We start from the raw sequence: 72,089 nt of genomic DNA, 5'->3' as shown, positions 1-72,089 counted from the left end.
CCACACCACCGGACCTGTGGTCTACTCGGAACATGGCAGTCTTTGTACCACTAGCACCGTGGGCTGCTAGGGGGCGCGGTCCTACAGAGGTCTGACCACCAAACTCATTAAAAGGCGCTAAATATGTTATTGCGATGTGATACACTTGTATTATTCAAGAGTTAGAATGTTCTACATTTCACGTGATAAACGTCATTACGAATGATTGCTGTTAGCCTACAGTAATTTGAAGTCTTTTTATATATCCAGTGCAATATTAAAGTTGCCTTTAAAGGACTCTTAATCTGTTTGATCACTTCTAAAGCAAATCTTTTCATCACAGTGTGAGACACAGAGTTAGATTGCGTTTTCATGTGGCCAGCACTTTGTGCACTCATATATGTTTTCTTTAATCATAGAAAAACATGGAGGAGGTGTATCAATGTGATTCGTTTGCATCACATTCAGCAACAAATGCTTTAGGCTCGAACGTTGTGTTAACTTTCTTTTTTCGTTCAAAGAGCAATTTCAATTCTAAGGGGCAGATTTATGAAGGCCCTGCGCCGCCGGTGCGTCATTTTTAACATGGGAAAAAGTGACGCACCGGCGGCGCAAGGCCTTCATAAATCTGCCCCTAAATCTGTTGAGAAACCATAGGCAAATCTTCTAATTTGCATGTTCAACACATTTTATATTTTTGTTCACGTTTAAATATTAACAATTTGAATGAACAAGTAATTAATATTTACTAAACCAATATATTTAAAGATTAGAGCAGAGCGTCGTACTTTGCATAGAGGCGCAGGAGACTAAACTGAAATGGATAACACAAAAATGACAAATAATTAAAAATCGCCGAATTTACTTAATTTAGCTGTTGACTGCTTTTCAAGAAAGTATCACAATAATGTTGAACACAAGTAAACAAATCCTGCAGAAAGAGGGTTTAAATGTGATGGTTCAGTGATTAACATGAGAATGATTATCTCCCATGATTTGGAAGCAAACTTTAATTATAGAGGCAGAAGGATTATCACTTGTACAGAATGTCATCACTGGTTAAAAAAAACAAAAGTAGGACCGGAAAAAAAATAATTTACCCACGAAACGTGAACGGTGGCTGCCTACAGTGTGATGCTTAAACTTTAGACAAAATAATAACTTCAAGCATAACTAAACCGTCTTGATTGTGATAGCCTTATTCCAGCAAAGATGTACCGACTCTAACAATACTGCAGATTGTGAGACTGACATGATAATTTCATATGAGAAAGATATTTTGAATTGACATTATACGAACATAAAGGTTTATATTAAAAAGATAGCAAAATACAAAATAGGCTGAGCAGACAGGTCCATGAGCAAAAATCGAGCAAAAATACACATTTCTTAAAACCGTAATGAGGAGCTCCAAGGTGAAGTTATTCCTTAGACGCCTGAGAAATCCCCTAAATCAATGCCTTCGCAGACTGATCTATGGAGCAGAGGGCCATCCTCCGTGTGGCTTTGCGTGAAAAATGGGGTCGCACCCCAAATAGCTTTTTAGGGTGATAATCAGCCGCGGCCGGTAGTGGGAGTACCGGCCGGGCGGTGACGTGGGGAGGGCCAGGGAGGGGGGTAGTAATGTATGGATTACGGACTTTAACAGGTTAGTAAACATATAAATAAATAAAACGGATTTCGTTGCGTGCACTGCATCACCAAATGCGATGCAGTGCGCGCAAAGAAATTAGTTTCATTTATTTATATGTTTACTTACCTGTTAAAGTCCGTAATCCATACATTACTATCCCCCACCCTGCCCCTCCCCACGTCATCGCCCGGCCGGTACTCCCACTACCGGCCGTGGCTGTTGATAATGTGACCTGGGAGACACCGAGCAGGTCAAGAATCCATCCCTCCCCTTCCCTGTGAGTAGGTGACCTGAAAGCTTATGTACTTCAATGGAGGAAGAAAGATGATGGCGGAGGCAGCGCATAGTGAGAGCATAGATGAACATGGGTCTTGTGTTGACCAATCTGCTCTGAGGAGATTGATGTGGCCCAAGATTGCTGGCGGGGGAATGAAGATGCCCATAAGTGCGGGGAGGCCTGCCTTAGGAGTAAGGGGCTATAATGGGCCTTGACCATACTCGGGCATTGTGCTACAGCCCCACAACGGTTCAAGCAATTGAAATCCTAGCCATGGCTGGGAAAAAGATGGGGAATTCTGAGGACATCTTAAAGGCACACAAATTGTCTTGTGAAAGAAGTGGAGGCTCTGCATGATTACTCTTAATCCGGGACCTGTGACAAGAAGCTATTAAGAGAATTAACGTCTTCGCAGCAATCAAGACATGGCTGACATGCTAGAGAAGGGTACACAGAGGTATCCACTCAAGCTGCAACTTGGTAATCAAGTGAAGAACGATGTGTTTGCAGAAACTGAAGAGGGTGGCTGAGTGTTTCCTGGACCATCTAAAAAAAACTGAGGGGTGGATTAGTTGTCTCTTTAGAGTGACAAGTGTTTTCCTGCAAGGAAATATTTGTCTTCACTAAGAGCATGACAGCCTTGATGGCTCTGTGCCTCCATCCTCAAAATCTAGATGGCCCAATAAGCAATTAAACTGGGCCTACACCAGTACACATTGAGTTTCCTATAAATGCATTATACTCTGTACACAGGATACCTACCGTTTACCTCTGTTCATTTCAATCACTGTTTTTATAGTATTTACTAGATACCTTGCTCTAAATATAAGTGTTTCCACTGGGACTCTTGCTGCGGCCTGAAAGAGATGCAGCTGTGCTGAGTGGATTCCTAATGTCGGACCAGTCCAAAGCCAGTCTACCCTTGGCAACAGCCAACCACATGGTGCTAATATGTAGATCAGAACCTGCCACTGAAGAACAGTAGTGGGCACAAACTGTAACCTGCCGATTGTAGGAGTTTCAGAAAAATCCAATTCAAGTAACAGGGAGGAAATTCAGTTCCCACTACAAATACAACTATTGAGATAAAACAGCTTGCGATCTAAGCCAGCACAGAATTGCAGCAAGTTATGTATTGCCTTGTATGATTGATTATCCATATGCTTTCCATCCTGCAATAAATTGGAATCAGTGCTAAAATATACATTTAGGTTAAATAGGAACCAAGTTTAAGAACCTAAACAACTTTCAGGAATTAAAGTCTAGTTTGGCAACGTTTTTTAAAAAATCCATAAGTGCAAATTTCACCCACAGGTTGAAGAAAAGCACATATTGCACATGACTGAATCCACAAAACATATTTGTGTTTGACAAAATTATATTGCTAGGCAGCAGTTTATGATGCAGCCATTCGGGCCAGCCATGTGAAATATATCCACAAGGAAATATCACCTACAGTGTGAAAGGATATAAACCTCAACAACAAGTCTGAAAAAAAACATAGGGTCCAGGGTTAAATCCACAACTTACAGTTTACACTGTGCCAAATTATGCTGCTTTCATGCAGAGAAGCCATGTGCAAAATGTGCACAAGGGAGCTTCACAAGTGGTGTGAAGGTGACAATCATATGTACCTGCTTCTACACCTATTTACACCTGCTTTCCTCCTTTTATGCTTGTTAGAAATTGGCATCAGACCAGGTACATGGATCAACAGGGAAACATATACAAATACATTCCAGAGTGAATTTTCAGCCTTCTGACCTGTACATTAACATAAATTGAGGATCTAAACTTTTGTGTATAGAAATTCATATGGACCACTGTAAGACTTTAATATGGTACAAATGAACCCAGTTGCATTTCTCTCGATATGATGAAATGATTACACACTTGTATAGCGCACGACTACCCGTAGGCATCTCGGCACTTGTACGAATACCGCCGAGGAACCCTTCCTGGTCTTTCCCTGTGGGGAGCCCACTCCTGGGCACCCCCAAGGTGAAGTCAGGCACCCTCAGCATTGTTGGGGCCGTTGTAGAGTTTAAGCAAGCTATTGCCCAGAGGTGCAGAGTGGGACTCATGATTAGAATAGGCACCGAGGCGAGAATTAGCAGGTTCGAGGAAATTGAGCCCGAGACCCGCCGAGGCGGGAATTGAACCCTGGTCCCGGCCAGACTACTGCATCAGGGTATGCCGCTCTAACCATTGAGCTACACTTCTCTACATATATATATATATATCGTTTAATGATTTACCAGCGAAGGTGGGGGTAAGGTTGATCAGAGCTGTTTACATCTACTGTCCCTCTATCCACATGGCGTATGGATGCATGGCATATCAAAGAATTAGAAACAAAGTAAAAGCTAAAGATGAGCAAGCATCCACATTTGCAGGGTGACCAAACTGGAGCTGACGTAGGAGCCAAAAATCTAATGTAGCCATCATTGAATCATTGAGAAATGCCAAATGTAAGGTCAAAAGAAGTGCATTGTTACTTTATCTAAACACATCTGGGCAATTTCAATGGTTTTTAGGTTAAACGTAACTCCACTTTCACTGTCATTTTATCAGAAAAGATATCAGTTTTTTTATATGTGATTTAAGCCATTTTAACTAACCCTAATTTTCACTCCCTGAAAGAGCTGGTTAACTTCGCTGTTAAGAACAATAGGTGATAGTGACACAAAAGGAGATATTTACAACAAAATATCAAAGCGTGAGGTTATGCCAAAATTGGTAACGCTGCAATCTGACATTTTCAAAATGCATGGATGCACTGTATTTCCAAAAATACGACGCACCCCTTTGTTTCCCCTAGCGTAGTCTCTAATAAAATACGGCGCACCCCTGTGTTTCCCCTAATGCTGGCGATGATAAAGCTGCCTAGTGCTAGTGCAGGCACCCTTGCACCATGTTGCAAGGCTACCTGCTTTGCAGGGACGATTGTTTATGTGTAGGAAGTGATATCTTCCTGCACATAAACAATCTTGAAAAGTGATTAGCTCTTTCTACGTGTCCTGTAGAATGCAGCACACATGGAAAGAGCAAAAAAACGAGGAGAAATGATTAATTTCTCCTCATAGCACTAGTCTAAGACCAGGTATTCCTGGTGCTCCATCCTTGCAAATATGGGGCAGCGTCAAAAAGCAATGTATGTGACGGCGGAATGCCCACTGCAATATCCATTGCATGCCCTTTTTATTCTAAGTGAAGCGTGAAAAATAGGGCCTCATTTACAAGGCCACATTATGCTATGTTAAGTGCCTTAATGCCACTTTGTTAATAAGGAGAAGGGGATATTGCCACCAGAAGGGCACTAAAAGTGATGTTCTGGTGGCGATATCCCCTTGAAAATATGTCCCAAAGTTGTTTGGTTCAAATAACACAGTTGTCAGGACTTCAGATCAGGATTCCACTCTTGTAATCTGCAATTCAGCCACACTAGTTCTCCCCATCACTACAAAGTAAAGCTCTCCATATGTTAATATTACTGGCCTTCTCCGACTTAGCTGTGAGGCATTCAGCCCTGAGGGCAGTGTGTTATTCAACAAACCTGGCCAATGCCTTGCTCTGTTAATGCATAATCTTTTTAAAGGCTAATACTTTCCTCAAATGAGTATTGAGAGAGGTTTTGAGGTCTAAGTAAGTGATGCAATACCTTGATTATTTTAAATGATGGCAAGAGCAGGAAAATCAGAGTACTGTAGGAGACTGATGTTGACCTTTAAATATCTGGCATGTATTTTCAAAATCCTGTTGGTGACAGAAAAGTCCAAGTGTGTGTTTGCTGTTTCGGTGGATTGAACTGGATTCCATAGGCATGGTTTTGTATTGCAAGCAGAAAATATGAAAGATGGTTTGGATTATTATTTCATGCTAGTGACAGGTAGGAGCGAAGAATGCATTGAGGTTTATGCAGCACCTTTTGGGGCATCTTATTATTATTATTATTATGCGTTCTTATATAGCGCTCGATTACCCGTAGGCATCTCGGCGCTTGCCTTGGGAACCCGTCCTGGCTTTTTCCCTGTGAGATACCCGTACTGGGCATCCCCAAGGTGAAAGCCAGGCATCCCTCCGCGGGGGGCCGTTGTGGAGATTAAGCAGGCTGTTGCCCAGAGCTGCAGAGTGTGAACTCGTGATTCGAGTAGGCACCGAAACGAGAATTATCGAGTCCGTGGATATTTGGGCTCAAGACCCTGCCGCGTCGGGAATTGAACCCTGGTCCCGGGTCTGACCTCTGCTTCAGGGTCTGCCTCCTCTAACCAGTGAGCCACACTTCTCCACATCTGAGCATCAAATCCAAGTTGATGGCACCAGACTTAGCGTTCTGCTGGCAGAGGATGTTAGACCTGTCGGTCTTAGGGTGGTCTTCTCCCAAACATTTTGCCTACATACCTCCCAGTTTTGCTGGATTACTTTTTTGCTGATCTTAAAAAATCTGCACACTTTACCACTGCTAACCAGTGCAAAAGTGCTTGTGCTCACTGCCCTAAACAGGGCTTTAAGTGGGCGGGGTCTGTCCGGGTCTGAGCACCGGCAGTTCTTTTTAGGGGGCCTCGAAACGGGTCTCGTTCGGGCTCTATTTTCGGGCTTCCAAAGGTAGTCCGTTTTCTTTTTTTTCCTCGACTGCAGTGGGAGCATGAACATCGATGTGCCCATGCTCACAAACAACTTCAGAAGCACTGACTTCGTACTTTTTAACAGCGCCCCTTGCCGCACTTTCACTTGTACAGTAGGTGTGGTGCTATCCCCGGACTCACGATACTCCCTCTCCCCGCCCCTCTACTCGGCAGCAGAAGCCAGGAGCAGCAGTGCCACGGGGTCACAACGCCAACATGCAGGAAGACAAGCGGTCGGCAACTGCGTGGTAACTGGCACAGGATCATCTAAAGCCCTTTGAATTAATGTTGCCCATGTGAAGAAGCTTTTTTTCAGCTTGCATTCCAACCTCCGTAACTGATCACAAAACTACCCCAAAGGCAGTGTTTCCAATTAGAGCAGCGTTTTCATTTAATGACTGTGATTTTTTTGTCTCGGATCAGAAAGGCACAACATACCCTCAAATATTATTCATACATACGAGTGTGCTTCCTTCGCCGTATTATTTGATATAAAGTGATGAGCATAATTTGTACAGGCCCTCGAAAAACCATGTGCAGGCACATTCATACCGTCAGACGAAAAACTAAAGTCACCCCTCCCTGTGCCCCCAACTGCTGCAACTGCTTCGCACTTAGGTACCGACCGCAATGAAAATGAAAAGTAAATTGGGGTGGTTCCTTTCACCAAGTGTATTTCTGCCTATGTTTGGACAGTTTCACAATTATTTCGGATCTAGTCACTTAGCACCCTTCCACCTGTGCTTACAGCACGTGCAGATATGGGGTAAGCTAATGCTGAACAGCCTCACCCCCATTCTGAAAAGGATTGACAGCGAATGAGGAAAAGCATAGACGTGCACCTGCCCATTGGGACAGGGGTTGAGTGGCGGCAGGAGTTTTGTTGTGCTAGGGGACTCACTTTAATTTCAAGGAAATAGAAAAGTTCACGTACCTACTACCTACAGAATGGCTGTTTGCTGCGAAGTGCCAGTACTCTAGCATTAAAAATATTGCAGCACTGCTGAGAAGTACAGGTACTCTCTCTCTATCCTTGAAGTTACAAAAGGGTGGGCACTTTGTACCGGAGAGCACATGCCCGTTTGAAGCACTGAATAGTAAATGAAACTTGCCCTGCCAAGGACACACAAACCCCCCCCCCCATCCTAGCACTCACACAAAAAGCCAATGTGTGCTACATTATTTTGACATATGTCATTTGTATTGTAGACTTCGTTTGGGCAGTCAGTTTTAAAAGTGCATTTATTTTATGTACTTTATGCAACACGTTATTACTTCTTGAAGGTACTAAATGTAACTGCTCACTCTCAGCTTCGGTTGGCAGAGCACTGTTTGTGTTGCATGTTTAGTGCAGGGCTTTAAGTGGACCGGGTCTGTCTGGGTCTGAGCACCAACAGTTATTTTAGGGGGCTTCAAAACGGGCCTCTTTCAGGCTCTATTTTCAGGCCTCCAAAGGTAGTCTGTTTTTTTTTTTGTCCTCGACTGCAATGAGAGCATGCACATCGATGTGCGCATGCTCATTTTGCTCCCTACTGAGCAGTGGAGGTAGTGAGCATGCCAGGTGAGCTGGGTTGTAGGCTTTAAAGAGAGCCATTTTCTCTCAGGATTTCCCTTCTTGCAGCGCAGGTGCAATGTCGTCGTGGTGCCAGCCTTCACATCGGGGATGATTAGGAGAGAGACAACCAGGAGCAGCCTGCTCCAGCACAACCCTGCTCTGACTTTTCACACTGAGCGTCAAGGCTGCAGTGTAACCCAGCAACAAGTGAAACGCAGAGAGGAACTAGTCTGCGTGATCTGATCCTGCCCCAGCCCTAACACAATGCTAGTTATCTTGATTTAGACCACGCCCCTATTTGGATAGACCACGCCCCCTTTAAGAGGTTTGCCCCGCCCATTTTAGAGCACCCCCAGTTTTTTTTTCCCACTTAAAGCCCTGGCCCTAAACATAGTTTGATTGGCATATGCCTAATTGTCATATTTAATTTACTTATAAGTCCCTTGTAGACTGGTATACCATATACACAGGGCTTTTCAATTAAAAACTACTAGTGGTCCTGCAGCACTTACTAAGCCACCCACTTAAGTAGTCTTCCAAAACATAACCTAAGCTTGCCATTGCGGCCTGAATGAGGAGTTCACACTGCCATGTCGATTTGACATTTAAACCACATTGCCATGCCTAAAACTCCCAATTTATGAAATATGCGTCACCCCTGAGGTAGGCCCTAGATATCCCATAGGGCAGGGTACTTTGTAATTAAAAGGTGGACGTGTAATTTTAGGTTTTATATGTCCTGGTAGTGAAAACACCTAAACCAGTTTTCACTACTGTGAGGCCTACCTTTCCCATAGGAAAATATTGGGGATTCCTTATTACATTTTATACGCTATAATTCCATATTGGGAGCACGCAGATTTGTCATAGTTGGTACTTATGAAATTGTAATGATAAACCCTCTTTAATGGTAAAGTCAGATTTTTCATACCAATTTTGATAATGCCACTTTTAGAAACCTGGTATTTTCCTGCCCCTAGCCCTTTATGTACGCATCCTGTCTTGGGTCACATAACAGGGTGTAGCTGACCGCGAGACTTTGCGAATTTCTACCAGACAGTCGCACAGTAGAGGGAGTAGGTGTGACTCAATGGGTCATCTGCTGGAGGATGGTGGTGGGGCTAAGCAGAGCCCCACTTACACATGAATAGCTTGTGTTCTGCCTTCACACAAACAACCATGTATTGTCACGGCAGCGAATTTGGACACAGAACAGGGGAGTCAGGACATTTCATGCACTTCAAAGAACCTTTCCTGGAAGCTTCTCACACCCTCTAGAAGAAGGACATCAGGGTATAAAAATAGGACCTTCAATCTCACTCTTCAGTTTACTACTGGGCCTATGGAACGACTCTCAGAGAACTGCCTGCTGCTGTAACCTGCTGTGCACTCTGCCAGACTGCTGCTGTACCTGGAAGAATTGCTTTTGCTGCCAGGAGCCTTCGTAGAGTCCAGCCCTACATCTTCATCTGCACCTCAGACTCCCACAAGTGACTCCAAGGGCCAATCTGCTGACCTCCTGTTCAGAGCCACATAGACATAAGTGCTTCCACAATCTTGAACCCACACCTGCTAGAGTGAGTCAATCAAATAACTTTATTGAATCTTAAAATAAGACCATAAAAGTACACTACATCCCAAAGTGCATTCTCACAAAATATCCATTTAGTTATGTTTTGCAAAACATATCTAATCAAAATTTACATAAAATAGGTTGTGCACAAATTCATCAATCAATCAATCAACTAATCCGGAGTTTGTAGAGCACGGCTACTCACCCGTGAGGGTCTCAAGGAGCTGGGGGATCAAAGACACGGATTGCCTGAGGTGGAGGGGCAGGGGGTTCCAGGGTGTTCCAGGTCTTGGTGGCAAGGAAGGAAAAGGGTCTTCCTCCAGTTCTAGTCTTACGGATCAGTGGGACGGAGGCCAGGGCCAGTTGGGCGGAGCAGAGTTGTCTGGCGGGTGTGTGGAATGCGAGGCGGTGGTTCAGATATTCTGGTCCTGCGTCACGTAGAGCTTTGAAGGCATGTGTGAGGAGCTTGAAGGCAATTCTCTTGTTGATTGGGAGCCAGTGGAGTTGTCAGAGGTGCTGTGTTTAGTGGCTGCGGTGGATGTCGAGTACCAGTCTGGCTGCAACGTTTTGGACGTTCTGTAGTTTCCTGAGCTCTTTCTCGTTCAAAGTTGGCCACTCTAGCTGTTAAGTGACAACCTTCATCAATTATGCAATGCATCTATCAGGCACATTGCGCTGACAGACTGAATATGAAAATACACATCTGATTTCAGTTCTTTGTCAAATCCAATCAGGTGCATCATTGTGCTGTAAGCACGCCACTATTTTCTATCTCACATTTTCTATGATAACAGAACAATCCATTTCACTCACTATAGTTACCATGCAAACAGTGCTTTTGTTGTAAGACCTGTGTTTGGTTTATGCTTCATTTTTTTTTTGTTTGTTTAAGACGTTGCCACATTACTGGCAGGGAGAACTGAAGCTTTTAAAGTACATTTACTACTGTGTAGCTTGAACCCCATGATATAGTAGTGATTTACAATGCTGACAGTGCTAACAAGAGGCTGTGGCATAACGGTTAGAGCGGTCGGCCTCGAAGCTGGGGAACCAAGCTGAGGGACTCGCAACATCCTGCGATTCTGTTCAAATCACAATCTCCCCCTGCCTAACAAATGAATGTGTCCGTCTGTAATGCAACTGGTGCTCATGTAAAGCGCTTTGATACCTTCGGGTCTAGTTTGCGCTATATCAAACTCCGCTCGCCCCCCACCCCCCTGAAAAAAACACTTGTCTCTGATTGTGCATGAGACACGACGGTGGAGAGGATGGCTCAGTGAGCTCATCAGCCCCTGCTAAAAATACTGGTAAGTCACTCGTTGGAATCCAAGCAGATTCTGCCTTTGATCTGTCTGTAAATAGAGTATAAATATTCAATATGGATACATCTCTTAACAAGGGCAAAAATGTGGTAAGAAGCGCTATATAAGATCAAATTCTTAATATTATATATGACAACACGTCAGAGAAAAGCGGTGGCAGTGGAGGCAGGCAAATATTGGAGAATTCATATGCAAGACAAATGTAAGATATATAAAAATATGAGGACTTCAAGAGCAAAGTAGGGCGCTAAGGTGCAGATGATAACTGTCTGTCTCATTTTCAGTGGAAAGCAAACAAGTAATGCCAAGTGTCAGGACGAGGACCCTTAAAATCACTGTCACAAATCTGAGTACGTAGTGAATATACAGGACAGACTTCCTTACATTAAATCTTATGTTCCTTGAGCACCTAACTCTGAAGTTCTCTTCCACACCTCCACGCCTCGTTTATGTGGTTAGGTACTGTAATATCCTCTCGAAATAAACCACATGGAAATCTCTTTTTTCTTTTTCATGCTTGTGTGCAAGCCTCCTAATCTTTCTAAGGGCAAGAGGGCCCCCAAGTGGACAGTATTGGCTGACTCTCTTTAAACAACGGAGAGAGTTTACGTGTGCCATGGATTAAAAACTGAAAATGCGTGAAACTGCAAAACGTAAGAGAATATATCACTTTTTGATGGATAGTATATGGAATCGCATAGTAAGAGACATTTTAAACACAATATGCAGCTTGATAAATATATTTACCTTAATTTAGATAAAAATTGAAATGCCTTTTATTTACGACTTTGAAGACTATAAGCAGCAAAAAAAAAAAAATGTTTTTGATGCAATATGAGAATTACTACATTTCATTTTTGTGATGGTATTAATTCGAATCTGTAGCACTCGCCTCCTTCCAACGAGAGCGAAGTCTATGTGGTCATAATGCATGACATCATTCATTAAATACATGGGGGAATATTAGCAAGAACCTCGTTAAAATTATTGCAGTTTTAGTGGCAGGAAACTGCGGCTAAAACGGCGAAAATGGGCTTGTTAATATGCGTTATAGAATTCCAATAGAAGCCCAGGTTAGAAGACCTGGGCTTCTATTGGAATTCTTTAACGCATATTATCAAACCCATTATCGGCGTTTTAGCGGCAGTTTCCTGCCGTTAACACGGCGATAATTTTAACGAGGTTCTTGCTAATATGCCCCCTAGTTATTCTAGGAACAGGGAGGCATACTATTAAGAACGATGATAAAATTATCGCCGCTTTAGCGACAGGAAACTGCCGCCAAAGCGGCAATAATGGGCTTGATAATATGACCTTGGGAATTCCCATAGAAGCCCAGGTTCTGGTGTTAACCTGGGCTGCTATGGGAATTCACAAGGGCATATTATCAAGCCCATTATCGCCGCTTTAGCTGCAGTTTTCTATTTTATCGCCGTTATTAATAATATGCCCCTAGGTGTACTAAATTGCAGAACAAATTGTGAAAGCAATGACAGATTTACTTATTGCACAAAAGTTATTTTGAGTAGTTGACCATCGCCAGTACCCAAACCTCTGTACCGCCCGCTGTTATTGTACATTGGAAGGGCGTGAATTAGATGGGCTAGCGCAAAAGTCATATGTTTTAGCGCAAAACTAGGGGGCATATTTACAAAAAAAAGTCAGAGTGTGGTGCTATGCCAAATTTGCTCCGATATTTTTTAAACGCAGGGATGCATCGTATTCACAAGAATACAGCGCACTGCTGTGTTTTTCCTAGCGCTGGCACATAAAAAGCTGCATTGTGCCAGCACAGGAACGATTGTTTATGTGTAGAAAAGGATACATTCCTGCACATAAACAATCAATAATGGCAATTTGCTCTTTCTATGAGTGCTGCAGAATGCAGCACACATAGAAAGAGCACAAAATAAGGAGAAATGATTAATCTCTATTCTTATCGCCAGTCTAAGACCAGGTATTCCCTGGCATTCATTTTTTTCACTGCCTCAGCCTTGTAAATCTGGGGCAGTGTCCAAAAGCAATGGGTTGTGCAGTAGAACGCCCCTGTAACATCCATTGCACGCGCCTTTGCCACAACGTGCTGCGGCGGAAAGGGGCATATTTACAAGGTGGCTTTAAGCTCCACCTTGTAAATAAGGGAAATGGCGCTATACCACCGGAGTGCCAAAAAAAATGACTATCCGGTTGCGAACTGGGCTTGTAAATATGCCCCCAGATTTACTAAAGTGGCATGATCTGGTTTTTCCCTAAATCCTACCAGGAAGTTAAAGCAGGTACAAGAAAGGGGTCAAGTAGTATGTTGCCTGATAAAACAATGTGTAACGTGTGCTTTATCACAAAGCACATAACTCACTTGTCTGACACCTATACTGCTGTATATAGGAATAATATCTACTAAAGTTATAAATCACTGGCTAAAACACTTCCGGGTCACCTTTGTGCAAGATTGAGAGGACATTACGCAAAATTGTCAGATGTAATACGGCTGCATCCAATGATATAATCAAGAGGTAACTGTTAGTGTACATGGTGCGATGCTGTTGTCACTCTTTGTGCACCACAGCACTGTAATTTTTCCCAACAGTAAATCTGGGCCATAATGTCCTAGCCTAAAATACAGTGATCGTGAAAGATCACTGTGGCTGCTGTCCCAAAAGTCAGAGGTAGGAGTTGCAAATGAAGTGATAGATAAGGAAAGATGGCAAAGATAACTTGCTCGAGATACACACATACATATGGAGTAGAAAAGGACATTATCGTTTACTGCTATTAGATTAGGGTTGAAAGTAAATATGACATCATGTATAGATTACAGAGATGGATAGGCAAACTATGCAGTGCTTAATTTGTGCTGGTGGTTTCTGTTGCTGGCACCGGCACTTAATTGTCAACACCAGCGCTTGTGACAGTCTGTCTGTTTAATTTAGGTATGACCACAACAAATATTAATTCAGTAAACATTAAAATGACTATTACCTCCGACCCAAGCCATTGTTATAGCTTTAGGGGTCTGGATTGGTCCAAATTGTTACACTTGTAGGACTGTGATAGTTAGTAGTTGTGTTGATAGTGTCAGCATGGCAGAGGTAATGTGTGCTGCATGCTCCAGTGGCCTCATGACGAGAGCCCTGGCACTTATTTTGTTTTATAATTAAGCACTGAACCTATGTCTACTTCTGCACTATTATTTTACAACAATTCCAAACGTGTAGTATTAAGGAAAGTGTTGAGTGCTCACATTGGGATGGCGAATAAACATGCATGAATACATTGTGTTGAATTCAGGAAGACATTTACACATGCAATTTCATATGACATGCGGAAAGGGCCTTATTAATGAGCTCAAAGGGGTTTCAAAAAGAAAATGTTTGTAAATTCATTTCTGATATTACGCCACACTGTGTAATATTAAAAATTGCTAAATAATACTCCAGAGGCGGGTCGCATACTGTTCAGTGGCCAAATCTGCTCTGCGCACGGCACAGACAAATTATTACACAGCTGTCAGGAAAGCTAAAAGTGATTTTTACGCTGAAAGAATTATGAAGGCCAATAATAATAGCAAAGAGATTTTCTCTATTGTTAAAATTTTTATGTCCCCTTGCACGGAGCATAAGGTTATCTCAGCCTCCCTGCTATGGTGTGAGGAGCTTTCCACGTTGTTTATTAATAAAATTCATTCTATCCAAGATAGCCTGGCTTCATCAGTGGCATCGCTGAGTATCCCTTCAGCGCCCCCTCCCTGTACATCTTTTAATTCACTATTCACTCAGTTTGCCCTGGCCGAGAAGTCTGATATTTTTGCAATTCTCAAATCTCTCAAGTCAGGCTCTCCCTCAGACCCGTGCTCGGCCAGAGTCTTAGCGGGGGTTGCAGAGGTTGTGTGCTCAGAAGCTACTGCCATTATTAATTGGTCGCTTCAGTAGGCGACTGTACCGGTACAATGGAAGCAAGCTAAACTCCTCCCTCTTCTTAAGAAACCTACGGCGGACCCCTCTGTGCCCGCTAATTATCGCCCGATCTCCTTATTGCCAGCATTGGCCAAAGTTTGGAAAAGGTGGCATTTCGCCAAGTGGAGACCTTTGTGGAAACATCCGGGGCTTTGCATCCCGCTCAGTCGGGCTTTAGAACATCTTACAGCACCGAGACAGCGCTGGTGGAGATGGCAGAGGCAATTAGGGAGTGCTTGGATGGGGGCGGCAGAGCGGCTCTGATTTTATTGGACCTCTCTGCCACCATTGACACGGTACCTCACCAGCTTCTCCTTGTGCGTCTCTCTTCCATTGGCATCTCGGGGGCAGTATGGGCCTGGCTAGTATATTTTCTGGATGCTCGTACTCAGCAGGTCTGGATGCCCCCTTTTTCATCCTCGGCTAGGGAGGTTTCAACTGGAGTTCCACAGGGCTCGACTCTGAGCCCTTTGCTCTTTAATATCTATTTGACTCCGCTGATCTCCCTGGCTGAAGAGCTGGGTGCCAAAATCATGGCTTACGCTGACGACACCCAGCTCCTATTTACTTGGAATGGTTCCGATCTGAATACGCGAGCTGCACAGAGCTGCCTAGCAGCCATGTTTACATGGCTGGCAAAGGCTAAACTTAAGTGCAACGAGGGGAAATCGGAGATACTGCTGTATGGCCAATTTCCCCAGCGTTTCACAGAAGCCTTGTGGCCCCCTGACTTCTCTCGCCCACTTTCTGAGGGTGGTCAGGCTAAGAACTTGGGAGTTTGGTTCGGGGAGGATCTCAGGTTCTCTGAACACACTAGGAGACTAACAGGTGTCTGTTTTGGCACACTTAAGTCATTGAGCAGATTCTTCCCTATGCTTCCTCAGCCGGCGAAGGAAATGGTGGCGCGGGTACTCATCTTGTCCTGCTTGGATTACGCTAACACGCTTTTCATTGGCATCCCAGGATACTTGATGAACAAACTCCAACTGATCCAGAACACGGTGGCCAGACTCTTATTTAACATCTGTAAGAGATTCAGTATGAGATCACACTTGCGCGATCTTCATTGGTAGCCCATGGCCCAGCGGGTACAGATTAAGGCCCTTACTCTAGCTTATAGAGCGCTGCATGACTTAGGACCCTCCTATATTAGGAAACGGTTGTCCTTCTACATCCCCCACCGATCTTACGCTCTGCTTCCCATCGTCTGATGGCCACTCCACGTTTCCGCCGTTCTGGGATGGGGGGGTCAATCACTTTCGGTCAAGGTAGCCACTCTTTCGAACAGTCTTCCTGTTTTGCTGCGCCACACCTAGGACTTTCTCATTTTTAAGAAACTACTTAAAACTCATCTTTTCAATCAGGTCATTTAAATATTCTCCCCTTTCTAGTCTGCAGTTCAAATTGCGCCAGGACACTCATGAGTAATTGAGCACGCTACAAATTACCTATAACATAACATAACATAACAGTACAGAATTCTATGGAGGGGATGCTTTGTGGGTATTCACACACTTGTTCCGGCCTGCTCTTATCTTACCCTGGAAGTGGATAGAGGAAAGGGAGTACCCCAAAATCTGGTGGGGATATGAGGGAAGAGGTATCTGGACGGAGAAATATATTTTAATAGTAAAGTGATGAAGTGTAATTACCCAAACACAATAGAATTACCTGAAGCTCAGGTTTGCACCATGTCAATGAAAGCATTTGAGGGAGGACGTGACTTGAGTGCCGATCGGAATGGCCGCTCATCCCTGAGGCTAGCCCCAGATCCTGACAGTCTATAATTCAGATAAAATCATCCGTAAAACAATCCATACCTTCGACAGAAGGCCTGCGATCGCCGGCGTAGTAAAATCCAGGCTGCTGCGAGGATAAGAAACGCGCCAGAAGCAACAAAACAGACAGCGACCTAACGCCGCCTGAGAGCCTGTGCCTCAAGTAGGAAATTAAGCAGTGTCAGACCTCCGACGGCGATCGGCACGGAATCGGGAGCGGCGTCAAAACAAATCAGGCGGAGGCACAGTGGGGGCCTGGTAAAGACATACCTCCATTCCCCACTGGATGGCGGCTCCGCAAGGCATAATTTCAAAGTGATACGGTGGACAGAAGTGAACACGCAGTCCGGGCCTGAAATCGAGGTTGAGCCAATTACATATTGCTGTACTTGGGGTCACCTCGAACTTCAAAACACAGGGTTCTTAGGATATTCACTAACTTCAACAAATACTCTGGATACACCATCAATTGGACCAAATCAGTGATCTTTGTACCTGGGGGTCAGTTTCCGCCACTGCCAAGAGGTTGTAAATTGACAGAAGCTGTAGATGGATTCAAAAACCTTGGAATCTATATTACCAAGGATCCTAGGTTGTTTTACGTACAGAATCTCCTACTGCCTGTACAGCAACTCAAAAACGATGTAGACCACTGGAAGGCTCTCCTGCTGTCTCTAATAGGATGAGCATCCCTATTTAAAATGATGTGCTTGCCCCGCTTTCTGTACGTCTTTCATAATTCACCCCAGCCTATTCCTGCAGCCTATTTTATGGCCATAGAGGTTGAGCAGAGAGCTCTGCTATGGGTAACGGGGTCACCCCGAATATCACTTGCAAAATTTGTAAGGGGTGGTACGACGGAGGAATTGAACTCCCAGATATCAAAAAATATTCCTGGGCCGCTCAATTTGCGACCATTAACCAATGTACATTCCGACCCCAGGACAACCCTGGATATCGAATGGACAGGTGGCAGCTACCGGGTGGATCATTTGTCAGGGCACTTTATTCCAAACTCATGAAAATGCAGTTGACGGGACCTAAGGAGCACTCTGTCAAAATCATGAGTAAGGTGGTGCAGCACAAATCGCTGCGTCACCTTAACCTGAACCCAGGAGGCATTCCACAGGTGTTGTGATGGGTTTTTAGAAGTAACACCAATGGCATTTGATGCTGCCCCAGATTTACAAAGTGATGTGAACCTTGGGAAAGTGTCAAATCTATATGCCTCCAGAGGTTATGCGTATCGAGGTCAAATACGTTCATTTCTTCTCATTTTTCCTCTTTCCATGCAAAACACCTTGCAGGATTGTTTTTGTACCGGAATGAACCCCTTTCTGCACGAAAACTATTCTGCCTGCAACGGAGGCACCCTTGCACCATGATACAAGGGTGCCTACGTTGATGCTAGGCTGCCAAAATGGCGCCTACGCAGGCAGAAAGGTCAGGAATGCACTGTATTGCTTAAAACGGTGTATTCCTGCCCTTTTATTTTGACGTAGGGCAGCACAGCAAGGTGCCTTCCTGTGCTTCCCACATCAAAATACCATTAATGAGGCCCCCTGTGGCAGCGTTGACAGGAATAAGGATTTGTAGGGTAAAAAATGTTACCCATTTTCATGGGACAGTCCCGGTGTTTCAGCATCTGCCCCATTAATATTGCAGTAAATTTAACTCATTAGTTAGCTGTCCCTAGCAGAAACCCATGTAGTTAAAATATATGATACTCTATTTAAAAGTTGTTTTAATTTCCCTTAGTGCCTCTCTGTCTGTGTGCTAGTGCTGTCAGTTTAGTGACTCTGTGTTCCTCGGTTGCTGCTAAAGTGTAGTCCTACTTCTAAGATTGTGGAATGTCCTAGTTTTTGGTTTTCAAGATCTGGTCACCATACCCAGTTAGATATTGATGATTTATGGGTGACTTATTTCTCAATATTTGTTCAGTCTTAGAATAGGGAAGTTCACCTATCCGAAATAGACTTACCAAATCAGCACGGTTTTCTCAACTGAATAAAATTCCAGGAGGTAACCTCAGCAATCCACTATAATACTGCAGGGAAGGCACCCAGGCCAGATGGTGTACTAGCAGTCCTTTTTAAAACTAATGTTAAACTATTGGCACTATTGCTAACAACTATTATAATAACAACAGTGATAGTCCCCATACTAGACTCATGGAGGACAACTACTATTGTGCCTATTTTTAGGAAGGGGGATAGATCTTAACTGTACTGCTAATGGCCCATATCTTTAAAAGATTCCAGTGCTAAAATCTTAAGTTGGGTACCTCTGTGCCCACCTGAAACCATGGACTGAGGAAAACAACATACTAACAGAGGTTCAATATGGTTTTGGCACAGTGGAACAGTGCCTTAATCTTTACCTTCTGGAGGGGATTATGTCATGCCGAGGACGGCGCTTTACATCTAGCCTTTACAAATATCTCTGGCTCCTTTGAATTGGTAAGCCATTCAAAATGCTTGGACTTAATGGAATAGATGACGGTGGAAATGGAATCGCACACAATAATAAGACGCCTGCATCATGATACATCAGTTAAGGTCCGCTATGGCTTAGTAGGTAAATGAACCTCCCAAATTAGAACCGCACAGGGCATGAGACAGGGTGCATCTTGGCCCCTTTCCTATTTTTATTTTATATAAATGAGATCAAAAACCACGTGGTACGTAAGAGAAAAGATATACCTCAAATGGGAATTGAGCCTATACCAATTTTACTATAGGCAGATGATGCAGGCCTCCATTTATTTAAGTTATAATTTATGAACTGTGGGCACTCTAATACTAAGTCCAAATCCTATTGTAGGGTGGAGTACACCTTGAAAATACAAAAACTTTAACTATTTGGGGATTTTCGTTTTTTTCTTCATTAATTTGGACTACCCCTTCAACGCTAAAATTGCAACAATTCAGTAGAACTACCGAGCCCATCTTTAGGTTTGAGCATAGAGTATGCCACAAACCTGATACAGAAATGGTAAATATTTACAAAAGCAAATGTATCCCAGTAAGGACATATGTAGCAGGTTTGTGGTGTTATAGAAATGTGGAATTCCATGTGCCAAAAATGGTTTTATTTGTAGACTACTGTCGGTACCCAGAGACACTTCTTCTTTTATCTTTCATGAGGATCTAGTGTTGACTTATTTAGAAGATTTTATCGGTCTAGCGCCACTAATGTTATGGATAAATAGTTGGGGAAAACCAGAGGAGGGCTTGGTCAGAATTGCTCTTAATGAGTGCGAAACACTCTATAAATGGGAGTGAATTCCTTGGTTACTTATTTAGGAATACCTCTGAGGTGATAGGCTTCCCTGAACTATTTAGAAACCCACAGTCAAAAAACCCTGAGCTGTAAACAAACAGTCAAACAGCGATATTTTGACTATTGCATGAAGCTGCGGTTGAAGATGGGGCAGTATAAGGAAACAGTTGTTAGGTATTCTTCAGTGTGAACTACAAGGGGAATGGACTGTATTTATAATGGATGGAGAATCCCAATTAACATTAGTATTTGACTCTTTTTAGATTATGAATTGTCAAAAAAGTTTCCCTTTGGGTTAACTTATAAGCTAGCCAGAGCCTAGACCCACACTATTCCATATACAATCAACACTATGTGACATACAAGGAGCAGAAAAATAATAATAATGAATGATATGGTCATATAGAAATGTAAATTTTATTTTGACATATATTAAAAAAACACAATATAAAATAAAACACCAATAAAAATTATTGCAATGATACACAACAAATAATCACAGACAGTGGGAAAGTTTACAAGAAAAATAATTCCAGTTAAAAATGAGATGAACACACTAGTCACAAAAGGAAGGTTTAAATCATACTCCAATTTGTAAATCTATCCTGATTGGAGAAGTTTATATCCAATGACTTAACGTGTATCAATGAGTTATTACATGGTGCGTCATAATGTAAATATGGCGTATCCATTGTGGTGAAAGGGTATTGTAGGCTGTTAAAGGGAAAGTGACGCATGTCTACAGATGCGTCATTTTCTTGTGAATATGCCCCTTGGTGTGGTGTGTGTTTGTCGTAGTTTTTACAAGACTTGTGCAAACTTCACAAGGAAAAATTGCACCACATTGCACAGCATTTGTGTTGTTTTTTAATAATACTAAGGAAGATTATTCATCGAGTATATAAATCAATGTTATTCATCTGCGATTAATCTATGGCTGAAATATATAATTGATAGGCATATTCGTGCAATAGATTTTATATAGACCAAATTCACACATTCATACAGAGCCCCAGACCCACACCCTTGTGTGATTCCCTGAGATGCTCAGTCACCGCGTCCTATGCTTCATATGTCACAAGCAATCACGTCACCTAAATGGTGTGTGGTGTGGCACTTCCGGTTTTGTTCTTTGAGACTAGCTCGAATAACATGTATGAGTGATGGTATGGTGGTGGAAGCACAGATACTATTGGCCCATGTGGGGGACACGGATTTCATTCTAGAAGAGTCTTTCATGGGGCGCCATTTATCATTCCGTGAAGATGTAATCAAACCATGTACGGTAAAGTATGCAAAGTAGCAGTGAAGCCAGCCAAAATCTGAAATTGTTTACACTACTCCATCTGCTCATCAAACCAAAAGGAAGTTATAAATAGTGTACGTAAACAGCCCTAATTGCAGAGGAAAATTTACAGTTGCATTGAGTTGCAGGCTGCTTCTGTAATATGTATAATTTCAAATAATAAGTAAAAATGCAAAATGTTTCTTCAAAATAAGGAAAATACTGCTTACACATCCACTATAAATATTATTTCATGCAATGATTGTTTAAAAAAAAAACGTCCTATAGAGTTACCACGTTAGTGCGCCCAATTCAGAGCGCTGGGCACCGAAGGGTGCCTCGCACTCTAGTCACTAAACAAAAGCACAGCTTGCTGAACTTTTGTTAGCTTAATATTTTAGCGTATGTATAGAAAGGAGGACAGCGCACAAACTCAGTGAATGAATTAAATGAATACTTATTTGTATAGCGCACGACTACCCTGAGGCATCTCGACACTTGTACGAATACCGGTGAGGAACCCTTCCTGGCTTTTCCCTGTGAAATGTCCACTCCTGGGCACCCCCAAGGTGAAGCCAGGGATCCCAGCGCTGTTAGGGACGTTGTGGAGATTAAGCAAGCTATTGCCCAGAGCCACAGAGTGGGACCCATGATTAGACTAGGAACCCAGGTGAGAATTTTCAGGTCTGAGGAAATTGAGCCCAAGACCCACCGAGATAGGAATTGAACCCTGGTCCCGGGCCAGACCTCTGCATCAGGGTCTGCCACTCTAACCATTGAGCCACACTTCTCCACTTGAGTCAGCGGTTCACCATTACTCCGTGTCTGTCTGTTATTTCTGAATGAATTTTGCTCATGTGGGCAATGCCCAGCGTTTCCGGTTTCAAAAGTAAGTATATCTTCGTTGGTGTGGATAAGTGGACTGATGAAGGTAATTGCTCAAAATGTGTAGGCCACGGTATATTTCCTGTTTATTGGGCTTCATGGGCGCTGATTCACCAAAAGGCCAGTGGTAGTGAAAGTGGCAGCACAGATCCTTTGACATCATTGAAAGGGATGTCACATGACCTTTGACTACAATGTTAAAAACCCTATAATAATCGCTCAATTTACATACATATCAGCACAATAGTTTAAACATAGGTGACTGCTTTCGATATCATTAATATTTTAATTCGGATGCTGGTATAAGTGAAAGGATATACCCAAAATTAATTCTACAAGAAACGGTCATTATGTAATGGTTCTATATTATTGCCTTTAGAGTATTCTTTTTGATTATTAAAACATTCATTCATGACCATGTGAGAGGCACGGTCTCTCTATAAAGGTGAATGATTTGTTCAGACAATCTTTCATGTATTCAAAACAGCGAAAAATGATACCTGGTTTAACCATTTCTATTTTTATTTCACATTGTTTCAAAACTGACTCACATTATTCTGCTGAATTTACTTATTTGATAGAACTGGGTCACAGTTTCAGCAGCAGGAAGTAAACAGTGCTTGCCAGGGCACTGTTTACCTTCTGCTCTTGGGACTGCTTTTGCCACATCTGAGACCAGGGGTCGCAAAGGCAGTGCCAGAGGTCACAAGAGGTAAGCCAGGAGTCGCAGCTGCGATCCCTGGCGACCCCTAAATGACTCCCATGGTGGAATTTGGGATAATACATGTATGATGGGTTCAGAATAAGAACTGCATTTGTGTTGAGCACTAGACAAATGAGTTGTACATGACAGATCTAAGCTGGCCAGGTTAATACTAACGGTAACGGTACTGTATAGTTAAATGAATATTCCACGATTGCAGTTGATGCTCTTTGTAAAGGAAGGCTCTATTTATGAATTTCCTACCCATAGGATTTTCATTATGTTCAGGGTACTTTGTCAGCCGAGCATTTGATTGTTTGGTCTTTGAGAGCACAAATGTGTTTTGAGTAAATACCAGTGTCTGCCTCGGATTTGTTTAGCAGGCGAACAACTGCTCTCCATGTGTGTTGAAACATGTGGCGTGTCAAATGCATTATTACTAACTGCCCGCAAAAGTGGATATATAATTAAAGGAAATACCTTGCTGCTCGCTGATTACAGGTTATTTGCTCTGTAAAGGCAGGCTCTATATATGAACGTATCAAGTATATGATTCTAGTCCACTTGCCTTAGGCCATACTCTGAGGTCAATCGATAAATCAGAGCTTAATTGTCACCACAGATATTACAACATACAAAATACACATATATCACAATTTAACAGGATATATGACACATTGTTTGCAATAAGTCAAACATATCTGCAGCAAAAATCTACACATCGGTAAAAAAGACAGACATGAAGAACAAGCCAGGCAGGCCATTTATTGTACTAATGCAAAAACGTATAAAGTTACACTAATAAACCCAGTGCTTCTTTTGCATCCTTTTGGACTTGGCCCTTTTCGCAGGGTCATCCCTGAACGTTTTGCCTTTCTCCTGTATTGTTTCTGACCTGTTGTTAGTGGTTTTGTGACTCTGGGCACTTTACCATTGCTGATCAGTGCTAACGTGCTTTTGCTCTCCCTATAAATTGTATTTGTGGATTGGTGATTCCATGATTGCCATATTTGATTTACTAGTCAGTCTCTGGTACAGTGCACTGGGTGTTCCTAGGGCCTGTAAATCAAATACTACTAGTGGGCCTGCAGCACTGATTGTGCCACCCCCATAAGCCTCTTGTAAATGTAACTCATGCATCACCTTCTCTGCGACCCTTTTTGATTGTGTGCGCAATGCATCCAAGGGACTTTGTATGAAAAGTGTTGCATCTGCAATTTGCTTTGTACTGAACTATTTCTACCATTTGAAAGTCATATTTGTATTACTGTATTGTGGATTTTTGTCGTTTTGGTCTTGTTTGGTTTAGATAAAGATTACGTATCTTTCTAAATTGGTGTGGTGTCTATTTGTAGTGTTTTCACTGTATTACTATATGTGTTCACAAATGCTTTACACACTGCCTCTGAGAAAAGCCTGTCTGCTCGTGCCAAGCTACCAAGGAGGTGAGCAGGGGTTATTTTAGAAGTGTATCTCCTTCCCCTGACTAGAAGCAAGGGTCCCTATTTGCACAAACGCACCTACCTCTGCCAACTAGAGACCCCCATTGCATCCCCAATATTTCTGGAGGAATACAGCACAATATTCTAGCAGAGTCTGTAATGTGTGGGCTACTATCATATAAATAGTCTGGATTGTTCGATTACTAGCATGGACAAAAAGAAGACAGTAAATATGGAAATATTTCTGCCAAAAACAACAAAGTAAGAAACAACACAAACTACTATTCCTTGGCTAATACTGCAAACTTGCAGGACAAGCCTGGAATTTCCACTTCAATAGAGCTTAAAACATGATCTGTGATACCTTTACTGTTTTTCACTTCGAAATTAGGTATACCCTGGTCATGCTCCTTAACTGACATCACACTATCATCAGGACTCTTGGCAAATGAATTATAAAAACTTGACATATTGGCAAACATATCTTCTTTCCTCACCAAAATATACGTGACAGATTGATTTATACCCCAAGAGATAAAGACCATAATCTTTTAAGAAAAACACAACAGAACTGACTGTATGTGGTATATAGGACTCAAGCACTAGAAATAGGAAACCTAAGTTGTGGGTGTTTTTTTATTTAAGATTCAAAGCCCTCACCCTCCCAATAGGTGGCATGCTTCATAATCAGGCCCCTCCTTGCACCGTTCTAAGGTTCTGGAGGAAAAATGGAGACACTACCTCTGTAAAATACTGATTGCCTGCGTTAATCCCAGAGTATTAACTGTACATTAGAAACATAAACACCATTCACTACACATTACCTCTGTGACTTTTTTAAGGGATGATAATCAAGGGGACCATATATTCTTCAGAACTTTTGTCTCTGAGTAAAGGGGCTCACAATGTAGCTGTGGCATTACCAGCAGTTGTTCCCCAGCTTTTTTCTATGCTCAGGAAATATCTATACAGTGCCCAGGTGAATACAAATGTGTACTCTTGGATCAGGTTTCACTCTCAAATTTGCTCTGCGCCAAAATAAATCTTTGGACTCACTAGTCAATTTTTCCTTTTGTTGATGGAGTGCCTGCCTTCACTAGAACAGAGAGCACATAAGGTCTGGGAATGCAAGATTAACCCTCCTATTGAGCACCTATTTCTTCTTCATCAACACTACTGTGATTAAGCTCTGATGCCATCCTAGGTTTTTGAACTCCAACATGATGGTGCCCACTCCAAATTCTGACCCCTTCAGGGACTCAAGTGAGCAGGCACCATTCTTGACCAGGATGACAAGTTCCAGACAAACATGCCACATCACTTTTCTATTCCATCTCCCACTTAAACTTCTCCTACTTATTCAAAAAAAACTGCTGCAGCACTTTTAGTTTGTGGAATCTCTGAATGCCATCATATTTCCCCCATTTTGAGACAGCTTCACTTGCTTCCTGTATGCCAAAGCATCTCTTTCAAAGCTATGATGATTGGCCACCCTGCAATATATCAACGGTCTCCTGACTTGATATCTGAAACATTTGCTTGGCACAAAGCCTCTTAAAATCTTAGATCCAATACGTTTTTTTGCGAAATATTTCTAGAACAGTTGAATAGACCATAGCCATGCACTATCCTAAGCCTGAAGCAGATAACACAAGTAAGCTGAAAAAAATTTATTGAAGTGGCAAATCGTGCTGCAAATTAAAGTTCAGAAGATGATTAGGTTCAGCCCCACTTTTCTAGGTCCTCTTTATTTTCAAAATCTACACCAAAGCAGTTGTCTTTTGACGAAATGTCAGTTGTACATAAATGGGTAACGCAGCTGCCCGGACCACCATTGGGTGATGCATTTCCGATGCAAGTCCAAGCATGGCAAGCCTCTCATTAAAGGCAGCCTTGAAGACGATGCAGGACTCCGCACCGCAAGCCCCGAAGGTTCTTCAGAAACAGCCGGAACGTGATGTATCCTCAAAGCAGGACTTCATATCGCAAGCCCCTTCATCGATGGACTTCTCGATAACAACGCTGGACCTCACATTCCAATCTCACAACTCCTCAGTACTGACGCTATGTGATGCATCTCTGACCAGGATCTCGAACTGCCATGGCTCGGAGATGCCTCCTCGATGCAGGACTCTGTAACTCTTTGCAACTAGGATTTAAGGTACTTTTGTTCAGTGGTCTTAGCTGGGTTCACATAGCTGACCCACACTCAATTGCAGTCTCCCTGAAGTTATGACTTTGTTCCGGTCTAGATTGACCAGATATCCACAGTCAGCACTTTGTGTGTTTTTTCATGCTCTATTCACTGAAACCCTTAAAACTGCATGTCTTCGGTTCTACTGATTGGACTTTTGTCATTTTTATTTATTAAATTTACTCTATTTTTTCCCAATTTGTGTGGGATTTCTTTTATGCTGTGTATTCACTTTATTACTGTTTGAAGTGCTACATAAATACTTCACACATTGCCTCTAAGTTAAGCCTGACTGCTCTCTGCCAAGCAGCCAGAGTGTTGAGCACAGGTTAATTTGGGGTTGCTTGTTGCTTCACCCTGACAAGGATTGTGGTTTCTGCCTAAGTAGGGTTTCACCCCCTCAACCAGTAGCCCAATTTCTTACAATTATCAATTCCCTCAAATAAAGAAAGCCACTGAACTACTAGTACAACGTTGTTTAACATGTTTAATGAAGAAAACTAAAAGGCAATGCCTTCATCTGATGATAAACAACAAATAAAGTGCTGATGGGAAACATCAGTCTGTTTGGGGTTCCCTGATTGGTCTGTCACCCTCACCATCCACATGTGAAATTCAGGTCAAAGTAATACATACAATTATATGGGGATGCCCATTGAATGAACAATGGGGGTTCTAATGAGCCAATTCATCCAGACACTAAATCTGGAGTAGGAATACATCATTTTTCCTGAGCTATTCCACCACAGGATGAAGGGAGTGGCACAACCCAGCCTCTTTAATGCTCTGACTCACAATGAGGCAAGTCCTTAGCCAGGGCTTTGAGTAGGACTTACTGTGCTCTGTGAATAGGCAGCTGCCTTATGAAGTTAATCCTGCATGCCTTCTGAAGATACAATGAAGGGGCTCTTAGCTATTGTCCAGGAGGCTGGAAAAGGTGGCAGTGCACAATATTAGATGACTGTTAGAAGGGAGAAATGTCTATAAGTAGGCCTCTGGCAGTCTTCAGGAGTTAATATAAAGGCCTGAAGAGTAAAGCCCAGGTTTCTGGTAGCTGGGAGGGTGACCGAATCCACTGCAGCATGTAAATTAATTGACTTTTCTAATGTCACCACAGGGTGCAGGTGTGTAGGCCATGTGACTGGTGGCAGGGGAGGCTGTATCATGCAAAAGCTACCACAATTAGGAATGAGAAATTGTCAGTGAACTGCACTTCTCTACCTAGGACATACCTCATGTAAAGAAGAGTTGTTATTTACTCTTTTTTACACTTTAGAGCACTACCACTAGTTCCATCTAATCTAAAACACTTTTAAATGGCTCATACGTATTAGACATATAGGTTTACACCAATTATATTGTTGTCAGTATTTATCAGACCCTCCTTTTCTGGTAACCTATACTGGCACGGAAGACAAAACTCCTTGAATTTTTTTATAAAGCCAAAAGAATATTTATGAATGTCAATCATTTATGTTGCATTCACTTAGTTATTTTCACCAATCTCTTTTACTATTACTGTTTGAAACTTAGGGGGGTCATTTTAACTTTTGTATGTGGTCTGGCAGTTCAGCAGAGGAACAAAGCTCCACTCCCTTTATGGAAGACGGTCCACAATATCAATAGATCTCCGCTTGCCTTGCAGATATCTCCCTTCCTTTTAGGCCACCACCGGTGTGACAGTTGTTCCGGAGGCGGAGCACTTAGACTATCAAGCACCTTGTTTCTTCAGTGCTTCCTAAAATGTTTTTTTGTATTTGAAAAGAGGGAGTTTGCTTTTCAAAAACAAAATAATCAATAGCCCTGATGTGTAGGAAGTTTTCTCACTGCACTTCAGGGTCACTGTTTGATTCCCCTGGCTGGGATCCCAATATACTGTATACAATGCTTGGGCTGAAAAATCTAGAGATGCCCAATTCGGGCACGGCAACTATCATTACCGTAATTCAAGAATCTAAGTGGTAATTATTGTTAAATCTTCTCCCCATTATTCAATTCCAGATTTGGAAGAATTTTGCTTTAAAACCTATCTTCTGTCTTCACTCCACTAAAAATTATTCTCTCATTCCCCATGAAGGCAAGGTTACAATATTTGCCGAAAGTTGTGATATCCAATGGTGAGCGGTGATACGTTATTGTGGAAGAGGTTCTGTCCTCTGCCCCCCTCCCCCATTGGATGGCAGGCCGCCAGCCATAACTGCAATTTAGAACGTTGGAATGTTGGGAGCTCCGTTGAAGACAATGAAGTGGCTCAGGGCTAATTATGGCTGGTATAGGTCTTCTGCTGCCAAATTCCAATGTTTGTCTTTCTGTCTCTCACCTTTTAATATAGGGCATTCAATACTCGGTGGAATGTTCAAATATCCTTTTAGCCCTTCTGCCTCAGTCAATATCGGTTGTTAAAGGTCGTCTCCTTCGTAATAGTCCCTAGCTGCTTAGGTTTGGGACCTTCAACAATCAATATAACCCTCGGCTATAAGACTATAGCAACGCTATCCGTGTCATTGAGACCAGTCTAAAATATGGTCAACATTCATGGAAAACATGTTTTGACGGTAGGTTATATATAGATTTCCCACAAGATGCTTTCTCTTTGGTCTATGTTTAAAAAAAGAAAAAAAAAACGTTGAGAGGAATGATTTATGATAGCATTGATTTTAGTGTTGAATTATGAATCAGATGTTCTCAACCTATAATACGTTTCAAACCTTTTGTCAGGTAATTAAATTGCCACATAATGCATTGCCTTCGTAGCAAGGTATTAAATATTAACAACCCGAGTTGGACAGGACTCACTTACTCTCTGGATAGCGCCACATTGTGCCTGGCCTTTCTGATTTGGGTCACAAATAGCAGTTTCCCGCCCTTATTATAAAGTTCACCATTGTCATTAAATGTTAAGGCAAAGAGGCTGTGAGCGCTTGTAATGGCTTCATGAATCTTTACACGAGAATAAAACACCGAGCGGGCTCAGACTGAGGCATGGAACTCTTTGTGCCAAGGATCACAGGCCGACATGACCTTAACTAATGACACTTGAGATGTGTTGATTCTCCTCTTAACAACTCTATCTTGTCTTATGTCTCCCATGGCATGCGCCCGTGTTACCGTTCTGCAGGAGAGATCAGTTACACTGTGGACCTTTCCTGTTATCTTTCATGTTCTTTTCTTGATGTACATAAAAAGAGACCGCAGGGAAAGGGCAGGAAAATCTGCTGAAGCTGTAGCAGCTAAAGTTACATCTTTTGGATGAAGTCGTTTAAATCATATTTGAAGCACTTACTTTAATTGTTAATCGCATTATTGTTTTTCAACAAATGCATAAATCAATGATCTGAAATAAGGTAATCATAACTGAGATGAGAGCAACAACACTGCTTCTCTTTTCACAACAAAACTGTTTCCACATCAAAACTGATGTGAAGTTGCCATTATTTGCATAGGAATCTGTGAACCCAGTGATCTACATCTTCTGCTTAAGCCCGCCATTATGAAATTCCCTTCACCCCAAAAAGGAGGCCTGTGCCATTCAGAGAGCTGGTAGAAAGTTACAGCATTGCCCTTTTAGTCCTTTAATCAACACATATATTATTTTCGTTTTTTTATTTATGTAGAACGGGCATTTTGTCCAAAGGCAACTGTTTTGGTGTAGATTTTCAAAACAAAGAGGACCTAAAAAGTATTTTCAACCTTCAGGCAGCTTTCTAGTGTCATTAGCTTCAGGCTTTGGATAGTGCATGACTATTGGCTTTTCTGTGAACCGATGGAATTCCCCATTCTACCAAAAATGTATTTTTAAAACTTTGAAAAGTGTCAAAATACTGAAATGAAAATGGGAAATCCTAAATATGAGTGTAGCATCCTACTGGTAGACCACATCCATTAGTAGTGACGACTGACCCCGGAGTGCAGCTTGGCCGAATGAATTTGAATGACCTGGTCATGGTGTGCCTAACGTGCATCAGATCGATGGTACTTTCTTTTAAGTAGCCAACATGTCTCATATATCGTTACCATATTTGGTTCTCGTTCTTAGGTTGACGGTGATGTTTAGAAGTGATAGTGTACAAGTTCTGCTGATAGATTCCTTTTGACTCATAATATCCAGGCTTCAGGTCCTGTGGGAGATATCCACAGCATAAAAACCATCTGCTGTCATCGCCACAAGAATTCCCTCAAATTGTTTATCCAATCCTGTCTCTGGCTATACCCTGACGGTCAGGAGGTTGAGAAGGTAAGGGCCCAGAAGCAGGAGCTTTGGTGAGACGAGGCGATAGCAAGTTAACAATCCTGCACCATTCCCATAGATGGCATATGTATATTAATGGTCATCTTTTAAGACTTAGATGGAGTTCCAGAGTGAATTGCCCACTACAAGGGGAGGCATTTAAGCAGCTTCACATGCTCCTGGATAGATTTCTTATGCTTCTGTTAATGAACACTCCTGAAGCATGATTAGTGACAATAGGATGTTATGACAATCCTGGAGACAATTGTGAAGGTTGAGGTTTAAGCTCCTCATTGCTTGAGGGGCATGGATGAATGAATAAAGTATTTCTATAGTGCACAGCTACTCAAAGAGTGTCCCTGTTCTTTTAGGTATGCCGCATGTAAGCAGACACAGACTTGGTGCCCATACTCCCCCTTAGAGTCTAAATAAGAATGTTCTCACCTTTTTGAATCTCACTCCTTCAGGGATCTGTCTAAAATAGTCTGGTAGGATATTCCACATATTCGCAGCTTTAACAGAGTAGGAATACCCACCACTCCGTTGCTCCTGAGACCCGCTGAGCTAGATTATAACAGCCTCCGAGGGCAGTATGCCTTGATATGGTTGTTAAGATACCTGAGTCTCCTATTGTGGAGGGCTTGGTGTGTTAAGGTCAGTGCTTTATACTTAATCCGCTGATCGACTGGCAACCAGTGGAGTTTATTCCGGAAACCTGACACAAAAGGATATTTCGGAATTTTGTATATTAAGCGGAACACCATGATCTGCATGAGCTGCAACCGCTAGATCAGATATTCCGGGAGGCCAATGTAAAGAATATTAGCGGAGTCCAGTCTGGATAAAATCAATGCTCTAACCACTGTGATTTGGGCGTCGTGAGGAAGTAGGTGAAGAAACCTCCTTAACATCCGATTTATCCAAAAACAAGACTTCACCGCTGCTGATACCTGTGCTCCAAATGAGAGCTGGGAGTTGAACAGAACCCCCAGTTTTCTGACCACCTTTGTTGGAGGGAGCAGTGGGGGGGCACTGTCAGGCCAAGCCCTGACCCAACCAGGGAGATTTGTCTACAGCCAATCTAACAGTGCCACCAAACATTTGGCAAAGGCTACCCTTGCCCTCTCAGGCTTCACATCATATGCGAGCAGGGGTTGGGTATCATCGGCATACGAGATGATCTTGATATTATGAGATTCCACCAAGTATGCCATAGTAGACATATACATGTTGAAGAGTGTAGGACCTCCTTGTTGCATCATCCTGTGGATAAGTCTAGTGTCCCTACATGGTGCCATCTTTTGGATTTTCAGACCATTCGCTATCCAACTTTTGAACCACTATTCACAAGCTGTAGAATTTTCCTGCACTAGAGTATTTTCCATGTGTTTACCTGTTGAGCAGATTTTAATGGGAGAAATGTTGTTTTGGTCACATCACTTTTCATGCACTCTTCTTGATGCATTGTGATTGCACCATGGTCTCACAATCTTGCAAAAACTATTGTCCTCGTTTGTCTTCTTTTTTATATCTGCTTTTTCCCTGGAGGAAGTATGGTTGTCTGAGAAGCTGTTAGACATACTTAGCCAAGTCAGCATATTCTTAGAAATGCAAGGTTCATACGAAACCATTAATATGAAGCTTTAAGTGAAGATGATCCTGGCCCTCTCTTAGGTGCAGATTGGGTGTAGATTGGGTCAGAGAATATTCTTTAAGGTAACGGACACAGTGCTTCTGGGTGTCCTGTATCAGAGTGAACTTTGCCGGATTTTCATAAAGTATCTGATCTGACAGCCGCTAACCCTGTATTCGTAATTACCCTCTGTATTTGAAGTTCTCTCAACCTAAGGGATTCCTCTATAGTATTACACTTTCTATCTTGTTCATGGTTCTCTACCTCTGCATCAAAATATTTCGGGATGGAATAATTTGGGCTTGTGTCTTGTAATGGCTTCTTTGATGACAAAATCATTTATTTGAATAGCTTTGGTATTTCCACCAGATAGCAAGGAGTGTCATGAGATGGCATGGACCCAATTACATTTACAAAGCATTTTACAGAAAATTCCACCTTTTCTTCAGTAAATGCCAACGTCAGCCTTCATCTCTAACGTTTACTGTTTAGCTGTATCCTGGTTATAGGCCACGTAGACGCTGGGTGGGGACATGTTATTCGTATCTAGGTCTATGTTTCACATGCACATCAGGATTGGGAGAAAATAGAAAGCAGTGTGTCAGTCTACACATCAGAATAGTGAGAACTGTCATAAGGAAGGGAAAATCAGGAGCAAACACTGTTTGATAGTTACCTAGCACCATATAATGACCCTGTGGGCATATTTACTAAGGACTTGCATTGTCCTTGCACATTCAAGTAATCGGCGACAACGCAGGCCCTTAAATGGGATTTACAGAGCAATCCAAGGGGTGATTTGTACTGTCTTGCCTCACTTTATAAAGAAATGAAATGCAGCGCAGCATTCCATGGGTGGAACATGGCTATTCCTGCGCATCTACCCATGGAATTTGACACAATCGCAGAATTACTACAGGCAGAAAACCTTGGATTGTGCTAAAATGGTGCGCCCACCACAAAGAAGCATAAAAAGATGAAATATCTTTAGTTTTCCGTGGGTATTTCCGCTTTCTATGTGTGCTACATTGTGCAGCACACATGAAAAAGGAGGATCACTGACAGAATATCGAAAATACAAATATTGTGTGGACAGAATATTGTGTCAAAAATATCAAGGGCCAAAATATCGAGAAGGTAAGTTCAAATAGGTAAGTATAGATTTACTATTCTTAACTCCACATCTCCGTACCTTGATGATATATATATATATTGTCAAGGTACGTAGATGATGAGTTATATATATTAAAAATGTACTTACCTTTAGAAAATTACTTTCACAATATTTTTGTCCTGAATATTTTTGACACGATTTTTGTGTTTTTGATATTTGTGTTTTCGATATTCTGTCTAAATAGTGAAAGCGGAATAAGACACATAGGACCACATTACAAATCTTGGTGCTATTTATCGCAGGTGGTAAATTACAATACCATGGGGTTAGTTATTTATCGTGTGCCAAAAAAAGGCACCTATTAAAAGTTTCTGGGAAATAACATGGGGGTTTTGCTTTTTAACCAAATCCTCATGATGTGGTAGTTACCTATGGGTTTCGCCTGATACATTTCGGCAAGTTTGACCTGATGAAATTTAACAAAGGTTGTGGTATTTAACAAATCTGATAATTGGTAGATGCTTTAAATAACAATTAGCACCTAATTCTGACCCATGAGTAAACAGGGGTTTACGCACGGGTCAGAAAAAATCATCTGACTTGTAACCAGGCTTTAAGAATTGTTTCTGTGCAGGAAGGTATGCATAAAGCAGACATCCTTGCCAATGATGAAAGGGGGCCTGCATTGGTGCTAGGCAACACACAGTGTGCCACTGATGGGAGTGAGCACAAATCTGCCATATCTTAGTAGGTCTGGCGCGTTTCTGCTCACGCTGTCTCGTGCAACGCAGTGCTGCAAGCTGTGTTGCTGTGCTGCGTTGTCTAAAACGTTAGAAAATCTGGTCTGTAACAATAATATAAGAAGGGTATTACAAAGGTAATATTTTTCAACATTTTAAAAAAAATGGCGTATTTGCCTTGTTTCGTAAATAGTTATTTTCCATTTTGGGAATCTCATTTAAGTTGCTTCGGTGGGTCCTGCTTCACTTATCAACTCACCGAAAATAAGTGCATGTCGGGCTTCGATGTAGCACCACTTGCAGTTATTACATCTGACTTTATTTATAACATGCAGTTATGTAAATGGGAAATAGACTGTAAAATGTTTAAAAGCTCTTGGCTGGGACATTACTATAGCAACAAATTGACCTCCATTCAATTAGTCACTACTGAAAATCCGGCTATTAATTATCAAGACCAAAATAAAAGTAATCTTCCCTACCTTTTTAATATGGGCATTTTTCACTCACCATAAATGCTTGACTTAAAGAGGCAAGGCTACAAATTGGGACCATTAACTGATAGAGTGTTACAACAGAGAGGGAGTGTGGGGGTCATTGTTAGAGTCACCCCACTTCTCAATTATATATCACGCTTCTTCTTCAAATGCTGTAATCCAAGCACTCTATCAGATAGGCTTCAAAGTGAATGGCCATTAATGTTCATTTTAGCTATCGAACTTGTAGCAAACTATGTGTCAGCAATTAGGTTTCACTTAGAAAGCTGCTGTTAATTAGGGGCCAAACTAATGATCATTGGTATAGGAAATAGCTCCTTCTCCTTGTCTAAATTTTATATTTAGCAGCAGAAATGTTACTATTTATTTACTAATGCTTAAATATCTGCCTGCGTGTTAATTATGAAAGATGTTTTACATACTTTAGGGCATCAATGTATTCGTTTTATGGCGTTATAGTTGAAGGCCATTACATGCTACTTAGCATGATTAAAGGTAGGACTGTTTACCATAATGTCCTCTAATTGTGGAAAATGTGTCTCATTACATACAGAGACAATATCCTACTGCCTCATATGTGCTAAAATAGAGCACACGAGTTCAAGGGGACAGCAAAGATTGTCAACAATATTATAACAAATTCATGAAATCATGGTCGCCCAGTGTTTCTGTACTAAGATATCAATAATACAACATTTACCACTATCAGTTTTAACCCCAATTATTAATGAAAGCGAGGTCTAGACAGCTACATATCTAATTGTTCTATGACATACAATTAAAGTTTTATACATATGTTAATAGATAATGATCAATTACGTCAATGTGTTGGGGCTGACTTTTTTCTAGTGTGCTAGAGTTTTACAACTCCAATTGTAAACAGTTTGCTAGGTATCCCAAGTTGGACCTTCTTTGTCACAAAGGAACCTGCATCCCACCTTAATAATGGGACACTTGTGGCATCACCTCACATGGAAGTGCCTTCTTTCTCTTCCCATAATCCATACCAATAAAACACTCCCCCCAACTTCCTGTTCTTTCTGCTTCCAGTTGGATACAAACAATATGGAGTCTCGTGCACACAATTCTTTGCATTCGTAAATCAGAGCAATACTTTTCAAAGATCGGATCCCAACAAAAAATTATACATTGCATATTTTAGGCTATGTAGCTAATTGTTTTAGGAGTATCATTTATGTTTTGCATGAATATCCTTTATTCTCTGCAATGCCATATTTTGGTTACAATTATTAGATCAATAACGACTCATTGGTGGCACCTTTTTTTTTTTTAGCTTGTAGTCTGTTAATTTCTGGTTTACTTTTTGACAGTATAATTGTTGGATATATAATACAGCATGGAAAATGCTATTAGCTTACAAGCAAGGCCGAGCTAAGTGTCCAATATGACAAAGATCAACTGGGCAAAAGGTAAAGGAATGGGGGAAAGAAAATCAGTTGAGGCATGTGTTATATGCCTTAACAAATCTTACCATACATGAAAAATATATTTAACATCACCTCAGTCTTCTGTGACCTTATAAATGTTCTCAGCATGCAGCTGTTTGTCTATGTATGGTCAAGAGCAGTTTGGTGACTAATAATATCTATATAATGTACAATCAAGGTTGCTTTCTCCATATAATAAATTTGTAAGGAGCCTGCACTAAGAAAATTATATAACCACCTTTCTCACAGGATGATGAAAGCACTCCCCAAGCTATTAGCTACAGAGAGCAGCACTCTGGGTAAAATGCACAATTACAGCTCCTTGTCACTGTTTCGCTTCCACCATTTTTCTTTTCTCTGCTGTCACTAAAATATGAAGCTGAGGATAGAGAGAGGACGAGCTGGGTTTGTCAACCACCAGGCTGTGCCCAGTCATGCCATGGTTTGTGGGTGTGTATCTGTCCCAAGGGCTATCACATGGCCTTTACCCAATGTGATGGCTCAATTTCCACTGGATAAATCCAAAACAACCGCCAAGGCCACACAGTTTGGTTACCAAGGGAAAGCAGGAAGGACACTCTCACCACACAGATTCTCCTACTTACTGTTCATCCTGTCCAGCCTAGGGAGCAACACTATCGTAGCATGTGAGCAGAGCTTTCAGGTTGACCCAGGTCAGGTGAGCTTCACCCACCAATTCATGTTTTCCCATTATATATGGTCGATTGAAAGTCTCAGAATGTATACAAAAATGCAACAATGGATGACGTATTGATGGCTGATTTGGGGCACCGTGGAAACTCTGATGGATAAAGACCTACTTCTTTTATGGCATAAAACATCTCAATCTGCACTTTATAAATATGTTACTAGTCACCTTTAAGATAAGTGGTCTTATACAGGTAATAACCCTTCATGGTTGGTAACCTAACTTCTTATCAATTTACAGTGTTTTTGTAATATACATACATGGTAATTGATCCCATATTTCGGGCTCTATAATATCAAGAGCAAAGTAAAATGCAATTTAAATAATGTATAGGTAGACGTTCTGATATAGATGTCTTTTTAGGGAGAGCTGTGTTTGACTGCAATTTTACGATTTGTGCACACTGTAAAAGGGTCATTGTGTAGTGGCTTTTCACTGTGGGTTATGGTGACTTCCACAGCATTTAAGTGGTTCGTGCATTCCCTCAGACACGAGGGAGAGTGTGCCAATGCAGATACAGAGAGCACTTACCTGTGGGGTCTCAGAATGTGAATGTGATCTTCTTAGACCATTCCATGCTGCAATGATACATGCACACACAGGATACTTGACTGCCTCATTTGAATGGAAATGACGCCCCAAAGTTTCCCAGCATAGACTCCTCACCAGAAGGTTTGACTCTATTAATATAGTGTGCTTTGCAAGCAAGAACAGTGAAAGAAAGGTTTGTGATACTTTGTGCCCCAAGGCTCACATACTCAAAGAACAACAGTTATTATTATTTTAATCCTTATGTTGAGACTTCTATGTCTGAAGCAGGTATTTAGAAGGAACAAGGGGGCTTATTTACAATCTGCTTGTGCCACTGGTGTATCACTTTTTGCAATGTGGTCATTTCAGAACAGAATGGTCATTTCTCTACAAAATCAGATTATAAGCCTACAGCCAAGAATAATCTTTTGGATTTCACAGGCTTCCACCCAAGGGCTTTGAGGGAGAATCTCCCTTATGGACAATTCTTATGATTAAGGAGAAATTGTAGTCAGCTGGAAGACTTCCGACAACAGTCAACTAACCTAACTGCCAAACTTAAGATCCGGGGTTACCCTGACATCGTACTCACTAAGGGTTACAAAAGAGCAAGGAACCAACCTAGGGAAGTGCTCCTGGAGGAGATTCCCAAAGAACCCAGTGCACTACCCTTAACATGTGTCACCAACTACAGTTCAGCGTCCAACGCTGTGAAAAGAAACATCAACAAACACTGGCGCATAATAAACAGTAATAACAGAAAATGGGAGAAACCACTGTTTTCTTTTAAGAGAGGCCGTAGTTTCAGGGACACATTGGTCAATGCACACCCCAGAGAGATAGCAGTGAGATGTTTTCCATCCGTTACTGACGCTTGAGGACTGCTGAAAATAACGGGTCATTACCCGTGTTCCAACTGTAGCATCTGCCACCTTACACTACATACCAAAACTCTGGATCTTGAACCAAGTAAGGTGTGGACACAAAGAGCACACACCAACTTCAACTCCACCAACGTGGTGTATTTAATAACTTGCCCGTGTGGGTTTCGGTATGTGGGAATGACTACGCGCAAAGTAAAATTGCGAATATGCGCACATCGCAACAACATTAGGTGTGGCCGGGTAACAACTAAACTGAGCGAGCACTTTTTACAAAGCAACCACACTACTAATGATATGAGGTGGACTGTGATTGAGCAGGTCAATATCAAGAGAAATATCCAAAAACCCTGTTTGAGAAAGAGCAAAGGTGGGTTTACCGACTTGGGACAAGCGCACATGGATTAAATGATAATATCCCCTTGGCTTCTGTCATGCAGAACTAATTTCATGTGGGAGGTTTAACCTTTACCTTGACAATGGGGTTTACTATGAATATTTGAGCAAACCCATATTTAGATGAGATCATCATCATATTTTTTCATGTGGGAGGTTTAACCTTGACATTGACAGTGGGGTCTACTATGAATATTTGAGCAAACCCTTAGTTAGATGAGATCATCATCATATCACTCCATGTAACAGTTGAAGTATGCACCACCACCTTCTGCTATTATGGTGCTCCCCTCTGCCTATCTTCCTTCACATATTCTCCTCCTCTCTGGGAGGTTAGTCATCGTATGGAATCATTCCCTATGACCATCTGGGATTTCCGGATACAAACTTATCCGTGTATTGGATTTCACTCTGGCAAGAGTCAAACGTTGCCTATTATACTGACTCGGCAAATTGGTAGCTTGGCCCTGTCACGTCATTTGTTCCTTTAATGTCTTTCTTCTTGTTTATGTCTCTCTCTTTGCACACATTTTTTGCAACTGAGTAAGTTGCCCCACTCCTTAGTCATGTTGTTTAGAACTTTGTCGGCCATTCATTTTGAGTTCAGTGTCTTTTTTACTGTTGCTGTGTGTAGTCAACCACACGGCTTCCATGGCGACGCCTGTGACAGCCTGTTCTCATGTTGGCTTGTCCGCACTCCGATTGGGGAATTGTAGAGCTGTCTATCTATAGACACTGTGGATTGGCTTACGCGGCTGCGCCATCTTTGATGCACCGTGATTCAGCCTAGTCCGTGACGGTGACCGCGGATGATTGGCTCTCCGCGATCACCCCGCAGAAACGCCTTCCATGAGCCTCGCGCTCGCTTCGCCTCCCGAGACCCATGGTGCACCGAGTGTTAGCACCTTTTGTAAGAACTCTTAATTTTTAGCCTTTCACAGTTCATCTTTTTGCCCTAAAGCACTAGTCTGCTTGTTTGACCAGTTCGACATAGTCCACGTGTGAGCCAGTAACTTTAGACGGGCATTTAGACACTTTCTGCCCACAATTTGGGTTATTTCGATTTCACGCCACCAGGCTTGACAAGGGACTATGGTCCTTTTTCTTCCCATGGTATTCGTGCTAAATCCAGTAGGTGCACGAGTTCCCTACTTCTGACACTTGTGTACTTGTTAAGATTACTGAGCACCCCGAAGAGCACCCGAGCATGTTATCTTCATTGTTGACATTCTTTAAGGGCATATTGAAATAATTTCTATGTTTTTTTCTTTGTCTCTTACATGTTTGTTTGTCAATTTTTATTATATATTTTTTATCGGAATAAATCTGGTTCCTCTCCTAATTTGAAGGAATCATCATAGTGTTTTTTACTATTTTGAACACTAGCAACCCCAGGTTAGGGTGGGCCTTAGCGCACCCATACCGCCGGGGTTCATCACTACTCTGCACTGGTTCTGACGAAAGCCTGACAAATTGTTTATATAGAGGCAGAAACATGTTGACCACACTTTAGTATTAAATCTTTTTATTGAACGATTGCAGCACACAGAAAACAGTATCATCAATTGCAGCCATCACATCATCTCCATATGACAATGACAAGAGGGGAAAAAAAGAGTCAATAAAGCCAACTGTGCCAATGTGCGTTTGAGCTGCGTCGAGATAAGCTGTGCCTACATCATTACTTTAACAGAGAAAAGGAAAATTAAATAAAACCAACGAAACCACCCCTACCCATCCCCACACCCCACCTGTGTTCCAAGTCCACCATCTATAACTATCATACCTTTGCAACTCTCAGTCTGCCTCCGAATGTTCAGGGTTAGAGAGGCGTAGTAGCCGGAGGTATCGAGGACACATGACCTCGTGGAATTCCGAGGCCAGTAGCGACAAGAAAGGCTGCCATAGCTCTGTATATTTGAACCCCTCCCCCGCTAAGTTCAGGGAAAGCTTCTCCATCCCGAGCACATGCCATAGGCGATGAAGCCAGCCATTGAATGTAGGGATATGTGTGGTTCGCCAGTGTGTAAGTATATTCTGCATTGCAGAGCCCAGCGCGATAGCAATCAGACAGCCTCTGCGGGAGCGTAGAGGATATGTCAAGGGATTCTGGAGTCCCAGGAGAACATATGAGGGGAGGCGCGGAATCTCTGTCTCAAAATACGTATCTATCTCATCCAATATTTGCTTCCAGTATGCCTGGAGATTAACACAATCCCACAATAAGTGGACCAATGTACCCACCTGCCCGCAACCCCACCAGCATGTTGCCTCTTTGGTGTGATCCATCGCGTGGAGATGCTCCGGGGTGTATTACCAGTAGGTTGCGATTTTAGTGAGGGTGTCAGTAAACCCCATGTGGTACGCTGAGTGCCTCGCCCTATAGAATATACCCACTCTTTATGGCTGAGTGTCCTACCTATCTCCCTTTCCCAGCGCGCCTTACCAGCACTATAGGTATGAGCGTACCTATCCAGCAGCATTTTATATAAATCTGAGATTAGTTTTTTGTCCGTCGTGCGTGTAATCAGCCAACGTTCATAGGGTAGGAGATGCCTATAGGCCACCGGGCGCATCTGCTCACTAAGTGCCCAATGTCGCACTTGAAGATAACGCAGCCTCTCAGTCTCTGGCATCACGTGCATTTGCCGAAACTGGGTGAAAGGAATCACCCCCTCCGGTGAATACATGTGAAAGAGGTATCGGCAACCAGACGGTCACCACCTCGCATAGGCCACTGAATTGGTACCTGGCGTAAATTCGGGGTTATCCATCAAAGGGGTGAGCGGGGACGGGAAGGTAGTAAGTTCATGCTTAACATTAGTTTGTCCCAAACTTCCATGGGTACCTGTGCAATATGAGATGCATAAAGATTGGGAGGTCGATGCTGTTTCCTGAGAAATGGAATTTCCTATAGGGGTCAGCCAGCCACTGCTTGATCCTGGAACAGCCAGTGTTTCTCGGACTCCCATCTACTCCACTCCACTAGGAAACACAATTGGGCTGCCTGGAAGTAAAGCCAAAGGTCCGGTATCCCAAGTCCTCCGCCCTCCGGTGGGAGCATCGCCAGTCTCAGTTTTAGACGCGGTTTACGCCCATTCTAGATTAACTGGGCCAGTTCCGCTTGAGTCTGCTGTATCCAACCCGTCGGTGGCCGGATAGGGATGGTGCGGAACAAGTATAAAATCTGGGAGAGAACGGTCATTTTAACCGCTGCTATCTTGCCCAACCACAACAGCGGGTAATCTTTCCATCGCCCCAGTTCCCGCCGAATTTTCTGTCGCAGCAGGGTATAGTTAATATTGACTGTGTCGACAAGCGAGGGAGCCAATTGAATACCCATATACGGGACAGCCCCTGTTGCCCATTGAATGGGAAGTGAGCTTTGCAAGGATTCTCAAGTAGACGTTCCTAAAGACAGGTCAAGAGCCTCCGACTTGCCCATGTTAATTTTGAAGCCAGAACAATGTGCAAAGAGTTCCAGATCCGCAAGGCAGGCAGGCACGGATTCCCGCGCGTTAGACAATGAGATCAGCATAGAGGCTGATTGTATGGACAAAGCCCCTAAATTTGATTCCCGCCACCTGCGGGTTAAGCCGCAGTTTCTGCGCTAAGGGGTCCATGTAGAGGGCGAAAAGGAGGGGCAACAAAGGGCACCCCTGCCTAGTGCCTCTCTCAATGTGGACCGGGGGGACGTGTGCCCTTTAACTCGAACTACCGATGTCGGAAACTTGTAACAGTTCAGCACATATGTGCAGAACTTTGCACCCAAACCTGCTTTCTCCAAGACTTTCTCTAGGTAGGGCCAATGCACCCTATCGAACCCTTTTTCAGCATCAATAGCCAGCATTAAAAATTCTCCGCTTGTTCGGGTTGCTTTCTCGATAAGGTGCAGGGCCCGCTTAGTGTTGTCCGAGGTTTGCCGTTCCGGGATAAATCCCGCTTGGTCCGGGTCGGCTAAGCCACCCATATGGGGCACGAGCCGGGCCAACAGTATCCCCATGTATAACTTAAGATCCACATTAAGGAGCGAGATGGGGCGGTATGCACCACATTGCGACTCATCTTTCCCCAGCTTAGGGATTACGGCTATAGAGGCCTGAGGGAGGTCTCCTGGTATTGCCGCAGGCTCTGAGGAGTTAAAAAGGTGTGTGGGGAGGAGGGCGACCTGTGTACAGAAGGTCTTATAAAAGACCGCCGGAAAACCATCCGGGCCCGGTGCTTTGGCCACTTTAAGGCGTGAGATGGCAGAGAGAACCTCATTCGGCCGGATGTCGCGCTCGAGATGCTCAGCCTGCTCCCTCGTAAGGGCAGGTAGCGGGACCGAAGCAAGGAAGGCCTCTGCATCCGAGTCACTCAGGGGGGAGCCGGCGTAGAGGTCAGTGTAAAAGTCACTGAAAGCAGTCGCGATGCCAGTGTCGTCAGAGACGCACCTGCCATCCGGTCGAAGAATTTCCCGAACTGTTTGTTGCTGGCGAGCTTCACGCAATTTGTGAGCTAACAGTCGCCTGCACCTATCCCCTTCCGTATACTAGGCATGTCGCAATCTCAGCGCCGCAAATTCCTTTCTATCCTGATCAATAGCTGCCAATTGCTGCCTCACTGCCTTAAGTTGCCTCCAGATGCGTGGAGCCCCTGTACGTTGGTGCATTTGCTCCAACTCCCTCATGCGTTGGATGAGTTCTTCCCGCTTGCGACTATGTTCGACATTATCTGCCACCGATATTGCAATAAATTCCCCCCGTAGGACCGCCTTCAGTTCTGCCCATTTTGTGGTGAGTGTGGTGTCTGATTGCCGTTGTGAGAAAGGTAATCCGCTATGACGCGCTGCATTCTTGAGACTACCTCCTTGCAGTGTAGCAGAGTCGCACTAAGTCGCCAAGTCCGCTGCACGCGCTGAATTGGTGGGAAGGCAAGCACGATTGTCACTGGGGCGTGATCAGAGAGAGAAGCAACCCTGATCTCCACCTCTGTTGCCAGCGCCTGTAGTGAAGCCGACGCCAGCAAGTAATCCAGGCAGGCGTATGTTTTGTGGGCATTAGAATATTATGAGTATGCACCTCCCTGGGGATGGAAGCTGCCCCATCAATCATTAAAACCTAGGTCATGAAGATGGGCTAGACCCTCTGCCGAGAGAGCGCCAGTTTGCGAGGAGCGCTGACATGATCTATCTAAAACATTGTCAAACACCAAATTTAAGTCCCCTCCCAACAGAATGTGATGACCTGGAGTGACGGTAGCATCTGTGAGGGCAGAGTGAAAGAACCTTTCTTGAACTTCGTTAGGGGCATAGATTGAGCCAGCAGTGAACGTGTGGTCTCCCAATGCAAACCTGTATGTCAACAGCCTGCCCTTTATCTCAGCCACCTTCTTTATGATCTTTTCCTTAAACCTCTGGGCCACCAGAATAGCTACACCTGCTGTGTTATTGGATTCTGAGGAAAAAAACTGATGTGTGAACTTTCGGGACCGAAGGCGGTGGCAGTTTTTCTGCAAAAGGTGCGTCTCCTGCAGGAGACAGATGTCCGCCTGTGAGTGCTCTAAACAGGAAAGGACCGCTTTGCGCTTCACAGGGTTATTCAACCCCCTCACATTCAAAGTGAGTACCTTAAGTTCCGTGGTCAACATTTACCCTACCCGGTGGACAAGAAGCAGAAGAACCGCACTAGCGCTGCAGAACCTAGAAAGAACAAGGGCGCCAGCAGGTCCAAAAGGACCAGGAGTAGTGTGTCTATCAAAAACCCCAAACGAACGGTGGACAAGGAACACTAAACCCTCCCGCCTCCCTCCCCACTCCCGAAAGTAAACTCCCCCCAACATAAAACCCAATATTCAAAAACACATTGTCCATCATCCGTAGGTGTTTGGGAATGTAGTGCAACAGGGTAACCCGATCAATTCACAACAGCCCTCCCTCCCGCCGACGGCCTGGGCAGGGAAACCAGGAAATAAACAGCTGTAAGAAAAATTAACATGACCTTGGTTGTAGGGGACTTCTTTAAGCGGCGCCTTCTGCCTTGCTGGCGCCATCGGGGTCTAGAGTTATCCAACTCTGTGGTGTGACCCGTCGACTCGCCCTCCTTGGCCGGAGGATCTATACCCAGCAGGCGGCATGCTTCCTCCAAAGACCGGAGCTGGTAGAGCTTATTGTACAGTTTGAACACCAGGCAAAAGGGATGGCCCCAGCTGTAGGAGATGTTGCATTGTTGGAGGTAGGCCGTGACGGGCTTGAAGATTCTGCGCTTCTGCAAGGTAAGGGCAGACAAGTCCTGGAATAAAACTGGGGATTGGTTTCTGAAGTACACGGGGTGTAACTGCCGAGCTTTCTGGAGGATTTCTTCCTTTGTGCGGTAATCTTGCACACATGCCAGGATGCACGGTGGGGGAGTCGATGCAGAGCACGGGGGAACCACCCTATGTACTCTGTCCAGCCGGAGTTCTGACTCTAAAGGGCACCCCAGAATGTTATTGAAAAGTTCTCTTGCGAATCCGAACAGATCTTTGGTGTCCTTGGTCATCGTCATGCCCCAGATCCGTACATTATGGTGACGGGAACGGTTCTCCAAATCCTCTAGAAGCGTTTGTAGATCCACCTGCTGGTCATGAATCCGCAATATCTCCTGCTGTAGTGCCTCAATTACGTTATCTCTCCCGTCATTCTTGGTCTCCAGCTCTGCCACACGCTCCCCTATGCCGTCCATATCTCTGCGAACCCCCTTAACCTCCTCTGAGAATTCCTTTTTTAAGGTGTGAATGTCATCTCTCAAAGTAGTAAACAGTGATTCTAAAAAGGCCTTGGTAATGGGTTCCGAGCCGTCCGCTTGATCCGAGGCGGGGCGGGCAGCACTTGCAGCCATGTCCTTGGGTTGCTGCCTCGCCTGGGCCTGGGCAAACAAGTCCTTCACAGTCTTGTCTTTGCGGACCCTCGAGGTGGACATATCGCGCTGCATGCTCTCCAGGAGTCAGCTTCCAGGCTCACCCCTCTCTGACGCCACTCACGAAACTCAACAGGCCCGGTTAGCCGCTTACCCTCCCTAGAAGACCCCCTCAGGCAGGCGGCTCCAGGCTGTGGCCCGCGAAACGGCCTCTGTCAGACCAGCTATTGGCGCCCGGTTGTGTGCTCCCCGATGCCCTCCAATCTACCCCAATGGGCGCTGGATCCACTGCCCGGCACTCCCTGTGCCTTCTGTTGGGCCGTCCCAGCCGAGTCACCAATCGGCCCAATGGGCCACACCACGAGGCAATCCGGCACGCACCACAAGCTCGCTAGCCGTCCCCTGTTACCTCGAAGGCACCAGTCTGCCCATCAAATCCGTCCAGCACCACTACCACTAGTCGCGCTAGACTCTCTTGGTTGCTAGTCTCGCCTCTCAATGTCCAGGTTTGGCCGTCTCCCCCACTAAGCATGGGCGTAAAATCCGTTCCGCTCGCGGATTTTGCGGATTTTCGGTAAATTCGCAATCCGCGAACTCTCGCGAACTTGCCGAAAATTCGTAAAATCCGTGCGAAGCGGATTTTTTGCTTGGTCGCACTTGCCAACTAGAATACTATACAATTTCGCGGGAGTAAACACTCGCGAACACGTAGACGCGGCGGGCAGCGACAATCTCTCGCAATTGCGAGATTGCAAAATTTGCAATTTCGCACAAGAAATCCACCAGCAGGCAGCATAAACCTTGAAAATTATGATTTTTATCAGAATAACTCCTCAGGTTGACATTTGCCTGCACTTTTTCTTTGCAAGGAGTCTATTTTGGGGGGTGGGGGTGGGAGGAAGGAAGTGCCCCACAGCCTCCAACTTCCTGTTCCTGTCCACCAGGCTCCTCCTAGTGCTTTCTTCATGTGCTGGTCACTTTGATTTGGATCTTGACCTGGAAGGATTACTTTTTGTGGATGCTGCTGGATATTTGGATTTTTGCAAAACTGAAAGCACTCAGCAGGTGCAAAAGTTCAATCTTATCATTAGTAACCATTTCCTGTAGTGCTTCCTGAGGGGCCCCTTCAGAGTTCATTTGCCTACTTGCAACTATTCTATGACCCTGCTCTAACCCTCACAGCAGGCTCAGAGAATAGCTACAAGTATACAACAAAGGTCCTGTTAAAAAATTACACTGCAACAGAAAGCAATTACAGACAAAACTGAAAGCACTCAGCAGGTGCAAAAGTTCAATCTTATCATTAGTAACCATTCCCTGTAGTGCTTCCTGAGGGGCCCCTTCAGAGTTCAGTTGCCTACTTGCAACTATAGGCCACAAAGGTCCTGTGAAAAAAAATTGCACTGCAACAGAAAGCAAATTACAGATAAGGAAGCAGGTGCCAGTCAGACTGGAAGTTTAAATTCAGTGACACATTAATCAACCCCAAATTAATTCATGTCAGTTGAAGCAGGGCAGGTGTGCTTGCTTTTTTTCACCCCCATAATCTACAGTGATAAACCAACCAGAGGGTGGCAGTGATGTACCAGAGGGTGGCATGGGTGTACCAGAGGGTGGCAGTGGTGAAACAGAGGGTGCTGTGAACCTGTGACGATGAACCAGATGTAGAAACAACATAGTCGCGGCCGTTGCGAGCCGACAAGTAATTGCGCAATTGCGAACTGGTACAGAACCCTCGCGAACTGGCAGAAATCCTTGTGAACACAAAAAATCAGCAAATTCGCGAGAGTTCGCGGATTTTGCGGATTGCGAATCCGTAAATACGCAAGTTCGCGGATTGTCAATTCGCAAAATCCGCCCATGCTTATCCCCCACCCGCTGCACAGTCGCCGCCAAGCCATCCAAGGCTACGGGTGCCCGCCTCTATGGCCCCCAGGAGGTTCTCCAGGTCCAATGGGTCACTCAGCTACAGTCAGGGCTGCCTCTGCCCCCCGGGTGTCGATGGTCGCCACCCACACCCAAGTCAAGGCTCCCAGAGTGGGTCCCCCACGAAGCAGCGCCTCCACCCAGCAGACAGTCTTCTATCGTCTATTCCTCAGTTGATAGGGATGCACACGGAGTCCTGCAGGCGATGATACCCCAAGCTCTGCCGCCTTCTTGTGCCACTCAGCCACCCGCCGCTCTCCTTACCGGTAGTGTCAGTGGGCCACCGCGATCGGGCTCTTCACGGTCTCAGGCCCCTCCGCGACTTGTGCCGCCAACAAGCAGATCTCTCAGCAGGCCCGGGCGCGGCCCGCCGCAAACCAGCGCTGTGAGCTTCTACCCAGGCTTCGTCGGTCCGGGCCCTTCCCTCATCAGCGGGGCCTCCGGAGTCTACGTCTGCGTCCATGACGATCCAGGTGCAGGGGGCGGCCCACCTCTGCCAGCTCAGCGCCGCCACGGAGCCCCGTCTCCGGGGAAACATCAAGGCTCTTCAGGCCGGTTGGCCACCAGGGAAGCTGGGGCTTCGGTGCTAATCTTTCACACACCGCAGCTCTTCCCCCTCTGTGGCTCAGTCCAACGCTGCGGGTCTTGTACAAGAGGGCGGCCTGTCCGAATTCACCGCATAGCCTCAGACCTCGACCGCACGGGGGGAGCACCAGCTCTTCCTCACTGCATTTGCCGCAGCGCGGCTCTCCGCTCTGTCCGCCGGTCTCCGGGCATGCCCGCCCGGGAAGACGTGGGACGGTGCGGCAGATCTCACAGCGCTCCGTCCCAGCTCTTAGGTCTCGCCGGCCCACTACCAGCCACTGCTCCGATCAGCCCGCCTCTGAAGGTCAGAAACAGCCCTCCGGGAGCCGTTTACCGACTCCAAACTGCACCTGCCGGCCCCCGGGCAGATTTCACACCAAAAGTAGGGACGACTGCAGCAACTACGGCCGAAAAGCAGGACGTCTGCTCACGCCGCCATCTTAGCCACGCTCCCTTGACCACACTTTAGGGATAAAATCGGACTTCTGATTTGGTCCTTTATCCTACACTTTTGTTTTTAATCATGTCTAATTGGCAAAACCAATAATTTTTTGACACAATTTGGACATTTTTAAATTCACTTATCTCACCCTTCACCAATCACTTAACCAGCTCCGCAGTAAATTGGTGTTGCAGTACACTAGGGTGGCATTCGGCCACTCCTGGTGGGGCCAGATGATGAAGCATGTCACCAAACAGGTTGGAGAGTGAGGGCCTTCTGAACAACCTAAAGGGGTTTCATTCACAGGTAATATTTACAGTGAATGTAGAGACATGCTTGCTCTTCTCGTATTGCTGATACACTCCTCTGTTGTTTTCTTGGTGTCACTTTTTTCAACACACTGGTGGTGTAGTGTGCTGACTCATATTTACAAGCACACGCAAAGCCACCCTGCGTGGCTTTTCATGGCCTTGTAAATATGGCCCCTATTCACGCAGCACTTTGCAAAAAAGTTGTGTGCCATGGGTGTTGCTGTGGATGTTCCCACATAACACCCATGGATTCTGCCGCATTCCCAGATTTACACTGTTTCGTAAACCTGGAATTGCGTCAGAATCCTACGCCTCCACGGGGAGGCATAAGGAGGCTGAATGAAGAGAAATACTTTTATTTTCCCTTGTTTTTTCTTCTTTCTATGCATGCTGCAGCAGCAGCATGCATAGAAAGAGGAAAACGACATCAAGGATTGTTTTTGTGTAGGAAGGTGTTTCTTCCTGCACAACAACAATCATCCCCGCAACACAGGCACCCTTGCACCATGGTGCAAGATGGCCTGGCGCATGGCAGCCAATTGTGCGCCACCACAGGGGAAAGCACAGGGATGCGTTGTATTGTTCTAAATACAACATATCTTTCTGCTTTTTAAAAGATGCAGCTGGGTGTAGCAAAATGGCTTGCGGTGCCGCGCTGCGTCATTTTGTTGTAAATGAGGCACACTATTTATACAATTGATGTTAATGTCAAACAAATAGATTGTGAAATATAATCCTGCATTGTTTCAAAAAAAGGAATTTCTTTTCCCAAACACGATTTGTGTTTTTATAAACGAAATCTACATTTCGATGTGTCAAGAATTAGACTAAGTACAACTCAATTAGCCAAGGTTGATTCCCCGTGGACCTAATTTTCAGCTCTGCATAAAACCTATTTCATCATTCCAGTCACCCTAAAGGTATATTATCAAAGTTACTTAAACTGCTACATATTTAATTCATAGTGACATAATTAGAGCACGGTTAAACTTAACTAGTTCAGACTGGGAACAAGCCTGCCTTAGAAAAGGAATGAATATATCCAGGGTGTTTTAAAATGTGTGTAATTATGAATTTAGCAGTATAGTAATATAGAATCTTAACTTTATTTTACATATGTCCACAGGGTGACATTCAATATAAAGACAGCTGTCTGTGAATATTAGATGTTATATATTTGGGTCAGATTGAGACTGATATATTGCAAAGATAAAATGTCCCCCTACCACTGCACCTTTAAGAGTAGATCAGACTACAGAATCTGCATGAATTATTCAATCTGATTAAGAATTTCCACATACTGGTCAGGCACAATTAGGTTAATTTACAATATTTTCACAGGTTTATACATGGCATTGATTTCTGAGCAGCACCAATAATTAAATTTAGACTGTCAAATGCTTCATTGTGGTGATTCTAACCTGACAGTGAATCCTGCCCATAGCCCTTTAAATTTTGCACCAGGGAATAAATGGAACTTATTTATATTGCCATCTATGTGTTTCTATCATAACGATAAACTAAAGAAATTCCCTGTTGGTGTTCATGGTTAAAACCAGTTCGTCTCTTAACTTACAGCCACCTTATTTGCTCCGTTTTCTTAGGGCAAACCTCTGGATATTAAAGCCCCATCCCATTATTTTAGTTGTTTAGGCCAAAAAAGTGGTGCATTAAGGGCAGACGTGCTTGATTTTACCAGTTTTAGGATTGCACATGTACTCTGCTAGCTGAGGCGGTCCCAACTGTAGCATTGATAGGCTAGCACACTCTTCGGCTAGTATTTTAACTGAATTACTTGATTGCATGTGTATGTTGACATTCTTTATGGCAATGAGGTTATTTCCCAGTAGCGGTTGCTACCGGATTCAGATGGTGGGGCATAGGCAGCCTGGTGGGAAGATGCAAAGTGCGCATGACTGTTTAGCCGGCCCGAGAGGGCCGGTAAAGCAGTCATGCCCACTTAAGGAGTGCATATCACTCCTCTCTCCTGCTGTGCTCAGGCCTACCCCGAGAGACTCTGACTGCAGAGGAAAATAAAATATAATAACTATCATTTTAGTTTTCCTTCTGTTCAGTGGGGCGACGCTCCTCTGTCATAATGGAGGAGCCACCACTGTTATTTCCACCTGTGATGAAATATGTCCCTTGAACAAAATTGATCGGAGTAGCATTCTTATCTTGCAGGCAACCAAGAGAGGGAACCAGGAAGGGCTCATGGAAACTCGAGGTACCTGCGCACCGAAGAGTACAATCAGAGGCTGCAGGGCTCATCTATATTCCACATACAACACTGAGAAACTGAGACACAGAATAGAGCATTTTCCATATTTTTATTAGAGAAATTTATAAACCATAGACAAATATCCCAAAATACAGTTATAAATATACACATTTATAAATTGTATAAAAGAACCTTACCCAACCGAAAAGAACTAAATTTCATTAAACAAAAACTTAAAATCAACTAAATGGTACACAACCAAACTCATTTAAAATATGATTATCCATATACAAGATCATACATGAATCCTAGGTACACTTCTCCTATAGAAAAAAATGATGGAGAAAAGATTGTCAACAAAAGATTGGGAGAAAAGAGGGAAATCTCGGAAGAGGTTGTCCTCCTACTTGAATGTACCAATGATAAAAGAGCCTGTCCCCATTACATTAACCCTTTCTGTGCTGATGACGGAACCGCTCCGTCATCAGCCGCGGTGGCACTGTGCTGATGACGGAGCAGTTCCGTCATGGCCCGCCCGATGCGCCTGTGCGGCGCTGATTTCGCGCCTGCGTGGCGCGTTCTATTAAGCGGGCGGGGCCATGACGGAACCGCTCCGTCATGAGCACAGCTCAACCGCGGCTGCTGACGGAGCGGTTCCGTCACCAGCATGGGCGCGCCGCGTGGCCCCCCCACCCCCTTAGCGCTGCGGCGGAATAGCCGCCGCAGCGATTAGGTTAACTAACCCTCCACACAACTTCAGAAAACACTTGGTTTTCTTATATAACACTCACCCACTAGGGTTACCCCTTGATGGCATGCTTCATGAACCGGTTCATCCCGTTCCCCTGCAGAACAGGGGTGCTACGACCTTCGACTTACGTGGGATCACATATAGATATATATATTCTTAATGATAAAAATAGGAGAGGGGGAGGTTCTTCTATGAAAAGTTAAAAATGCCTGCCTGGTAGGTAAAAGCTAATTTAATCTGACCTCCAGGTGGTATGGTTAAAAAATGTACCTGCCTTTCCAATGGTCTACATGTTTAGTCACCTTCTTGAGTGCCTGAGGAAAGGGCGACTCTTCCCAGTTGTTACACTTCTAACCTGTTCACCAGAATAGCATACTTGAAATGTGTCAATTGTCTTCATAAGAGGTTCCCAGAATGGAAACAAACTGATAAAAGGGAAAGAAATCTCCTTGGCAATCAAATAGATCTTGATGGATAATGTAGATTAGAATTCAAAAGATCTAGTAGGCACTAAGGGCCAGATGTAGGTAGGATTGATTTAGCGATTCTTAATTACCGAATTTTACCGATTCGGTAATTAAGAATCGGTAAATCAGAGGGGTTGGTATGTAGGTATTCCAGATGTGCTGGAATACCGAATCGGAGAAATTCGGTATTTACCGATTCGGTAAATACCGATCGGTAATGCCCATTCATTCCTATGGGCTTTGAAGCCCATAGGAATGAATGGGCATTACCGATTATACCGATTTTCACAAGGGTGCAGGGAGTGTCACTTTGACACCCTCTGGCCCCCCCAAAACAGGCTCGGGTGCCATGTGGCAGGCATACATGCCCCAAGGGCAGGTCTGCCTGTCATATGGCAGAGGTGTGCATGCACACATGTGCATGCACACCGGAATCGGTATTTTACCATCAAATTGGATTTGATGGTAAAATACCGATGTTGTAAGGCTTGTGGGGCTCAGAAGAGTCCCACCTACATCTCAAAATTACCGAATCGGTAAAAATACCGATTCGGTATTTTACAGAATCGGTAAATTTACCGATCGGTAAGTTTACCGATTCTGTAAAATTAAGGGCCCTACATACCATTTCTGAAATACCGGTCGGTAACGGCTGAAAATACCGATTTTCGGCCGTTACCGACCGACCTACATCGGGCCCTAAACTCATCCTGATATCAGAAATGAGAAAATAGTCTAGCAGCAATCCAGGAGCAGAAATCTAGAAGAAGGTTAATCTGCTCAAGGCTATAAACTAGGACAAAAATAGAAGCAAAAGGACAAAAAACAGGAAAATAAGTAAGCGAACAAATGCTTTAAAATTATTTTATATATAGTGAACAATATACCATAACATCCTCTCTCCTCTTTCCTTTGTCAACATTTAAAAGTATTTTTTTGTATCTAATCTCTTCATCGTATCAATAATAGTTACCTTTGGATCTCACTGTCAATCGAATAGGCTTTCAAAGGTTCAGTCTACTTGATCAATATCTGATGAATAGAATAATACCACTTTGAATCCATGTTTTCATTAAAAAAAATGTGGTAAAACCTTTTTATACAGCAGGGTTAAAACTTTCGAAGTAATCTTGTCAGCCCCTCTTAACCATTTTTTTGTTACTTGTTGCATGGGTTTCATTTAATATAATCTGCGTATTTATATAAATATTATATACCTATAGTAGCGTAAGAGGATAATGATTGTTTGCCACAATTTTGTATGTACATATCATCTATGAAATGTTTATCAGATTATCTCAACATAATGTAATTAATGTGACAACTGAGTAGGCAGGTCTTCAGGGATTTACAGCTATGCTCTGTACCAGGGCAAACCATCTCAATTTGTAGGAAGCATCAGAGGATTTCCATGGAGAGCTTTTATCCCTGTCAAAGGTAAGTGGAAACTTTAGCATGTACTTCGAGGATAGAGACTGCTAATGCTTTAGAGCTTAACCTCAGCTTAACCACACAAATATACATTGTAGTGTAGTGGGTACCGGGTATCTGAGCCAGACAGATACACATTTCCCCTGTATCCTGTGGAAAGTCCCAAACGTGCAGACTATCGCACACACTCATTCACAGAAGAGTCACTCACACTTCAGTAACACACAGTAGAGACTCGTGGTGGGAGTGTTGCTGGCGGTGGGGCGGGCGGGGGAGGGGAATGGTGGGGGTAGTAAACTCTGGCATACGGCCGACCGGAGGTTAGTACATAAATAAATAAATAAATAAATAAAGCAAATTAAATTGCGTGTATTGTATAATCGTTCACATTAAGTTTCAAATAAGATCACAACTATACCGCTGAGCACTGGGCCATCAACTACACATTACAGTAATAATAGGTTAAATATTCTATAAGAAGAATAAACTATATCATCATGCTAGGGTATATGTTTCTTACTGGAGCTACGAGCTGCCTGTTGCGCCAAGCTACATTTATCCAGGGACAGCATTAACATATATTGCTTAAATGCATATAATTGTTGTGATTTACACTTTCTAATATAATATTCCCTAAATGAATGAATAGTTGCAATGGACGGACCTCAAGGCCCCTCCCTATTAGTAAATCATTTTCTGTGAGTTGTAGTATATTACTCTGCAATAGGTGTAATGAAACTTCCAGCCTAATAATGTTCGTGGAAATTAAAGTTTGAGACTCTAGTTGCAAAGAATATTATCAGTACTCCCATTTAAAATGACCTGCTATTCTTCACAGGCTACGAGACACTTCCCATCCCAGTATAACCTTTTGCAGAAGTTCATTGCAGAGTTGGACATGTTTTAAGCGGAGGCTAAAGAATATATAATCAGAATGTATTAATGGTTTGTGTAAATACATTTGCCATCCTAACCTTATTGAAACGTATTTAATATTCTGTGTTATTGCGAATGCCATTTCAATTCCACATGCAAAGGCATGATTCCAAATTAAACTTTGCCTTGAATGAATAATATTATTTGTTAATCCATTTTAGATTATGTAAATGTATTTTATGCTATTAAAATGAATTTTAGGACGCATACACCCATTTAGTTGTAAAACATTTAAATGCTTTACCAATATTGGCAATTTACTGAACGTTTTAAGTCTCTCTTTAGGATTCACTCTGAATCTTATGAATCTCAAATGGACTAGTCAGTCTAAAAATGCACATTTAAGAAAAAATGATTTTCAGGTGGAGAAAAATAAAAAAGTTTTTGAAATGCTGATTTGGTCTCCACAAGAAGTAATGTCAGTAATTTATATTGAAGATTACTAACTGACACTAAGGTCATTCTGCTATAATTGAAACGTAAACAATTCAACAACAAGAGGAATGCTGTCAAAATTGGTTTGGGCACTGCAGTTTGTGATTGTGTAATACACTGCTTTATAATTATCAACTTTCATAGCTGATGCTGCACCCACTAATCAAGGATGCTTGTAAAAGGTTAGATTTCAAAATGGACGGCCAGTTTCTTAAAGGTAGTAAGTATTAATCACCATAATAACACTTTACCTTTTACTGAGCACTCACTACTGGAGGTTTACCTCTTCATATAACTGTGTTTACATTTGGAATTACTTTAGTATTACCTAACTGAATGCAAATCAATTTATAATTCTCAGATAGAGGAAATGCTGAACAAGCCCCAGTGTTTGTACTCAAATGCTTATTTAACTTATCAGCAGCATAAAAGTCTGTGCCATTAAGAAGAGAGAAACATTATCATGAATGAATAATTTGAGAAAATCAAAAGTTAAAGAAGTTATTTTAAATGTTGAAATGCTTTAATATTGTAAGCAAAACAATATATTGTAGAGAGTACACACTCAGATAAATCAGTACAAGTATTAAAAGTTTTGGTTGGATATGTCATTATTAATCAGTTATATTAAATGTGATTAGCCAGTGACAGTGTGGCTTTAGGAATGCTGCAGGGTAGCGAAGAAAGTAGCTTTAGTATATAATAAGGGCTCTATTTACTGTTCATACGCAAACTACAAATGGTGGCAGAAGGCCCCTTGTCCTAATTTGCAACAACCATCATAATTTCACCCAATTAAGTTAAGGGAGTAGAAGCTGGGATCTACAACCTCCCTGACTTTCCCCTCAAGATTTTAAGACTCGTTAATATCAAATATTCCCCTAAAGTTGATGAATAATAAGACTGTAATGTTCTGTTTTTATGCAACGTATACCCTTTTTGTTTGTCTTACTTTTCTTCTGCATTTTCTGTATCTTTTGTTTAATTGCTTTGTATTATTCCACTGTATGCTATCTTAAGATGTATAAATATTCTTTTAAAACTTAAAAGGTGCCACTGATTACTGAGTTTTAAAGCAATCATACATCAGGCCCCAAGCTCTGATGCAGGCTTCATGTTGAACCTACTTTACATGACTTTACTTCATATGCTTTTTTTTTTTTACTAAAAACACACAAGAGCATATGCTCAGTCATATTTTACTGTGTACAACTATGCATTAGCCACAAGTGGTGCAAAGGTACCAGTCACCTTTCAAGATCAATCAGAAATGTTTTCACATATTTATTTATTTTGCCATTTCAATTGCTTTTTAATGTAATGTATTTTCCCCATTAAATTTCATTATTCATATGTTTCTTTGTCTTCACCGTGAAACAGTTTTTGAATGGATTCATAAAACCGAGATCCCTTCCAGATTGTCTTTTTAACACAATGAGATAAAACTAATGTGTATTGACTAGGACACAGTCAGTTTTGCATAGGTGCTATTTCTGAATAAAGTTTGAATCGGTTTGGTAATCTCTAGTTCTTAGTAGAAAAGACTTTGTCAGAAAATTAAAAAAATTGTTTCTTTTAATTTTATGTGTTGCTTTGAATACTCCATCGTGACCAACCAAGTAAGCATCCTAACTCATAGCATAAGAATAACATTTTGGATTCTTTAAAATTAATCAGCATGCATTTTCATTTTTATCCATTGGTACTATTATAAGAATCTGTTCTATTTTGAGAGACAATATTAAGCTACATAAAGATGCTCATATTTATACTACCATATAATATGGGGTATATTATGACTGAATATACACAGATGTGAATAGAGTGCCCTTGATCATTAATTACACATGGTGTTCTGTTTCTATGTCCAGTGTCAAATTTATACTGAACACAGTCCCTGCAAATAACTGCTAGAATAGCAAACAAAACTAAAAGCATACAGATTAAATTTAACATGCACCAGTGTATATGAGAAGTAAGATTGCATCCACATTTGCAGTCTGTATTAGTGAAAGTTCCATGGTCGACAGTTACGTTCATGCTGTAGGTAGGTGTTACTGATTAATTCACTTGATGTATATGGCTCGATTTCTTATCTTGTATCTTTCTTTAGCTACAAAAGCCGCCAATGCTCTTTTCAATGCCTCATATATTTTCTTAGTTGTAAACTGCACTGCTCTGATCTTTGTGTCTTGCTGGGAGTTTAGGCTTTTCCATTTAACAGCATTATTAACCCAGCAGAGAGAGATGGCTGACTAAGCAATGGATATAATCCTCATATAAAGGTCACTGCAATCCTATATTGGATAGATGTTCAGTAAAAAATGATGTCATATTTTCTTCTACTTGAGTGTATAGAAACACACTGATTAAGTAGAACTTGCATTTGTCATGAATCGGGCCATGTGTAGTGTAGAAAATAGGTTCTGAACATTTAGTCCCTGAGGATTTTCTACATTTGACTGCCCCATTTTTGGATTTTTACTGTGAGCGGGTCTCACAAACTGAGTCTTACTCACAGTAAATTTACAGTAATTGGACTGAGAGTGTTAACTGCCAGTCTCTGCCTTTGAAGAGAAAGCTGCTTCTGCACAGCTTGGATTAGAGTCTCTGGGCCAGCCGCGGCCGGTAGGGATAGTACCGGCCGGGCGGTGACGTGGGGAGGGGGAGGGGCAGGGTGGGGGCTTGTAATGTATGGATTACGGACTTTAAAAGGTAAGTAAACATAAAAATAAATAAAACGAATTTTGTTGCACACACTACATCACCAAATGCGATGAAGTGTGTAACACAATTCAGCTGCTCTGGGCTGATTTCACATGAATACTTGAGCACACACATGTGCACACATGTGCAAGCTGCATGTGTGAGACTACAATCTTGGGCAGCCTGGTATCTGAGTATAGGCAGCCTGTGGCAGAGGGATGCTTCAGCGAGTGCTACAGATCTGTCCTGCATTTTCCTGCCGTAAATCCTGTACCTGAGCCTGTAATGCAGTTAACGCTCCCATTACATCCTGCATAGTAGGTACGCTATGACCTCCGCCCGCATCCTCATCCATACTCGTCCAGGCAGTGTTAATATTCGTGGGCTTGGTATTCTGTTGGATTCCACCGGCCCAAACACTGCAGGAACGTAGTATGGCCCAACCCACTACCCTGACTCAAATGTCACTCATAGGATATATAACCATGAGACAACACCGGAGCCCAGGACAGGGGGCGGGAAAACAAAACAAGGGAAAGAGACATCAGAAGGCTTCACCCCAACCTGGACTGCAGACCAAAACTTGCCACCACCTCCACGCTTCTGTACCTAAGGAGTAATACACACAATTACTTCAAAGATCCCCACTTCCTACCTAATAGCCTCCCTCCTTTCTCATGACCACACTCTGCCATATATATTACACGACCTCCTTACTTGTTCTCAAGACAGGATCGGCATCGGGAGGTCCTGGTAGCAGAAAGAACACAGTGCCTGCAAAAGGTGCTTCTTGGTCCAAGGGGGAATCCGATAAAGACACTCTTTTCCCAGGGATTAAAGAAACGGGCTTCTAGGGGGGAAAAAGCCTTGCTAAGGGCAGAAAAAAACCCTAGAGACTATCCTTATGCCAAATATAGGGGCCAGGGACGGGTAGGGCACAAACAAAACAAAACACCGCTTCCGGCTCTAATCGCGCTCTTCTGTGTCTTCAGCGCGTCGGAAAGCGACCAAGCAGCCCATAACGATGCGGACTGAATACACTAGATGCGGAAGCCGAGCGCGCTATTCGGCTTCCGTGTAGCGTCTTCCGAGACTCAGGTTGTGGCTCCAGAGACGTCCAATGCGCCGAGCTGCTTCTTATCCGGGTAAGTGTCCGAGGGGGCTGGAGCCCCAGCAGTCCCTCGTCAATCCAAAACAAAACAGCAAAACAAGTTCCAAGGTCACGGTCCAAAAGTTATATAAAGGAGATACGAAACAAAGGGGGCAGGGATCGGATGAAAGCACCATGAAACAGAACCAAACAAAGAGGGAAATAACTAGACAGGGTACACGAGCCCGTGAACCCAATCAAAGCGGAATTCAGGAACAACAGCCCAGAACCTGGAACCCAATACAAAAAGATACCAAGCACTGGTTCATGGGCAGGGCCAGTCTTAAATCTTCAGCAGGCAGGTCATGTGATGGCAAAGCATGGCCATAGAAAGCGGACTGGACTAGCTTCCTAACAGATAGGTCTTAAATGAAAGTGGGCATTCATAGCATCGGTCTGAGGTGGTTACTGAACGTCTGTGGGGAATCCAAATCATTACACATTTTTGCTGAAATCTGCATTAAACACAGATTCATTCTATCTAGGCCTATAGGGGCAACTGAGGTACCAATTTAGGCGTGAACATACGTTCCAACTGTTGATTTATAGGGGCACCAACATCATATCTACACTCTGTATTACACTTTAAAAATTGTCATACTTCCCTGGCTCAGCTCGTAAACACATTCCAGGCCTTTGATCCCCCTACAGGGCCATATTAATTATTCTGCTCCTGAGCAAATGGATCAATACAATAAAGAAATAAACACTACTTGACCCACTTCCTGCCATTGGAAGGGGTGGGGAAGCAATCTGCAGCTGTTCATTAGCTTGTCACACTGCACCTGGGCTGAGGACAGCCCGGATCTAAAGAAACAAAGGAGGGCCATACCTCTGGAGACTACACAGAAGGGGCTTGAAGTTTTGGCAGGAAGGGATCAGGCAGCTGTGACAGCTATGGGCGGAGCTGAGGACAGGAGCAACCTGTGCAGGTAAGAGTGTTGGGGTGGGGTGGGTGGACTCGATAGATGACGAGGCGGGAAAATTACCTTGTTGTCTGTCGAGTTCCCACCCACCCCGCACCACTGCTCTTACCTGCATGGGACGCTCTTGGCTGAACCTCTCTGGCAGCACTTTCCACAGACAACTTGAAGTTGCCATACTGGATTGGTACGGAATGCTGTGCAGGTGGGTTGGGACAAGAGTGGGATTAAGATATGGCAGCATAGGATTAGCTAGGATATGCATGACTTCCAGAGCTTTCAACCCCCACCTAAATACCCCTGCACAAGGGAGAGACCGATGAGAAGACACTGTACGTGGGAGTGACAATGGCAAAAGAATGCCCAGTTGGAAAACAGAGCTTGCAAAGATGGAGTTGAGAATTTGAGTTCAGCCGGCCCCCAGGACTATGATTGGTTGCTTCAGGGCCAGTGACATTGGCCCCTTCTTATGTCCCCTGAGGAACCGTTGGGGGAATAAGCCTGCTTAGGGACCATGGATGGTTCCCAGGGAATGTCTGTGGCTCAAACGTTCAAACTCTATGCTCAGGGCTTCACCCATAGGAATTGGTATCTCAAATATATACTTAATAGCATTCTCCTTTTAACTGTGCATATGCTGTGGGCATTCATCAAGTATGCAGTTATTGTAAGTTTATTTTCATTCGATTTCCGCACAAATCGTTCAGCAAGCTGTGTTGCTACAGTGCATTTTCTTCTCGATTTCTCTTTCCTGGTTTTTATTGTAGTGTCTGATACAGTTGGGTACAGTTTTATAGTGTGGGAGAGGTGTAATGGGAATCGTCTACATGACCAAGTTCCTTTGGAATGTATTGAGGTAATTTAGAATGTGAATGCTGTGAGATGTGGCATTGCTGAGTTTGGGAAGTGTATTCACATATCTGGTATATTTGATGGGGTAATCCAAGGTTGTATGACAGAACCAAGCATGTCTAAACCATATACGCCTTAAAAACGCTGTCTAAAAAACGACTGCGTCTTTACCAGGAGTTCTTTTATTTATTTATTTATATGTTTATATAGCGCTTGAATTGACTCCCGAAGGATTATCTCTGCGCTTAAGCGGGCTATGAGGAGGGTTGAGGACACTAGCATACTTAATAAATGTGAAATAGAAAAGTCTTTAGCAATTTTCTAAATTTTGTGTGTTCTAGACAGAGTCTAAGGGAGTCAGGGAGTTCATTCCAGAGGCGTGGGCCGAGGTAAGAGAGGGCCTTCCCTCCCAATCATGCCTTCTTAATGATTGGTATTTCGTGGAAATTTTTACTGCTGGAACGAAGAGCACGTGAAGGAGTAAATGGTAAGAATTTGTCCGTGAAGTAGGAAGGGCCCATATTTTGGAGAGCTTTGTGGATAGTACAATGAGTTATCAAACTTGATCCGTTGGCGGATGTGCAGCCAATGGAGCTTCACCAACAAAGGTCGCGAAGGCGACCTAGTTGGCGCATTCTGGACCAGTCTGGCCGCTGTATTTTGGACTACTTGAAGTCTGCTTAATAAAGACTCATTAGCAGAAATCAGCAGCCCATTACAGTAGTCCAGGCGACTGATCACTAAAGCCTGGACTAACGTTTTTTGGTTGGAGTCAGGGAGTAACGGAAAAACTCTTCGGAGCATTCCGATTATATGGAAGCATGAGCCAGCTGTTTGAGTCACTGGCTCTTTTAAACTAAGGGCCTGATCTAGCCGGATACCTAGATTTTTCACAACACGCTTGGGGACAGGGTTAGGACCCAGATCTGATGGCCACCAATCAGGAGTCCACAGAAGAGGGGCCTCGCCAAACAGCATCACCTCTGTCTTTTCCACATTACTTTGTAGAAAGTTGTTTACCATCCACTGGGACACAGCTCGCATTCCATCAGAGAAGTCCCGTTGGACTACAGTTGTGAGTTTACTGAATGGAAAGAGGAGCTGTGTGTCTTCGGCATATCAAACGGGGATGAACCCGTATAGCCTCAGGAGACTAGCCAAGGGGGTGACATACATGTTAAATAGCATAGGGCTCAAACAAGAGCCCTGTGGCACCCCCTTAGTCAGTTCCATGGGGGTCGAGCGATACGGGCCGAGATTGATACTCTGCGAGCGCCCAGGCAGAAAACTCCTCATCCATGACAGAGCCGGTCCTCTTAGCCCCACCTCTTCCAATCTTCTGTGTATGATGTCATGGGACACCGTGTCGAACGCCGCGAATAGGTCCAACAGGACCAGAATCATAGAATGTCCTTTGTCAAGGAACATTCTGAAAGAAGTGCAGATTCTGTGCTGTGCTTGGGCCTCAACCTGGACTGGGAATGATCTAGACATCCAGTTTGTTTGATGAAGTTAGACAGATGGGTGTTAACGTGTTTCTCCGTAAGTTTGCTCAGATATGGAAGAAGTGAGATGGGGCGGAGGTTCGACAGCTCTGACCATGGGATATTGGAGTTCTTCTGAATGGGTCTCACCTGGGCCATCTTCCATTCCCGTGGCGCCAGACCCCTGTGAGGGAAAGGTTCACAAGGGACTGAACTATATGGCCCAGTTGTTTAACCAGGGATGGGATGATTTTAGCGGGGATATATTCAGATGGGGAGCCAGATTTAATCTTGCACATCAATGCTTCAACCTCAGTTATAGTGATGGCAGGGAAATCACTGAGCAGGACATGGTTTACCGATTTGAGAATATGTGAGGACTCAGAGTTGCTCACCGTATTTCCCATCATCAAGATTTTATCATATATCACCTCTATTTTATGGGAGAAATAAGAAGAGATATCATCACACATTTTTTGAGAGGATGATTCGAGGCTTTCACAAGCATTAGGTTTATGTGAAGGTTTGTAAAATTTGATACAACATTTTAGATGAATTTCCAGCTCGCGTTAATTGTGATGATATATGTATTTTCCGTGCAGTCTTTATGTTTTTATGATAGTTGGTCAAAGAGAGGTGGTATTGGTTTCTGTCCGCCTCAGTATGTGTGGTCCTCCAGACCCTTTGTAACTTCCTACAAGCTTTCTTTTGTAGACGCAGCTGATCTGTGAACCACGCTGTCTGGCGCTGATTAGGGCGGTTCATGTATATTTTTAAAGGGGCTATCTGTTCGAAGGCCTTGGCAATACCCAACTTATATTTAGATAGGGCTGTCTCAATATTGTCAGCAGCTTCAAACTGAGGTTCTATGAACACACTTTGAAAGTTATCTGCTGAGACCTTTTTCCACTGTCTCCATGAATAAGATGTAGCCGGGATCCATTTTTTGAGTACAATAAGGTCGTGCATGTGAAATTCAATGGTAGAGTGGTCTGACCAGTTCACTTGTCTGAGGGGTTCACATTTAATTGTGGTAGAATTGGAAAATACCATGTCCAATGTGTGACCGGCTATATGTGTAGGGCCTTCATTATGCTGAACTAGTCCTAATAGGGACAGGTCTGTCAGGAGTGTCTGAGCATCCATATTTTCAGTGCTGTCACTGTGGACATTAAAATCACCTAATAGTAGAAAGTTATTGCCTGAGTTTAGATGCGGAGCCAGCAATTCAACTAGTTGCAGAGAGAAGTTGGCTACCGGTCCAGAAGGACAGTATACCTGTGTCCCTTTCCAACACACATGTGTGGGCGCATCTATCCTGAAGACCAATACTTCCATGGTTGCAGTACTATATTGGTCTAAAACCGAGATGTTAATGCCATCTTTATAAATAATGGAAATACCATCCCCAGTTTTAAGTGGTCTGTCCAATCTAATCATTTTAAATCCTTCCGGAATACCTAATGTGATGGCCGGAACCGAATGAGGCTTAAGCCAGGTTTTTAGCACGCAAGTCTTACAACAACTTGCTTTGGGGAAGCGTTTGACTTTGGAATAGTATATTACTCTTCCAACTACAGTCTGTGTGTCAGTAGGGAACGAGTTGCACTTAAATCCAACGACAGTCCAACACTGTGGTACAAGTGAAAACGAAATGTTTCAAATCAACTTGTGGTGCAGAGCAAGTCCAACAAGTTTCTGGAAAATCATAGTTAATCTTGTGAATGGTATCAGGTGTAATAAAGAGTGTGTTGTAAATGAAAACAAGTGTTTGTGTAGTGCTAGGTGCATGAGAGGACTTCCTGATTTTAATCCAAATTTGTTTCCAGAAAGATATAGGTAGAGTTGTGGAAAGATCTTCCTCCCGCTTGAGTTCAGTCTTAGACTTGGATCTCAAAGTGGGAGGTTCAAGTAAATGAGAATAAATAAGGGAAGCCTTGGGACACAAAGATAGGATGTCAGCTAATTTTGTGAATGATGAAGTATCAGTGGGTGAAATAGATTTTGAAAAGTTATATGCTTGAACCATAGCCCCCTGTAGAAGACGAAATTTGGCTAGGAAAGTAGACGGAAGACTAAAAAGATTCTGAACTTGAGGAAAAGTAGGAAATGTATCCCGATGAAATAATTGATGAACCCAGATCAACTCTTTAATTTGCCAGGAATGCCAATAAATAGGATGTTCATTCGCCTTAATAAATGTGTTATTCCATATCGTAGAGTTAAGAAAGGAGTCAAGATTTGTGGGTGAAAAATGAACTACAGAGGATAATAATTTGCAAGTATTATTGATAACAGGTTTGGCCATTTTTGAGGTTTCCCTATGAAAGACAGGAATTCTGAAAAAGAATATGGAAACAAATAAAGCTCACTCTAAATCAACCCAAAACAGAATATATAGCGAGGGGGTGCAATCCAATGAGAAGACTGCTGCAAAAGGAAAGACTTGTGATATTTCCAGAAATCAGGGAAGGGTACTCAACCTTCAACTTTAGGTCATTTCAACTTTGCTAGAGACATACATGGCTTTTTGTTACTCCAAAGGAAAGCAGATAGTAATACAGTAAGTTTCTTATAATGCTTAAGAGGAACATGGAGTGGAATATTAGAAAGAGTAAAAAGAATAACAGGAACCAGCAGCATCTTAATTGTGTCCAGGCTTCCCCACCAAGACAATAAAGAGGGTGCTATTTGCTAGTTAGAGAGGTGATTGTCGGAATACAGTTTTCCATATTAATAAAATTACAAAATGAGATGGAGGAAGAGAATTGAAGTCCGAGATATTTAAGTTGCTTGGATTGCCATGTGACTTGAGAGGAAGAAAAATCATGACTAAAAGTACATTTATTTGGGGGTGGAATTTCACATTTGTCGGTATTTAGCTTATAGCTGGAGATAGATGAATAAGAAGCGACTTCTGACATGAAAGCAGGAAGCGAAGAATTAGGTTGAGATATAAATAATAAAATGTCATCAGCATATGCAACCAATTTAACCTGTTGTCAGCCATGGATGAAACCATGAATGTTAACATTCTGGTGGATCAGAGATAAAAGTGGCTCCAATGCTAGATTAAAAAGGAAGGGGGAGAGGGGACAACCTTGTCGAACCCCTCTGCATAGGTTAACAAAAGAAGATATGAGACCATTGGCACAGATAGCCACCTTAAGGGAAGTATAAAGAAGAGAAATGAGAATCATGTACTTCGGTCCAAAACCAAACAGTGTTAAAGTTTGAAATATGAAGAACCAAATGACATGATTAAAAGGCTTCTCGGCATCTAAAGCAATGGCCGCTAGAGAATCGGGTAAGTTTGCAAATCTAGAAATAATGTAAAAAAATAAACGGGGATTGTCTGAGAGAAATCTACCCTTGACAAAGCCAGATTGCTCCTTGCCTAAAAGATCAGGGAGAAGCACTTCTAGCCGTAAAGCCAATGCCTTGGAGAAAGTATTATAATCTAAATTAACTAAAGAGATGGGACGATAGTTTTTATAAAAGTGTGGATCTTTGCCCACTTTCGGAATTAAACATATATAGGCATCGAGAAATGAGCCAGAGGAGGTAACAAAATAAAGGAAATAATGAATTAACAGACAGAGTTTAGGATGAAGCAATTTGGAAAAATGTTTATAAAACTCAGCTGTAAAACCATCTGGCCCTGGAGGTTTGTCTTTTTAAAGGGAAAACAATGCAAGTTGAAGTTCTGTTTGAGTAATGTCCGTCTCTAGGGAGGAGAAGTCGACTTGAGAATAAGCCTGCTTTGAAATATTAGAAAGATAACTTACAATTGTAGGATCAGAGGGTGAGTATTCCGTTGTGTGAAGATTTGTATACAATTGTTGAAATTGAGTTAGAATATCTTGATCACAGTGATGAGAGGAACCATTGTCATCAATAATTGATTCAATTAATAATTTCTTTTGTTTAATTTTCCCTGATAATTAGCTAGAAGCTTTCCAGCTTTTTTTTTACCTCCATAATTCGTAGTGCTAGATTTGAGAAGATAAGAAGCAGCGTTATCAGTGGATATTTTATTAAAATTAAGTTTGGCTTTATTTAACTGATTTAGAACTTATTGGGAATTGGACGTATGGTAAGAATGTTCTAAACGTTTTTATTTAATTAAGAAGTAGTTTAGACTGGGATTGTGACAGATGTCTTTTTTGAGAAATGAAGTTCATTATAAAATCTCAAGCTGAGGCCTTGAATGCATCCCAAACTCTATGAAAAGGAATGTCTTCCATTTGTTTAAGGAGGAAAATGACTTGGGCAGAAGCTGTAAAAGATGAGGAGAAAGAGGAATCCAATAGTAGGGAGTTGTTAAATCTTCATCTTTTAAGAAGAGTAGAATTGGGAACGATGTCTAAATGAACAGAAAGTGGGGCCTGATCGAATATCAGAATGGAGCGGATATCTGCTGAATGAAAGGATTAAATAAGGGGATGTGACACAAAAACATAATCAATTTGAGGTTGTGTATGGTGTACTGGGGAGAAAAATGGGTATTCCTTTAAGGTTGGATTGCATAAGTGCCAGGCATCAGTTAGATTACGTTTCTGAATAGCTTGTGTGAAGGTTTTCTGTGATTTATTTGCATTGTACTGCGATGTAGAGTGTCTGTCCAAAAGGGGATCAACAAGTAAACTGCAATCTCTGGCTAGAACCAGACTGTCGTTCTGATATTGGAAACGTTTCTGAGGAATTAAAGACCAAAATATACAATCAGGTGCATTAGGCCCATATATGTTAAACAAAAAGATTGATGTTTTATCCCAGTACATTTTAAGAATTAGCCATCTACCCTCTTCATCCTTTTCCTGGGAAATCAATTGAACTTTCAAAGACTTAATGACAGTATTGCAACACCATGATTTGTCCCCAGGGCAAGTGAAAAGAAAGCTTCACCAACCCAACTTCTTCTCAGTTTTATACATTCAGTATCCGATAAATGAGTTTCCTGCAGAAAAGCTATACAAGCATTAAGCTTTGATAAATGGGTGAGAACATGTGGTCTTTTAATCAGAGAATTTAAACCCCTGACATTCCAGGAAACCATTGTCAAGACCATTGTGAACAGACAATATGGAGAAAGAAATAAGACTTTGAATGAGAGAAAATACAACAAAGCCATAGAAGATGTAGAAGAAGGGATCTTCTGCAAAGAATAAGATAAGTTAGAAAGTTAAAAATAAGAGAGAAAAGAAAAGATAGAAAGTAGGAGAAAAGAGAAAAAAGGAGACAGAGAACCGCGAACCAGGAGAGAAAATACATTGATCAATAATGTAACACAGACAGGGTAAGCAGACAAACAAGAGGAATAACATACCTAACAAAAACCTTATGAAGGTGGGGGAGGGACCACATGAAGAAGACATCATGTCCAATCCAGAGGTAGTTGCATGAAGCGGGAGAGGGGCGGCCTGATAAATAATGGGGAACAAAGACATCCAAGACATATAGAAATCACCTGTAGGATAAAAAAGAAAGATATAAAATGTTAATAAAAATAAATAAATTTTGGATTGTTATACTAGAAAAAGAAAGCTCATCAATACCAAGAATGGCATAGTATATTCTAAAAAGTGATTTAGGTAACAACTAAGCTTAGCAACAAAAGCAGTCACTTTATATATACTGAGGGAGCAACGTCCATGACATCAGCTCTGCAGGATGTAAGAAAGTACTACAAATGAGAAGGATCTTCATAAGTCATTGTTTTATCATTATGAGTGACTTTGAAAATTAAAATTCGAACATCAATGAAAGAAGTGGTCGAGTCTAATTGGGTGGATATCATAGGTAGGATAAAGGAGTTGCTCAAAAGATGGGGGAGACTACATTTCACATTGATTGGGAAGGGCAATATTATAAAAATTAATATTTTGCCTAGGGTATTATATTTATGTAGATCTATCCCTTTGAAAATGATGCGAGATCAGCTGCATCAACTTCAATCTCTTTGTATTAAATTTCTGTGGGCCCCCGGCAGACCTAGATGCGCTATGAGGATTATGACTTTGCCAAGAGAGATGGGGAGGTGGGCACTACCTGATTTTACACTGTACTATTATGTATGTTTTTTGTTAAGGATGCGAATACTATTGACTGAGGAAGAAGTCAGTAACGCTGCAGAGGCCCCCTCTTACTTTCAGCTGATGTGTGGTGCTGAGGTAAAGAACTGTATGTTTAAGGAAATTGATGGTAGCTATTTCAAAAGGACCCGGTTTAAAGTAATGGACGCTGCTTTCAAGGTTTGGAAAAATTTAAGAAAGTTGCTTATGTTGGAAGGGCTAACATATTATACCCCTATGAATGCTTTTAAGATCCTCCCCCCTATTTTTTGGGATTTGGTTGCATTAAGTTGGAGGAATAAAGGTATACTGCAGGTTGGAGATTTGTATGAGACCGGGGGACTTTTCTCCAACTACGGGGATTTGGCTCCACAATATAATTTGCCCAAGTTCAGGACTTTCTTGTTCGGAAAAATTTGGTGTTATCCCCGAATCAATGAATTGAAAGTATTAGGCACCAGGAGAAAATAGGGGTGCTCTATAAGTTTTTTTATCATTCAAGGTAGATGATCTGAAGAAACATAATATCCAATGGTCTAATGGGTTGGGGGAACAAGACATCTCTTTAGGGAAAGCTATTACAATGTCAAGAACAGCTTTATTGTCTGCTAATCTGAAAACTCAGGGGCCCATTAGGATGTCGGTCGGATTGCCCCCGCCAGGCTGGCGGTAGCCACCGACAGCCTGGCGGGGGCAATCCGCCCGACATCCTCACTCGTTTCCCCCCGCCATATTACTATGGCGGGGGGGACTTCGGCAGACGGATAGACCGTCCCCCGCTTTTCCGCCCCGGTCGCATTGCGGCCGGGGCGGAAAAGGAATAATATAGTGGCGATGTCTATCAGACACCGACAGCCATATTAGCATGGGCATTTTACAATGCCGCCACGGAAAGGCATGCGGTCTTCACTCTGGGGGCCCCCTGCGGGTCCCCAGAGTGAAGGAGGGGTGGGGGCTGCACACAGGGGGCCCCACATTTGCATAAACAAAGCGGCAGGCACCGCGCGGTGCCTGCCACTTTGTATATGCAAATGCTGAAATGCATTTCTAGCTTTGTGGTGGGCGGTGCTGAGAGCACCGCCCGCCACAATGATACAAATGCAGGATGTGCCCACCACTGTGGTGGGAACATCCTAATGCCCCCCACGGGATCACCGCCCTTATGGCGGGCGGTCCCAATCCCCGCTAGGATGACGGGCGGACAAAGTCCGCCCGTCATCCTAATGGACCCCTCAGTGTTTTAAAACTATTTTCAATTTATATTACACTCCAGTTCGGATGTCAAAATGGGGTGAGAGATATGATGGAAAATGTTTTCGATGTGGGGGGGATAGTGCGAACACTCTTCATGTTTTTTTATAGCTGTAGTAAACTGTCTAGGTTTGTGAAGAGACATTGAGAAATTTTTGTCAGAAATTACCGGGATATCCATCATTGTTACCCCAGCTTTAATGCTGTTGGGTATTGGTAAAGATCTAGAAAAAGGGATGCCTATGTACAAACATCTGTATTTAATTTTTATTGCAATGACTGTCGCTAGGTTGTGTATCGCTACCGAATGGCTCCAGCCTGAGCCCCCCCCTTTTGAACGATGGCGCGTTAAAATGTATAATTTATTTAATTTAGAATTTAGTTTATACTCAGTAAAATGAGCACAGAAGCGTAAGATTGGAATGAATATTTGGGGGGCTTTTCATGAACATATGGATGTATAGAAATAAGTGATGTATTATGTTGTTTTGATACTGTGGCGTAATAAAATAAAATAAAAATTTAAATAAGCAATGTGTGAGAACATTAGCTTTAATTACCCATAGCAGTGTTTACCATGTTTTTGTGATGTCTACTGAATAATTACTGATAAGAAAAACGTATATGCTCATTAGTGATCAGTAATATTCCATACAGCATGTGTTGGTTTGCTAAACTTATAAAGAATTGCACATTTGTCCTAAAAGCCAAATATAAAAATTTGTAAAACAGCTTACTAAGAAGCAAATATTCTATTCAATAATCTTGAACATATGGATCACAATGCTTTCATAAAATGTGTACTGCATTAAAAAAGTTATTTCACACATACAAATTAATATATGCAAGTGTGACTGAATTGCATGTGTGTATCATGTCTTACACATATATAGGTATATTGATTTTTGACAAACATACAGAACGTATGATTTACCACTTACCGTTGGTACTTGGAGTGCTTTCAGATGAATCAATGGTACTGACACCTATCATTGCCTCTGACTGGAAAGGTAATTGTATCAGTTGCTACAGGAGTGTTGGTGGAGGGTCAGTACTTGGTCCTCCTCCAGTGTGTGCAGCAAATTGTCTTCTTGCCACAAGTGTTTCCTTTATGTGTGACCATAGGTCATGCTATTTTTTTCAAATTTCTTCTACACTCCTGATTGCCAGACCAACCACATTTCTCCTCTGCTAGATATGTGTTTAGATGTGTAGTTTGGTAGCCTCAGAAACAGTTGCAGATGAATTCCTCAAATGTTTATCATTTTCACTAACACATTCTTCTGTCAGAATTCCAGGTTCCTGTTACCTAAAATCATTTTTACATTTCCTATTTCCTTCATCCTGAGAATTTTAGCTAGCCATGATGCAGGATGGGGTGGATGGCAATGGATTTTTCCTTCTACCTCTGACAATGTGGTCTAGTGCACTTCTCCAGTGTCATTTTAGGTGCTGTGATGTCATAGATGTGATACAGAACAACATTTGCTATTTGCAAATGATACAGATTCCTAGATTGTGAATTGGTGTTCCTAAAAAATTGCTGTTTAAGACACTGGTTTCATCCTAAATAACATTTTACGATTCTAAACAGCGATTCAATGTTGTTCGCTATATAGAAATCAGAAAATGTTATTTTGATTTATCAGGAGTATGTTTCGTAATGATAGTTTGCATCTAGTGGGAATCCTAAAGTAAGTGCAAACATCAAGTAGAGTATGCTTCAAGCAGTGCAAATTCTCAAAATAGGGCTACCTCTGAGTTTATTTGTGTTTTTACAAATACAAAACTTCTACATTCAGCCATAGGCAATATGGTTATCAGACTATATGTGAAAGAGAGAAGGGCCTGGAGTATCTGCTTTCAGCAGCACAGCCTGATCCCCCTTTTTCAGTTTTGCCAATGGTATGCTGTGTTTCGAGGTGTGCTGTCACTGTTGCTGTTGGCTACTGCAGTGGCAGCCTAAATCCAGCAAGCTATACAGTGTTGTTGGGTCGCAGAAGGGTGGTGAAGGTGCGCAAGTGTGCTCTATGGGTCTAGATACATTGCTGGTGCCAAGGGCTGCATTTCTGCTGTGCTGGGCAGCTGATCTTTCAATGGCCAACTAACAGAGGCTGTTTGTTTTTTAAGAATTCCATTCTGCGTGAGCTCTGCATCATTGCTGCGATGAGGGGGGAGCTGCTGCGGTTGCTCCCCTGCCACTGGGGACTCAATGTCCTACAACCCACTGTGCTTCATCACCACCTGATCCTCGTTGGTGCACATAAGGTGCGTGTCAGTTCCATAGTGGTGGGGGCTGCTTTCCTGCTGTGCTGGGCTGCTGATCTTTGCAGGGCCAACTATTCGAGGCTGTTTGTTTTTTAATAATTCCATCCTGCGTGAACCCTGCATCATTGCTGCAATGAGGGGGGAGCTGCTGCAGTTGCTCCATTGCCAGTAGTGACTCAATGTCCCACAACTCTCTGTGCTCCATCACCACCTGATCCTCATTGGTGCACATAAGGTGCATGTCAGTCCCGCAGCACCATACGTGCCTGGGGAAAAGCCAAGGGCAGGCACATCTGCGCCCGTCCGCGCCTGTCAGAGCCCATGGGAGATTGGGCTGG

Source organism: Lissotriton helveticus, chromosome 8 (genome assembly GCF_964261635.1).
Source record: "Lissotriton helveticus chromosome 8, aLisHel1.1, whole genome shotgun sequence".
Taxonomy (NCBI): Eukaryota; Metazoa; Chordata; class Amphibia; order Caudata; family Salamandridae; genus Lissotriton; species Lissotriton helveticus.
Note: the sequence above shows the minus strand (reverse complement) of the source record.